Source organism: Erpetoichthys calabaricus, chromosome 8, assembly GCF_900747795.2.
Source record: "Erpetoichthys calabaricus chromosome 8, fErpCal1.3, whole genome shotgun sequence".
NCBI classification, from domain to species: domain Eukaryota; kingdom Metazoa; phylum Chordata; class Cladistia; order Polypteriformes; family Polypteridae; genus Erpetoichthys; species Erpetoichthys calabaricus.
The window spans coordinates 194,513,267-194,585,355 of NC_041401.2; the positions used below are offsets into that span (position 1 = coordinate 194,513,267).

General features: G+C 44.1%; 1 protein-coding gene and 1 long non-coding RNA gene across 4 annotated transcripts; both read right to left on the reverse strand.

Annotated features, from left to right (window-relative positions):
- Positions 1 to 5,781: 5,781 nt before the first annotated feature.
- LOC114656414 (uncharacterized) lies at positions 5,782 to 13,878 on the reverse strand. The gene is made up of 3 exons (XR_003717026.2): positions 13,734 to 13,878; positions 13,508 to 13,530; positions 5,782 to 5,997 (listed from the first exon to the last, which is right to left on the reverse strand). It is a non-coding gene; the product is annotated as an uncharacterized LOC114656414 (long non-coding RNA).
- Positions 13,879 to 23,763: 9,885 nt separating this feature from the next.
- Positions 23,764 to 56,940, reverse strand: mrasa (muscle RAS oncogene homolog a). Of its 3 annotated transcripts, XR_007935485.1 has the most exons (7): positions 56,597 to 56,940; positions 36,829 to 37,034; positions 33,141 to 33,294; positions 30,839 to 30,938; positions 29,346 to 29,425; positions 24,650 to 26,675; positions 23,764 to 24,471 (listed from the first exon to the last, which is right to left on the reverse strand). XR_007935485.1 is itself a non-coding variant. In XM_028808043.2 (6 exons), exons 2-6 carry the CDS (start codon positions 37,019 to 37,021, stop codon positions 26,576 to 26,578), a joined length of 627 nt encoding a protein of 208 aa, XP_028663876.1. In that variant the 5' UTR covers positions 37,022 to 37,034; positions 56,597 to 56,940; the 3' UTR covers positions 23,764 to 26,575. The 3 variants fall into 3 exon arrangements, 2 of the variants coding, with proteins under 2 accessions (XP_028663876.1, XP_028663877.1); XM_028808043.2 differs by having other exon boundaries at positions 23,764 to 26,675; XM_028808044.2 differs by lacking the exon at positions 56,597 to 56,940 and adding an exon at positions 42,994 to 43,197 and having other exon boundaries at positions 23,764 to 26,675.
- Between the last annotated feature and the right edge of the window lie 15,149 nt (positions 56,941 to 72,089).

The following is a 72,089-nucleotide window of genomic DNA, read 5'->3' on the forward strand; positions in this document are numbered from 1 at the left end:
TGCCCACGCTGTTGTGAGTGTGCGAAGGTCAGCAGAGGGCCAAGCGCGGGCTGCATACTCCATGGAGGATTCTGCTTGCACTTTTTATTTGTTATTGTATGTGAGAGCACAGCCATTAAGATGACATTTATGAAAGTTAAAGGGTACCTGGTGCTCAGTCCTATGACGGGGACAAGCTTGTCATCCAAGTCTAATAATACCCGCCATGGAAATCGAGGAGCGCTGTTTGTCCACCCACCCCACTTAGGTCTCCAAATGGGCTGCTGCTGGCACTCGTGTTTCTTTAGGACTTCACGTGCTGCTTTACTTTAGCCAGACTGCACTGAAAGCCGGAATGACAACTCAAGTCCGTCTTCCTCCTCCGCGACTGACGCCACGCCACATTACGCCACTTTTCTGTCGATTTTCAGTCGCAGCCTTCATTTATTTTCTTCTTTATGTTCATTCGGAACTTCAAAGCAGTGGCAAGGAATAAACAACACGCAGATTTTGGACCTCACAAGCAGAAGAGAAGCTCATCTCTCGGAGTTTTATGTACCATAACAGAATTGGGGGGGGTTAAGAGTGGGGTTGTTGCTGAACTCCTCTTATGAATGGACCCTTTGTACAGCACCACCTCTGTCAGGCAGCCTGCTACTGATCCCACCAAATGGCCAGAGGACTACTGTACGCTGGAAGGTGGGCACCGAGTCATTAGGCACTGCCGGCCATCATTCAGTCGTGTAAAATCGAAATCACAAACTGCGGTCAACAAGGCCGACATTCTCTACAGCTAGAGGTCACGTAATGTGCCATCAGCTTGAGATGCAGTGACTCCAAAGGTGGCACTAGTCGTCCTCATCAGTATTGGCACCACGGGGTAGCACGCAGATGTCAAGGTCTTTTGTCCGAGTCGGCAAATCGACAATGCTGATGAGGCCTGAGCGGACATTTGGAAGAAAATGAACAAGAAGAATGTGTAGGAATGACCTGTTTAGCAGCTAGCATTATATTCTGTAAGTGCCTTGAGCATGGGAAAGGCACTATATAAATAAAATGTATTATTATTATTATTATTATTATTATTAAGGTTGGGGGTAGAAAATACAGTAGCACTATGGGTAAGGCAGGAACCAGTCCACCAGAGAGCCCACTCAACAGACAATAATGAATTATTATTATTATTATTAATAACACACATGGAGCTAATTAAGACCTGCTAGTCACCCCCAAGGTCTACATCTGTGGAAAGAGACAGAAATCAGAGGGGGTGATCATACATCATAAGTGCATACAGGTGGTCTTCTGGGAACAGAACTGAAAATCAAGGAGGCGCCACCTGTGGGAATAAAGCCGATCGGTTTACAAAACATGTTACTTGTCTAGCAAACGCAAAACTGTTATAAAAATGAGCCGTGGAGTAAGGCAACAGTGCCACCTAAAGGCCACTCGTATTGTTTGGTAGCCTCCTTAGCCTTATCTACCAAGAGAAATAAATAGGAGCTAAAAGCATCGAGTAGTTTTCAAGAACGAGAAATTGGGCAACAGACACATGCAAATAAAAAAGTCAACATAAACCACGAGAGGCTCGTCTCACGTCCACTGGTGTACTGATGGCCATTTAGCACACGTCTTTAATGAGAGATGTTCTGAAACACTGCGGTGGGTTGGCACCCTGCCCGGGATTGGTTCCTGCCTTGTGCCCTGTGTTGGTTGGGATTGGCTCCAGCAGACCCCCGTGGCCCTGTGTTTGGATTCAGCGGGTTGGAAAATGGATGGATGGATGGATGTTCTGAAACATTTCTAATCTTCATGCAAAATTCCAGAAGAAGCCATTTATCATCAATCAAACGATTACATGAAACACACACCAAACCCTAGCACAAAAACCGCACGGACTCAAACAGTAACTGACCTGCTTGTTAACGTGGACATCAGCCACAGATCTGGGCCTGTGCTCCGAGACCCAAGGGCAGCATGTGAAACCGTAGACCACCTTAGACAATTGGCAGGGGCTGTAATTGGTTTCAGTCTTATTGAAGAGGTAGAATTTTCTTTGTTACGCGTGGCGATTGTAGTTTGGAGGTCCATGATGGTGAATATGGTCGGCCACAAGTACCTTTTCTGGGCCCGCTGTCATTTTCAGTCTCCACTCTCCCATTAACTCCGATTACTCCGAAACACAAAGTGAGCTGCCACAGCTATGCAGAGAACACACAGCGGCCCTCGCCATTAAGCACACGACCGCCCCGCTCTCTGGACTCTCAGATTGTATTTCGGAATGTACGAGTAGTAATTTCCTCAAGCAAAGTGCAGTAGGGTGTTGTAGCCCGTTAGCCATAATGGATGAAATCAAAAGTCGAGTAAAATGACACCTCGAACAGAACAGATGACAATATGTAAGCTTTCAAGGCAGGTCAAGTCCTTACGTCCGGCAAGTTCCTTTAAGGGCGGCCCTAAGATGCCTCAAAAAAGCTTGCATATCGTCATCTGTTCTGTCAGGCAGTAAAGTGTCATTTTGCTCAAATTAAAAATCACCCACCCACCTAAGGTTTAGTTGTTGGTGACAATGGAAATAAATTGGACCCCTTAGCAATAAAATCAAGGAACTGGGTGTATCACAGAGTCAGACTTCAAACTGGACATTAATCAGATTATCAGGACTGCATTTTTCTATTTAAAGAACACTACAAACATTAGACCCCTCACAACAAAGCAAGACAAGTTCATTCACAATTTTAAGTCGGTTTGATTAACGTAATGCACTCCTAGCTGTTGTACCCAAGGTGACCATTAATCAATTGCTGTTAATTTCTGAATGCAGCTGCAGGAATCTTAACCAGAAAATCGGAGCACATCACACCATTTTTACCAGTTATATCGGCTACTCGTGTCCTTTTGAATTAATTTTAAAATTCTAATGCCTTAAATAATTTTGCTCTCTCTGTATTTTAGAGTAGCCGTCTCCCTACATTCAAGTTGTATCCCCCTTTGATCTTGTAGTGGTGGTCTGCTTACTCCAAGAGTATAAAAGTGGTGAGGTGACCTTTTGCTGTTATGCACAAAAATCAGGAGTACTTTACCAATAGAGAGAAAGCAACACTGTAGATAGATAGATAGATAGATAGAAGTGAAAGGCACTATATGATAGATAGATAGATAGATAGATAGAAGTGAAAGGCACTATATGATAGATAGATAGATAGAGTGAAAGGCACTATATGATAGATAGATATGAAAGGCACTATATAATGATAGATAGATAGATAGATAGATAGATAGATAGATAGATAGATAGAGCTGGAGATCCACAACGGGAGAAGATGAATCACGTATCATAAACAAGTTCTTATTCCTGAGCTTTCAGCCCCTGCCAGGAGCAGTCATCAGAGGGTAAGGCTTAGACTTACAAGAATCAAAAGCAATATAAAGCAAAATTAACTGGTGGGGGAGGAGGGGGAATGGTCTTAGGTCACTGTTGGGGTAGTAAATTTTATTTATTATGAACGTTAAGTTGGTAATTAAGGTAATTAAAATTAATTTTAAGGGTAGAGTGCCCTATCAGGGTTGGCTGCGAGATCCTGCCCCAAGTGGAGGAGTTCAAGTATCTCGGGATCTTGTTCACGAGTGAGGGAAGAATGGAGCGTGAGATCGACAGGCGGATCGGTGCGGCGTCCACAGTAATGCGGGCGTTGCATCGGTCTGTCGTGGTGAAAAAGGAGCTGAGCCACAAGGCGAAGCTCTCAATTTACCAGTCGATCTATGTTCCTACAGTCACCTATGGTCATGAGCTATGGGTAGTGACCGAAAGAACGAGATCGCGAATACAAGCGGCTGAAATGAGTTTCCTCCGCAGGGTGTCTGGGCTCTCCCTTAAAGATAGGGTGAGAAGCTCAGAGTAGAGCCGCTGCTCCTCCACATCGAGAGGAGTCAGATGAGGCGGCTCGGGCATCTGATCAGGATGCCTCCTGGACGCCTAACTGGTGAGGTGTTCTGGGCACATCTAACCGGGAGGAGGCCCCGAGGAAGACCCAGGACACGCTGGAGGGACTCTGTTTCTCGACTGGCCTGGGAACGCCTTGGGATTCTCCCGGAAGAGCTAGAAGTAGTGGCCTGGGAGAGGGAAGTCTGGGCATCTCTGCTCAAGCTGCTGCCCCCGCGACCCGACCTCGGATAAGCGGAAGAAAACGGATGGATGGATGTTAAGTTTGCACATGCTGGGTTCATGTCCAAATGTCTGTTAATGGCATTTTCATGTGATTGCCAAGATTCAGCCAAGCTCTCTGGCACTTTTACTACTGGCCTTAAATCTTACTTGTACACTATCCCTGTTGATTTAGTATGCATACGGATCAGTGATCTTGAGTCCTTCTTTCTGACGGCGTTGCGATGATCCTGTATGTGTGTTGTAATTCTTTTTGAAGTTTGTCCTACGTGTACCGCTGAGCAAGAACTGCATGGAATACTAGAAACTGCGTTTCGTGTTTCTGGCATTGAATAGGGCTGCGCGCAGGTTGTCCGAAGGCTTGTGTGCTATTCTGATACCTGATTTGGACAGGATGTGTGCCGTGGCTTCTGACACTCCGTGATGATAAGGAAGTGTGTGCCAGGTGAGATGGGGGGGTCTGCTTCGAGTCGATCGTTTGCTGGGTTCTCTGTTGTCTCCCATTTGAAAAGACAAAAGAGAGCGTCTCTCGTTCGTTTGTCTCCTTCGTATTACAATGGGTGTGAACTCTTCTGAATAAAGTTTTTAAAACAGCTTCGTTTACGAGATGCCGGGTGATTGCTGGAGAAGTGTAATATTTTGTCTGCATAGCATTCCTTACGGTAAACACTTGTGGTCAGGGTGGCGTCGTTACTTCTTTCAATGGAGATGTCCAGGAAGCTGATGCGTCAGTTTCCTTTTCCATGGTGAATTGGATTGCAGGGAATATTGTGTTGGTGTTGTAGAACTCGTTCAGCTGGCCATTTTTTAATATGACGAATGTGTCATCCAGGTAACATATCCAAATTTTGGGTGTGAACCGAGATAGAGCCACGTTTTCAAATCGCTGCATTACCAGTTCCACTAGAAGTCCTGCTAACTAATAATCTTGGCTACCAAACGAAAACGCCATCAACGGACATTTGGACATAAACCCAGCATATACAAACTTAACATGTTCATAATAAAATTTACGACCAATACTCCTCCCAACCCCCACCTCCCCCTTAATTTTGCTATATATTGCTTTTAATTCTTGTATGTCTAAGCATTACTTTGATGACGGCTCCTGCCAGGGGCTGAAAGCTCGAATAAAAAAACTACTTTATGATTCGCAATTCATCTCCTCCCTTTGTGGATCTCCAGCTGCAAATCGTATCACAGACCTTCGATTCCATATTTTATATATACACATCTTCTAAAAACCGTCCTTTCCCATTGTTAGCTACATTTTACTTAATTTACACACAACTTTCATACTCTTCAATGAAGTGTGGAACTTTAGAAATTGAAGTCATTTCTTCACAAACTTGGGTTCTAAAAGTTTGTTTTTCTCCATTAAAATTTTAATTACACAGCCAGTCCAGGCATTTTATGAAATTAGGGACTCCAATGGAAAATAAAAGCCTAAAATCTTTCGCCTTACTTGACATGTCTTTGTACGCAACTGCTTAAGAAATGGCAGCCATGTACAGATTAGTTTAAGAAATGGCAGCCGTGTACAGATTAGTTTAGAGACATTACTACAAACATCAGACATTTGAATTGGGAGTTTCAGCACAACAGAAAAAGTGACAAACAAAACAGCACACAAAAAAGACCTTTCCCCTTCTTCAGAGTCTGGAGGATACATTTTTATTGTGACATATCAAATGAAAAGACCAAAGACTGAACATTTTTTTAAGGGGTGAAATCAAAGGGTCAGAGTTCCAGAAGCTTTTGAATTCAGAGTTTAAATCAGGTCCTGCAAACAGGTTTGAATGGCATGGATTTACTTAGACCTCTGCCTCATCTTTCTCCTTTTACGCTTCAGTCTAAAGGAATTGAAAGGAAAAGAACGTACTATTAAACGTAAATTCAACAGCAAATCAAGTAAAAATTAAAGTCTACAAAAACATTCACACAAAGTACAAAAAGCAAAACACCTTGGTAAACCTGTAGATTTGTGCCAATGGAGTTTTTTTTCCCCAAGGTCTTTTTTCACAATGTCGTTTGTGTTTTAATTTTAAATTCTAATTCTACTTTTTTAATTTGCACTTCATGTTACACTGTGGACCCTTAACATCACAATTTTGTCTGTGTGTATACTTGTATACGGTTGAGAGGACAATAAAAGTTCACTTTGACCTACAATACTAAAGTCACGTCAGACAAGAGCGGCTGCAGGGTCTTTCATGCCAACTGCTACAAATGAGACCAGACCCACCATGAAATGAACCTCCTGTTCAACTAAAGCATGCAGCTCCATTCTCAATGTGCAAGTTTTATTTTTTTGGTAATTAAAAAAATTCCTGTTAAGCAACAAGGTCAAAGATATGAAGGGAGAGGAGCCCAATCAGTGTGCTGGATAAACAGACTGACCAGCAGGCCACAGTCTGAGACTGAAGGACCATGTGAGCACCACGAGGAATGGGCAGCTCTCATTTTCACTTCACCCTGTACCCCCCAGCAGGTCACGACACAAAGTCTCGGGCGACTCTGCACTAATGAGGTTATTGGCAAAAGGACAGGGTTCAGATAGAGAATTTAGTTTTTGTTTTGCTTGCGTTGAGCATCAGTGAGCCCTCTTACAACACCGCAAGATGCCAAGAAATTAACTCACAATTTTGCCTATAGTCAGCTTGATTTATTTCCTGACCAGCTGGCTGAACATATTCACGCACGATCATGCATCATCATTCCATACTGCTAGTCCACAAAATGCAGGCTGGGAATCTGCTGGTCCAATCAAAACTCCATGGCGGACGCAATCAAAAGGTAGGCAATTCCTGTCTGCAGAAAGATTCTCAAACTGAAACTGGGGCACTTAAGGTTAAAAATTGGACTAAAATTACTGTAATGTACCTACCAAGGAATTTCAACCAGCTACAATTATTTCAAAATTAAGCCGCAAGAATTCCGATACACCGTTATAATGCCTCACTGTCACAGTTCTATTTATTTTGAGTAAACGGAGTATTCTCGTTTGGTAACAAGTTTTGATCCCTGATAATTTTTGGTCTTCCCAACTTTAAATTTTGTTCTAGGATCTGTTGCTACCAGGATACACTTTATTATCTGCCGATTTTTGTACTAATTTGTAAGCCTAAATAAAAAGGTCCAATTGTGGAGTTTTGTGCATCAAATGTAGAATCCACCCAAGAACCACAAGTATGGCCTCCACACAAGACCAGACCACTGGAGTCCAATCCAAACTATATATGCTACCAGTTAAAAGTCTGGACACAAAATATTTAAAATCTAGAATTTTTTTTTGCAACAGAATAAAGCTTATTCCATGTGCCAGATTGCCAAGTAATTGAAGACTTCATAAAAAAAGATGCCCATTACTGTCTTGGGAGAGGAGAGTAAACTGAACCTAACAAGATCCAACATCAGAGTCTGGTATTTGTTTCTCAAAAGTATCAATTTCTTATAAAAACATGAAACGTCTAGTGGTATCCATATTTTAGACTGGCAAGAGCCAGCCAAGATAAGCTCTGTACCATGAAACAAGTTGATTTAAGTGTGCTTGACAAAAAAGTACTGAATTACTGTGGGACATGGAGAATAATCTAATTCAATAACCACACTATAAACCAACAATGCATACTTAATGTGGCACAGAGTTAATAGCACTGCTTCCTCAAAATAACTCCACATGGCAGTATTAAAAGAGGCATGAAATCTTTAACCTTAGGCTTTACCACTGACTTGTGAATATCAATGCATCTAAAATTATAGGTGGACTTAAAATGTACAAAGACTGCTCACCAGGACTTCACTAAGAACTGACTATATGGATGCTATACTGACCACATAATTAACCAGAACTATCTAGTAAATAAAGATATAGAGCAGGGATCGCCAACTGCAGTCCTGGAGGCCTGCAGGTTTTCATTCTAACCCATTCTAACGAGTGCCCTGTTTGTGCTAATTAACTTCTTGTGAATTCATTTTAATTGACTACTCTTTCAAGGTTTGTTGCCCTGATTTTCTTCGTTCTTCTGAATGGCTTCATTCCTTTCCTTAAAATGGTACCCAAAGAGAAATGAAATGTGAAGTAAGGGAGCCAAGAGAAGACCAACTAAGTCAGGGCCTCAAACTCCCTCCAATTTCACTCCAACCAGATGCTTAATGAGGTGCCATTCTTGTTAATTTAACCTGTTCTTTAATTCTGTGGCTTGTTGCTGCTCTCATGGTACATTAGCAGACATTTACGAAACCGATTTTCTCTTTTCCAGCACTGATGAAATGTTTTGTAGACCTGAGCAGATAGACATTCCTGAGACCTTCACCTTTATTTTCAGATATTGTGTGATGGACACCAGTTGTTTTTGCACATTGTATCTTATTGTTTGCCTGCTAATTAAGGCATGAGTATTCAAGAGCAAGTCAATTAAAAGGAGTTCGAGAGAAAAGTTAATTCAAGTCACTCCTTAAGAAGAGGGTTAGAATGAAAACCAGCAGCCTCGGTGGTCCTCCAGGACCGGAGTTGGCAACCCCTAGTCTAGAGCAGGGGTGGCAAACTCCAGTCCTGTTCTCATTCTAACCATCTTCATTAGTTTTTGCTGCTAATTAACTTTTTGCCATAATTTTAATTAATTTGATTCAGGCCCCTTGTTTCTTTTTCTTTAATTAGCTGCCAAACAATGACACACACAAAACAAGGTGCCACATGACCAGCTCACCTGTGCCCATCACACAATATCTGAAAATAAAGAAAGGTGAAGGTCTCATTAAGGTTGATTTTGACAATGTTCTTAAGAAAAAACAGAAAATCAACAGTTATGGAAATGTCTGCTGTGCCAGAATGAGAGCAGCAACAAGCCATAGAATTAAATAACGAGTTTAACAGCAAGAATTGGCTTCTCATTAAGAAACTGGTTGGAATGAAATTAGTTGGAGTCTGAAGCCCCAATTTAGTTGGTCAACTGTTGACTTGTTTCACATTTGATTTCTGATTGGCTGTCATTTAATGAAGAAAATCATTCAGAGCACTGAATTCTTTAAAAACAGGGCTATTAAAAATGAAGGGAAAAAAGTTAATTAGCAGTGAAAACTGGTCACTGATTAGGAAAAGGGTTAGAATGAAAACCTGCAGCCACTGCGGCCCTCCAGGACTGGAGTTCGACACCCCTGGTCTACAGGACAGCAACTGGGGTAATCATGGGACTATGAGGTTTGACTTACGAGGGACTATTGAAGGAGTTCAACCTTTTCGGTTTCGATTAACGGCAAATAAGTGACCTGACTGAAGTGTTTAAAGTTATAAAAGACAGTGCAGTAGATCCAGGCTGTTAATTTAAAATAAAGTCTGCAACAATAACACGCAACCACTGCTGGCAACTAAGGGAAGATTTTACAAGTGCTTCCTTCATGCAAAGAAAACCAGACATGGAATAAGTGACCAAGCAATCTGGTGGAGTGTGGGTCTTTACGGGATTTCAATTCTCGATTTGATGCTATTTTGGACAATCTAGGTCAGGGGTATCAATCTTTGATCCTGTTTTTGTTACAGCCACTTTAATTAGTAATCACTTACTGCTTATCTTATGCCTTAACAATGAGTTACCTTGCTATTTTTTTTCCCTTTACTGATCACCAAAGGTACAAAGCAAACCAATAGATGATCATCTTACTCCATTTTCACTAACCAATTTAATCTAGCTGTTAAAGGAATAACCCCCTAAACATATTTTATATTACATGCACCAAGTACTTTGTAGTGATGGCCAGGAAAAAAAATTGTTAATCTCATGGTTTCAAGGGAAAATGACATTGAAGATTTGAACTTAACTCTTTTAGGGCGGATGTCGACTTTTGTCGACAGGAGGGGTTGAAGGCGAATGTCGACAAAAGTCGACATCCAGGGACAGAGGGCGACAATCAGCTGTTAATGGCGACAAATCTCACTGTCACGTCACAGGCATTCCCTCTGTGCTTGGAGGAATGCTAGACTCGTTGACTCGGCAAATAAACATTGCGTGAGTTGCGAAATGTAAACAGGCAAGATGGCACCGACATGTGAAAAGGCATTTGCGCATTATCGCGGAGTCGGACTCTTGATTTTTCAGAATCGGACTTTATTGGCAGTGATCAGGAGATCGAGCAAGAGAGTTAGAAGCAGGCATCAGCTGATCAGACACCAGCCGATGCCGCGCCAGCGGATCTGCTGCCAGTTGCGTGCCTTCGCGCAGCCGATGAATCTACGGCAAGGTTCGCATGGGATAAATACACAGACATTGATCCGTTGAGAGCCGATCTGGCTACCGGAGTTTACAAGACGGCATGGCTTGCTGTTGGACACGACAGATCACCAGCTGCTGTACTTCAGGCTGCTCTCTCCTGATGCTGCTTTTCAGCTACTGTCAGACGAGACAAACAGGTAGGCAGAGATTTTTTTTGAATTGCGGGCTGCGTTTGCATCGCATTCTCGTTTTTCAAAGTGGAAACCCACAACGAAAGACGAGATGAAGCGCGCTGTGGCATTACAAATAGAGATGGGACAGAATTGGTGATATAACTTCAGGGAGCATTGGTCCAAACATGTTTTGTCCCCTGGTGGCTTAGGTACGTGCTGCTGCAAAGTTTTATTCACTTCTGTAATAAACAGAAGCAAATCCCATGGGGTGAGCCAGGCTATAATGCCATACATAAAGTTTCAGAAGATGAAAAGAGGTGACAATACGGTTTTCATGCTGGCAGAAAACTTGGTGGCAGTGGCATGGCATGATGGCAAATGGGTGACTTGTCTCTCTACAGTACACACTAACAATATATGTTAGAAAGTGCAGCAACAGACAATTGAAAAATAGGCACCAAAGCAACACGTATTGTAAGGAGTGCAATGTGGCAATGACTGAAATTGGCTGCTTTGAGCGAGATCAGACTTTGCTGTGTAAAATGTATGTGATATGTATGTGAAATCATAGAGTATGCAGGCTCAAACAACATGCAAGACAGTAACATTTGTCAAAAGTAAATATTTTTTGTTGATTTGATATGTTAAACAATTGCTTTGTGTTCTTTTTTAAAAAATGTTAGTTTTTGGAAAAATATTCAGCCCTGGGAGAAAAGAAACAAAAAAAAAATTAGCCCTAAAAGAGTTAATGGAATCCTGCAGTGATCTGTTAGGGACAATGACAAATGTAGAAAAAAAAAAATCAAAATCCACATCCTCTGTCCAGTCACGTGTGCACGGTTTGCATAAATACTGTAAAATTCCCACCTGAACACACTGCACTGAATGTCAACAGGAAAGACCTGAGCAGATTCTTGGACCAATGAATGAGGAACAGAAGTGGATCTTCAAATGCTCTGCATTGAGGGAATGAAGGAGTCTTTCCTGTTGACATTCAAAGCCAAGCTTTCAAGAAAGTTAACATTTAAGCAAACAAGACATTTTGACCATATGCATGGATAACATATGGATTATGTAACAAAATAGCATTTTTTATTTTCTCCAGACATTTTTTGATTTATCATCTGCCATTGTCCTGAACTGGTCACCACACAGTTCCAATGGAGTCTAAATTTTCAACTTGCAAGGTTTCCACAGAGACAGTGAGACAGACACACGGGTTGCGAGACTGCACTGAAATGTCTCAGGATCCCAAATTAGGACCAGTGCGCAGTTTGAATGGAATAACACTGAGGTTCGTTTACGGCGGCTGGAGTGCTAATCCTGCTACCAACCCACAGGTTTTCCTTGGAAGTCGGAGGACCTGCATGCAGGTTAATGTCAAACCCAGGACAAACCAATTGAGTGATGACTCGGGCGCCGCCGAGAGTGGCAGCCTTTTCAGCAGCTCCGTGTACGACTTCATTTTTCTACTTTTAATTTTTCTCTTTTTTATTGATCACTCCTATATTTGTGAATTTCCCCTTGGGATTAATAAAGTATATCTATCTATCTATGGGCCTTATTCTAGGGCCCAGCAGAGCAGTCACTTCTGGCATCTATAGGATTTGAACCAACAACTTTCCAATTGCCGGCACAGATTTCTAGCCTCAGAGCCAACTACAAACTACACGGGGTAAGTAAAATCATTTTGGGTGAAGCATTCCTTTAACATGGATTATTTGTTTCATTTTAGTGTCCCAATTCTGCAACACCTTTCATTTCTAAAACTGATTTTCTTCACCAAAATACCACAAAAAAAAAAAAAAACCACACAATCACCATTTTATTTTCAGATATTATATTGAGACAATTATATGAAAAACAAGTACAAATGAAATCTAATTGATCTGGTCATCTGTTGGCTCACTTTACCTTGCATTGTATTTGCTGGGTCAAGAAATAAGCAATTAAAATGCAAATCAATCAAAACCAAGAAACTTGTTTAATCAACATTACTGTAGTACTTGGCTGCAAATGGAGAAAGTGGGCAGAATGAAGGCGTGCAGACACAGCAGTGACCCCCCCATACTCTGACACCCCTGGCCTAGGTGCTCGTTGGGCTAAATGGCATGTTCTCATTACAAGTGTACTAATCGCACAGCTATATATGCTGATAATGGTGCTACACAATAGCTAAAACCCTGTACTGTACTAGCAGGAGAGGTAAACTTGACGCAAGGTGGGCATGGTTTCTCACTCCAGTTGACAGATGCCCAATTCATGATTCTCATGGTGGGAGAGGCCCAAATATCTTTACGATTTGACCAAGATAAAACTGCAAATGCCTGGGCATCAATATTAAAATGCATACTTGTCTGCAATGGGGAAAATTAAAAAAAGCCTCGCTTAAATGGGTTAACTGCCACTGTTAAATTTGCCAAGAATAAGCACTGCGGTCAAAAAGTCAACGTAATTTTTCTCAGCAAGCACCAAAAATAAAGAAAGCTGTACCCATTTCGCCAGCTCTAGTAACTGACTGACACCAACTCCACCGTTTCGGAATTCACTCTGACAGATGCCGCTTAAGATGCCATCAGAACACCCACGTGCTGCTCACTTGTTTTAAAAGCAGTTTACACTGATCAAAAACGTTGCTTACAAATTGCTTTTCTTACACTCTAGTACATAAAAAGAAACGAATCCAGTTGTTGGCGAGAAAAAAAAAAATCATTTTAAGGCTATAAACCGCCACTCGACTGCAATGTTTTAATTGAGAATTATTACAATTAACGGCATTAAAACGCAGATGTTTCGACAGATGTCCAGTCCTGTAGTTTTGACCTCGTCCTTTTAAGTATTTTATAGCAACTCTTCTCTGTGTGTTTATACACTGAACAAAATCCTGATTATTACTTTGAAAAAAATCGCTGACTGACTGAACAGTTTGTTACAGTAACGCAAAAATGAAAGAAACCATTCGACCATTTCAGACAACATACCTGCGCATGCGCTTCTTTCGCCACTGAAAATAAAAGAAAATAGTTTAGACTCAGGACAAAAGGCGATAAAATCAAACACATTCTTGTCACTACTTAAACTAACCTAAATGGAATTACAACGAAGGACCACAATTATATATCCCTTTGTAAAGACATTTTTCTAATTTTCTGTCATTGCCGCGTGTGGCCGAGGCTTAATTTACGCAAAATATTAAAAATCTCTTACCTTGGCCCTCATCCCGCAATGCAGGAAGCTGAAAGAGAAATATATGCAGTGTTATATCTTCAGAAAAACAGAGAATACGTGTTTTACAAGAAAGGATTGCTTTGGATAAAATTCATTCGCAAAGAGACACACAGCTTCCCACCTACCTCCTCAACAACGGAGACCGGAAGAGAGAGAGAATGCACTTTCACCCGGAAAAAGGACTCCAAGACTCGCGAGACATGTGACGGTTACCGTAATGAACGGAATATAAGGTAAGTTGTGTGAGCCGCAATAGAAGTCCTGTTGTGCTTTTCGAAAATTGGTTAGTTTTTATTATTGTGTTTGTAGTTTTGTATTTATATAAATGTGAATAAACGGTTTATCAAAAAGTCATATGAGCCAACACGTCTGTCCAGCTCCACTTCTAGTCCTTACTAGTTTCTCTCGGATTTAGTTATACGGCTTTATATGGCAGATAGGACTCCATTTATGTGGATTACAGAAATCAAAGCTCAAGTAGAATCTCTGGAAAAAAAATGTTGTGACTTGGCGGAAAAAGGTGACATCGCTGTGCGACTGAGATTAAACAAGTCATTGAAGAAATGAGTCTGACTTACTGCCGCCAATGCGAACTGAGCGTTTGCTCCGGTTGCACGGGGACCGAATAGCCCGCAGCGACTGGCCGGGTATTCCATACCCCCGAGCGACCGGGCCATGTGTCTTTACACCGACAGACTTTAACAATGAAATATAAATTTGAGTATATGCTGTGTGCCAAATAAAAAGAAGCCGTTCAAAAAGTTAAAATTTATACGCCTAATGCACGCCTACGTTACATTGAGCTAAATAAACAGTCCAGTAAACGCTATTTTCTTGTTCTTAATGTAAACCCCACGTTTTAGTCCAAAAATAATATTTAAAGTAAAGATATGCTTGATTAACACTTAAAAATTGTTTTGTTAAGAGGTAAAGGCAGAACATTCATTCTGATTAGTCGAAAGAGTCCCGCCATCCCACCACCAGGCCCGGTCTTAGGTATTATGGGGGTCCAGGGGGCCCCCTGGAAGCTCTGTGAAATGCGTGAAAATTAGACCAAGGAGTCGATCCGGGGCCCTAGGCGGTCGCCTACTTCGCCTATGCCTAAGGCCGGGCCTGCCACCACCGATCTGCCAGCTGAATTTACAGCGCGATGTCACCCTGAGTAAGCTGCCAACTCAGTGTAAGTGCAGACTGTAGTACCTGTGAGGTCAAAGGTCAGTCATGTAACCCCAACACCACGAACCGCCCTCAATGTCAGTCACGTAACACCCATCGCATTAGACTAACTGTGATTAACTTTAGGGCCCCGTTACACTGTGGTTAAGACTAGTATTGTAGGAGGGTTATGTGAGTCAAAGGGCGTTTTCTGACTTACTTTTTGGGCATACTTTGTGGGCATTACCTGATCTATGCCATAAGTATTGTAAACTACAGCTAGATCCTTCTCTAAGCCGCGCTCAGCGCTGCATTCACAATAATGGCCAGCAGAGGCCGCTAAAAGACTCAAACATTAAACTCTGGCCAAGCTACAACACAGCGTGTCGGGAAAGGCGGCGAAGACCATCGCGAAACAGCAGATTCCTGCTTTTATTCCCAAAGTGCAAAGCTCAGCCGCCAACCAGCAGACACATCGAATAAAAGGGCGTAATCCACCCAAATGCCGATGTTTGTTTGTATTTATATGACATAAAATACAGTCTAATAATTTTGCTCCATTCATCTACTAACCACATTTGGGTTGTGATATTAATTATATAGTGCCTTTCATAAAGTGACTATCGTTTATATACTGGGTGGCGGACGGGCGGGACCCATGCCCGGCCGGGATGCCCCTTCAACACTGGATCCGAGTGAGCACCCGTGGGATGCATGCTACGTCCCCCGAAAAAACTTGGTGTCAGTCCCACTGGGTTGCATCGGGGCCTGTATTATGGAACACCAGAGCTCATCCTGGTTGGGGCTCAGGACCGTGTGGGCGGCAACACAGCCACATCTGGAAGTGCAGCCTAATTTAGGTTAATCACCACCTGAAGCACTTCCGGGTGGGCTATAAAGGGAGCCTGCAGCCACTACTCAAGGCGGCAGAGTTGGGAGGAGGAGGAGGAGGACGACGACGACGACGACGAGGACGACAACGCTGACACTGACACTGCCCTGCCCTGCATTTACTTTTGTGTGTTTTTGGGACTGTGTCCCACGGCTGAAGAAAAAAATAAAACTTTTTGTTTATTTTGCCTGTGCCTCTGGTGTCAGTCTGTGTCGGGTCGGTGCCAATATAGCTTCTTATCACAGCTGCTTTTCCTATCTATCTTCAGCGCTTTCATATATTTCTGTTATATAGTGACTTTCATACTGTGTATCTGTCTTTAATATCTAATTAATAAACTGCTATTCTTGCCTACTTGTCTATATAATATATATAGTACCGTTCCTATTTATTTATTGACCTATGTAATCTATAGAGTGTAATTCTATTATATAGTGCCTTTCATATTAATTTATTGATCTATGTAATTTATAATGTGCTATTCCTATCTATTATATAATGCCTTTCTTATATATCTTTTAAACAATACTTCTTCTGTCTGTCTATCTAATTAATATATGGCTGTTCTTTTCAATTTTTCTATATAATATATAGTGCCTTTCTTATTTATTTATTTATTGATCTATGTAATTTATAGAGTTCTATTTCTATCTATTATATAGTGTCTTTCCTATCTCTCTGTTAAATAGTACCACTTCTGTCTGTCTATATAATTAATGTACTGCTATTCTTGTCAATTTGTCTCCATAATATACTAGCAGCAGCCCCCGGCCTTATCCCGGTAAGTCATTTCAAGTTCTGCACCTTTTAGTCCTTCAGTCAGTTCCGGTGTTTTACTTTCTCTGAGACACCAGGTGGCACTGTCGTTCAAACTGCAGGAGAAAAAAACAAAACAACAAAACAAGTCAAAGTACCCCCCCCACTTGGCAAAATTGTGGGTTTTAAAGTAGTGTAGGGTCTCCTCCTGACGAAGAGGGATAAGTGTACAAAATGTTATTGAGATTAGACCGATGGCGTGGAATTGTATAAAGAACAAACACACACATTGAGCTTCATATATTAGATAGTGTCTTTCCTATTTATCTGTTCATCTGTGATTCAAAGAATTCTATCTATCTATCTATCTATCTATCTATCTATCTATCTATCTATCTATCTATCTATCTATCTATCTATCTATCTATCTATCTATCTATCTATCTATCTATCTATCTATCTATCTATCTAATATTTTTAAAGCCTAGTTTAAAAAATCCTAAAGCTGGCTGTAGAAAGGCACTATGGTGGCAGAGCCGTTAAAACTCATGGCTGCCGGTGAGTGTTGCTTGAGAACCGAGTCACCGGACTTCTTTCTCGGAGTTGAGGAACAAACCTCCTGGCCGTGCATTAAATCACACGTTTCAAGTTGCTTAGGTGTGGAGAAGGAATACTGGAATTTTTTTGTTTTGTGGATTTTTGTATGTAAATGTTGCAACTGCTGTGAAGACCACCGCAGAGAGAAACGTCACAGGACGGGGAGATCACACTGAGCAAAGTGAGGCTGTGAAAGATCTGTGGGAGAAAAGCCCCTCGATGCTGAAAGGAAGAGTGGAGAAGGTGCCAGCAGGGGGCAGCCTCGAGCAGCCAGAGCTGAGATGCGCCCACCTGCAGAGTTTCAGCACCATACGTCACCGCAGGTCTACGCCAGCAGCTGCGGGATTGAGGTGACGTCACTGCACGTTGTCACACATGCGTGTCCGAGGATCTCCTCGCCGGCTCACTTGATGTATGTGGTAACCCGCCATGGGGGGTGCGCGGTCGCTAACGCTTTGTTCTTCTTTTCTCGCCGCCCAATGAGGACACTTAGCCCCGCCCCTTCTGTCTTGCATGATATAAAAAGCCTGGCCGCCCAGTCAGAGGGGTCTCTTTATCAAGCTGAGCAGACCACCCGACGGAACTCCCGTGAAGGACCCTATTTTGTAACAGCAATACCAGCCAGTGGAGCTTCTTTTTGTTTTGCCCCCTGAGGACTTTATTAAATGGGACGGCCCAGGTGGTGTGCCAGCTATTCTGCGCTGTTGTGACCTGTCCCTACTACACCCGGTCACAATGCCTGGACCAGCATAGGTTGGCACCAGTCAAACTGAGTGACGCGCTAACCCCACTAACCCCTAATACAAAGTAACCCCCCCCTAATCTTAGCTTTTTGTACCACATGCCATCCACTGCAGCCCCTAATCTTAATTTCCGTCCTGAAACTGCTGCCACGGACCTCCAGTGTGATGTGTGATGGTCATGGTCAGCTCCAGAGTTTTTCTGCTGCCCCAGGCGAAGTTGTAAAGGACGCATCCACCACCCCATTTGCTTTGAGTGACATCATCAGTGCCAGACCTGTCCATAGAAACCTGGAGAGACAAAAGAGGAGCCAAGACTGCGGATGGCAAAGTAAAGCGGGCACGGAGGCAAAACAGTGCAGTTACACTTTGAGGATGCGTGAGGCGAGTTTGGGAGCCGATCGAAAACAAGTAATAACACAAAAGCAGAGCAGACGGGAAGGATGAGCTCGCTGTCACCTCCATGAAAGTGAAGCCGCCGAGGATCATCGGGTAATCCGGCATTGTGAGCTGCTAAATATGTGGCCTCACTTGTTTAACCAGTGCTGGGCGGGCAGCTTGTCTGATTCACAGTTTCGGGCGTCGCGCCCCTCTCGAGTGACTTTGTGTTTACTTCTCGAATTACAGAACGGTCACTTGGAGACATACGGTCAGGCTGTGGCCCGTGTGCAGCTGGGGCAATTTCTTTGGGGTCCTCCTCATACATTCTGAAGACTTGTGTGTCATCTAAATGAGCCCCCGGGCTGATGAGCAGCTTGTCCTTCAGGGTCAACGTTGCTGTGGTCTCCCCATCTGACGACGTATGCAGCACAACCCTCAGTCCAGCCTTCGGTCCTATCACCTCTGGACCTCTGCAACCCTCTGTGCCACCACGCCACTGTAGATGACTCAACACTCAGTGAGTGGCATGTCTGGTGTTCAGAACAGCACACTGGCACCCTCTGGCAGCTGTCACACAGGGAGCGTCGGAGGGTCAATTCACAGGCTCTGGCGAGGAATGTCATAACACTCCGGCACAGGAGGGGGCGCCACTGCTAACGTTGTCATGTCCTTCTCTCTCTCCACAGTGCCGTGAAACCACCTAATGAGGGCAACAACTGACTCTGCCCCTTCTAGTTCACACTCCATAAAAGCTCGGGCAAGAGGTGCCCACTGGATGGAGCTCCTGAGGAATAGACTAATCCTTATGGGCTAACCAGCTGGTTAATTTACTTTATCTTGCCCAGATATTTGGTGGGCTAGTAAGCCCAAGGGAGTTTATTTTTTTGTGGGACTTGAAATCATTATGCAGGGAAACCCAGTTGGCACCCCAGATATTCCTTTTTGTGGATTCTGCTCCTGGCCATACAGCGCATGTTAAGTTTAAATCTCTGGTTCGTGCCTACAGAGTGGTCAACTGATCAGCACTTACGTATATGTAGACGCTAAAGAGGTCCTCTGCTCCTCCTCAGCCCCTCAGGTCTGTTGACCTCCACCTCTGTGGGGTATTAAATCTCAATTCAGACTCTTTTCATGTGAAGCTCCTGGCATCCCGCCCAGTATGACCCTCACTTCCTGTATGAGCAAGGAGGCTGGCATGGCATGCCAACATGGATGGACTGCCATCCCAACAAATCCTTATTGAGCTGGGAGGCCAGTATAATGGAAGGACCACAGGACACAGCCTTTCAAAACTATATGCTCTCCCAATACTCTAGGTGGCAGTGCTCCTGAAACAATGCACCCAATCACACATTTGCAGGGTATGCTGGGAACCGTAGTCCCATTGGGCAACCCAGCTGAGTTATATGGGGGTGTATTTGAGGGACTGCAGGGAAGGAGTGCCCCTACTTTGAGAGCCTTCTGTCTCATCTAGAAGTGCTACCTTCAGACAATATCCTGGCACTGGCAGAGTGTGCCAGGGAGAGTCGAGAGAGGAGAAGGAGAGCACTCACCTGGGGAAGGAGTAGAAGAAAAAAAGAGAAAGAAAATGAAAGAAGAGAAATGTGATTGTGAAGAGCCATTGAAAAAGGTAGTTGGTGAAAAAAATATTTTACTTGAACCCGGGACAGTTGAATGTGTAGTTTTGTCTGGGGTTTTGAACTCTCAGAGGCCCTCTGCAGGCCACTATATCTATCCATATATACAGTATGTGTTTTTTTTTTACAGTATATTATAGCGATCCATCCTTCAAATCCACTTATCTTATAAACCACACAAATAACTGCTATGTTATATGACAGGGAAATTATTAATGTTAATACTAATATTAATAATACAGACAGTATTTGTGATGCACCATCTGTTGGAATGACAAATCCAATGCATATGTCTGTTACATGCCATTTGGTGTGGGTTTTGTAAAAGCAGTGTTAATGTTTTTATTGCGCCATCTGTTGAAATTGCTGATGCAATGCATTTTATTACTATACATTTTTCTGATGCACCATCTGTTGGAATGACAAGTGCACTGTATATGTCTCTATTATATACCATGTAGTATGGCATTTGTAAAAGCGGCATTAATGTTTGTGATACACCATCTGTTGGAATAATTAATGCAATACAATTTATTACTATGTCTGTGATGCACCACCTGTTGGAATGATAAATGCAATGCATGTCTATATTATATGCCATTTGATATTGCATTCGTTAAAGCAGTGTTAATGTTTGTTGTGCCTTCTTTTGGAATTGCTAATGCAATGCAGTTTATTACTGTAAGTTGAGGCACCATCTGTTGGAATGACAAGTGCATTGCATATGTCTCTATTATATGACATGTAGAATGGCATTTGTTAAAGTAGCATTAATGTTTGTGGCGTGCCTTCTGTTGGACTGACGAATGAAATACAATTTATTCTATGTCTGTGATGCACCACCTGTTGGAATGATAAATGCAATGCATATGTCTATATTATATGCCATTTGGTATAGCAATGTTAATGTTTGCTGTGCCCTCTGTTGGAATTGCTAATGCAATGCATTTTATTACTGTAAATGTTTGTGAGGCATCATCTGTTGGAGTAACAAATACAATGCATATGTCTCTGTTACCATTTGGTGTGGGATTCGTAAAAAAAGCATTTTTAATGTTTGTGATGCGCCATCTGTTGGAATGACAGAGACAAAGGAACCAGATGGGCACACTGATACACAGACACTTGTCCTTTTATTAAGGTGGGTTATTATATTTGTGTTTACACATTTTGTAAATAAAAATATTCAGCTCTAAAATTCATCCATTTTCCAAATCCACTACTCCAGGGCACAGTTATTGAGAAGCTGAAGCCCATCCCAGCTGGCACTGGTCATAAGACAGGCACAATCCCAGGACAGGACCCCAGTCCACTGCTGGGTGAACACACACATCAGGGCTCAATCCAAATGCTCTGATGCCAGTCTGATGCTGGCACCATCATCCGAGCGTCCGACTGATTTTGTGCGACGTGAAAGGTGTGTGGGTACGAGTTGTCTGCCATGCATTAATGGCAGACCCTCTGGGTGCCAGACTCTTAGAGCTCATCCCCGTCATATTTATGTAGCATTGTCGTGTGTGCCATCAGTTTTAATGTGGTTGAATACATTACTACAGTATTGGCATTACAGCGCAAAATTAGAAAACACAAAAGAGTAAATTACACATATGGGCCATCATCAGCCGGTTAGGCCGACAGCCCCGGGTCCGACTACGTCTTCCTCCATTAATCCAGCCTAACGTTCAAACTGCTGAAAGAGAGCGAGCCCCTCGGCTGCCGTCTGGGACTTGTTAAGAAGCAACACTCCGTGGGAGACGCTTCATCTGCTGTTTCTAGCTGCGTGCCAAGGCTCCGCGGTCAGCTGGTCGTGGGAATCGTTTCTGTCGGAAGTTTGAGAGCCTCACTCTTGTAGCAGGAGGTGAGAAAGTCAGGCCTGGATGCCTTCATGCTTGGATTTTCTGTCCTCCTCCTCCTTTTATCTCCAGGCTGTTGACTGTTTATTCAATAGAAAGTTCAGAAGATGATCCATCGTCCAAACCCACTTATCCAGAGCAGGGCAGCGGGAGCCATCGGGCACATGGCAGGAACCATCGCTGGACGGGGTGCCAGTCTGTCATAGGGTGAACACACACACCCTGATTGGCCATTCTAGCATCGCCAATCCAACTAACCTGCATGTCTTTGGACTGTAGGAGGAAACCCACACAGACACAAGGAGGACATGAGACCTCCACACTGGGAGAGCCCAGAGCTTGAACCCCAGTCACTAAGCTGAAAGGCAACAGCAGCACCGTGCCACCCATCACTGGATGATATTCCAAAGAACCGAGGACAAGAGAGGACCTCATTGTCAGCATAACAGCGTATGTAGACAAAATGGTGCGCAATGTGGAACTCCACTCACATAACAACTGGGCACAGGATTTGAACCCAGGATCGTGAGCCAGATGTGCTGCCCACTGTGCCACTCCACCTTGTTAAGAACACAGCACAACATTCTCACATCTGTCTAAACCAAGTCAGGGTTAACAAGGGGACCAGAGCTGAGCCCAGCAGCAGTGGGCACAAGGTTGGCACCAGTTTACCACAGGGCAAGAAAAAGCAAAGAGGCCAGAAGTGAAGAGTAAAGGCTGAAACAGTCAGGTGAAGTGAACTGAGCAAGGTGTGGCATCAGAAAATGCACTGGGGGGGATCCAGGAAATGATTAGGTGGGCAAGCCATTTTTAACATGAGAAATTATTTGTGGATCGGGGGGCAAGTTCAAGGACAGGAAGAATATCCACCTGGGAGATTAGAGCGGCTCAGTTCATTGATGACCGTTCAAATGTCTGGGGGGCTTCAAGTTTAGAGCAGCTCGATTCATTGCTACCCCTACAGGCCGAAGTGTCACAATGCTAGTAAAATGAGGCCAGTGCCCGTGTTTATCAACCGTCTTGGAATTCATCCTGGGATACGACGTGTCCTACACCCACTCCCAGCATGGAGCATTGAGGCAGCCAATGTTTGAAAATGGATGACGTCACAATTTCTGGTGCCCCTGGCTGCAGATTGGTGCTCACGGTGACATTTAGTAGTTTTGTGATGCCAGCAAAAGAGGGGGGAATCCCATCAAAAACCCCGGCTGGAATAAAAAAGGGCCTTCTCGAATCTTGGTAAAATAAGAGATTTATTATTCCAAAAATGCTCTTAAACTACATAAAGCTTCTAAGAGCAAAAAGGAGCTGCCAGTAAGTGAACAAATCTGTACTCAGAGAGAGAGAGAAAAAGAAAAAAACGAGAGACCTTTTTATTTTTGTTTTTTCATCCATTTAATGGTGGAAAAATTCAATAAATACTCCATCATCTCCAGTGCATTTTAAAAATACATAAAACAAGAACGTGTCCGAATGAACCTCCTAATATAAAACAGACACTCCATCATCTGGAGGAAAACGAATGTCATCAGCTCACAGACACTGGGGCCCATGGAGGGGGGGGGGTGCCACCCCCTACTGGCGGGTCCGCTGCCATCATCCGTGATTTGTCCCGAGGGGGCATCCTTCAGGGTGTCTCGTGACATTCAAGATTTCTAAGAAATCGTCTCAAAACAGAAGGCAACTTTCAGTCACTTTTTGAAGAACCTTATAGATAACGGTGGGAGACTTCAGACCCCTTTATCCCCCCCACAAAGACCTTCCAAACAAAAAAAAAGAAAAGAGAAGGTGTCGGAATCGAGAGTTACAACCAAAGTCACAAAACGCTGGGCACACCTCCATTGGGCGGGCACGTCTTAGAAAGGGTGGTCTTCTTTGTTTTGTTTTGAACGAGTGGGCTACACGCTGGCTGCCTTCCAGTATTTGACACAAAGTCTCAAGTCCCACGCCGGCTGCTGGAATGAATCTGACCTCCATGTTGTTTTTTTTTGGCACTGCTTTCTTTCATTCCTAATACAAACAGGCTCTCGGACTCCGCCATTTCTTCTTCTCCATTAACTTTTCGTTTTCAGTCCTCGCCCTGTCATGTTCTTCTTCACGTTTTAAACGCAGACAAGATGGCCGAGCACACCTCAAAAGTGGGGTCTGACAAGGCCAAGTCGACCTTCAGGTTCTCCTGAAAAAAGGATGGAACACTGGATTCAATAGTTTGGAGCTCTAGAACATTCTACGAGAATGAAAACCCGAGGTCCACTTGTGAGGGGGGGGACAGGCACCTAAATCATGATGGGGGGGGGCCTTCATAATATCCAAGGATTTTAAACCGGCTTGAAGTTCTCAATATGGCTTAGTGGCTAAGGCATTCGTTGCTGGTTGAATTCTGTGTGACCCCGAGTAAGTCACGTAGCCCACCTGTTGTTAAACTGCACTTGAAGAGTTAGAAATTGCGTCGGCACGGACTGCGTCCACTTCACTTTACTTTCGTTTTTAAGCCTGGAGTGCAATGCAGCGGGGGTTCGCAAGTTCAGTCCTAGGAGACCCCCACTGTGGCTGCAGGTTTTTGTCTCATCCAACTTCCTCTTCTAATTGGACTTCTTACTAAGTTAAAGAAAAAGTTTGGTGTTTTTCAAGTCTAAGTTATTTCTTCAATTGTATTGCCTGTGAATATACCACAAGAAATTGCATTCTAAAGTGAAGGGCATCTACCTTAATAAAAGGACAAGTGTCTGTGTGTCCATCTGGAAACTACAGTATGTCTCTGCCATTCCAACGAATGGTGCATCGCCGATATCCACCTTAATAAAAGGACAAGTGTCTATGTGTCCGTCCGGAAACTACAGTATGTCTCTGCCATTCCAACGAATGGTGCATCACAGATAACCACCTTAATAAAAGGACAAATGTCTGTGTGTCCATCTGGAAACTACAGTATGTCTCTGCCATTCCAACAAATGGTGCCTCACAGATATCCACCTTAATAAAAGGACAAATGTCTGCGTGTCCATCCAGTTACTATGTCTCTGCCATTCCAACAAAGGGTGCATCACAGACATCCATCTTAATGAAAGGACAACTGTCCATCTGTGTGTCCATCCGGTTGCTATGGCTTTGTTATTCCAACACATGGTGCATTACAAACATTTGAAGTTATAAAATGCATTGCATTTGTCATTCCAACAAGCTGTTTTTTTACAAATCCCACACCAAATGGCATATCACAGAGACATATGCATTGCATTTGTTATTCCAACAGGTGGCGCAACACATAAACAGCAACACTTTTTATTATGACAAATTTTTGTGATGCACCATCTGTTGGAACAATGCATTTTACTGCTGCATGGATTACATAGATGGTGCACTGCAAACGTTAACACCAAGGCCTATGTTGATTATTTACATTCAGTGTCATTTGTCCATGCTGTCTGCTCTGCTTGTCACTAATTGTCACTATTGGAATAAAATGAAGGGAGCAGGTAACACACATACGAGAATTAAATGAAACATTTAAAGATATGGTGAAAAAATACAAATATTTCTCATAAATAGTTTTCTAAATGCAAAATATGTGGGGGACAAAACAGCCAAGTGACCAACGAGATTAATCAAAAGTCACCATGACACACGGACTGGGGTACTGGTTGGAACAAAAGCCTGCAGCCACATGACGGCCCCCATGACTGAACCTGAGGACCCCCCCCAAGATACGGCATCATGTTACTGACAGCCTGTTCTGCAGTGTTAAAAAACACAAATGCACTTGTAAAGAGAGTTCACTTGAGAAAGGCGCTATATGCCATGCCATCCGGGGTCATTGGTTCGATTCTGTTCCGCTGTGAGATACTAAAGTGGGGGGTCTTGTGGGACTGCGGTCTGCCCTCCATCAAGAATCCATTCATTGGCTCAGGTATCCCAACATCCATTAATGTCAAGTGGTCCGTCGGTGCAAAGCCGTTCTCCTGAGGAGGAAGAGGGCAGACTTAGTTGCTCGTATGCCACCACAATGAAGAGATGGAGGATGCAAATGCGGAAATGTGAGGGGCCATTGTGTGGGAGTGCGGACCCCTCCAAAGAATGAATAAAGGACAAAGTGAATGTGGAAGAAGTGATTGATCCCCTTAGTGGAATAGCACAAGTCACCTTCCTGCCATGGTGGCGTGTTGGCATTGTGGGCTGCTGTCCTTCTTTATGAACATCCCTGAAGAAGACTCCACCAGCGGTTAATGTCATTACGTGTTCCATGACGATGAAGACGCTGGCCGGCTAATTGCAAAACTGCGGAGTAAGTGAGGATCAACAGACCGAGGGTCATCCATCCTCTTGAACCTTCTTCACAAATGGTTCACCTCATTGAATGGACCACCCCAATATGGGCGTGGAAAAAGTCAGCATTCATTTGACATAAAGTCCCCCCGGACCCCGTTTCTTGGTCAAGAGTGTCTGACCACCGCTTACAAACAGCTGTGGAGCTCCAGTAGGAGCAACTGTGGAAAAGGCATATGGATACGGTGAGGAGTTTCAGCAGCCACGCCGAGGGTGGTCCTTCATCTTTAGAAAGGCCCATTAGAGGTCACCGGAGCTCAAGACGCCATTTTTCTTTTGTTTTTTTTTTAACGTTCTTTAAGGGTCTCCTTCACGTTGCTCCATTCCGTCTGTCTTTTGAGGGCAGAGACTCTTGCGTCTCCTGGGGGGGAGCAGTCGCCAGGAATAAACCTTAATAAAAACACATCACAACGGCGGGGGTCCTACCCAGCCCGCGTTGTCTCCTTTGTTCACGGGTGTCCATCACCTTCCATCCCGCGGAGGTCTGTCACAAGATGACGCAGTGCGGTTTGTGCGAGCCCGTCGTCCTGTCTCCGCGCCACTTGGTCTTCTTTTTCTTTTTTTGGCTCTTTTCTGGTATCTGTTGCCTAGGAAAAGAGAAAGCAAATCAGGGTCTCATATTTACCAAGGGATGGCAGGGAAGGAAAGCGGTGCTAATTGGCACCAAAATATCAGGGGGGCACAGAGTTAGTCATAGCAGTAGGAGGAAGGGCATCTTATCAAAAGTTCCCAATTTAGGAGACGACTCCAAACTCCAGCAGGATTTAGGAGAGCCCATGAGCTGTCCTGAATAAGTAAGATGTGAATAAGGTGGTCTTGCGAAGGTCTGCCTGTCATATCTTCTGGCCTAGCTGGGGGCTTTCATCAGCCCACTCCACACCAAATGGCATATCACAGAGACATATGCATTGCATTTGTTATTCCAACAGGTGGCGCAACACATAAACATTTATTTATGCATTGCGCACTCTACAAGCCCACTCTACCAGCTCTGTAACTGGAACATTCGTCATCGTTTCTGTAACTCGATGGAAGTTTTACGGAGTGGGGTGGTTGGCCTCACGCTGAGCTCCCTACCTGGTGCTGAATTTCGTTCGGCCTCCAACCTGAAACCTGCCAGGGGGAAAAAAGCCCACCGATATGTGGTGGCTCTCAGGGGTCATCGAGACACACAAGCCACTCCAGCACTACAAGGTAGTGGTGGCAATCTGACAGTCCAAAGAGTACCGTCTGAGGACGGAGGTCAGGCCCTCCAGCCGCCATGTCAAGCCTGGTCTGGCTCTGAACGCTGGCGGGTCGTAAAGGGGGACACGAATAAGAGCCATGCCTTCCACAACAGGACGTCTGTCGTATCGTATCTGAAAAAGTGGAAAATGGCAAATATCATCCCATTATATAAAAGGGGTGACAGGGCAGATCCAAGCAACTAGAGGCCAGTAAGCTTAACGGGCATCACAGGAAAATGAATGGAAGGAATTATTAAAGATTGACAGTCAGCATGGGGTCAGAAGAGTGAGGTCGAGGTTTACTAATGTGATGGCATTCTATGAGGAAGCAAGAAAAGGATATGACCAGAGTGGAGGAGATGATGTTATTGATGTGGACTTTCAGAAAGCATTTAATAAGGGGCCACAATGACGGTTGGGGCATCAAACTAAAAGAAGTGGGAGCTCAGGGTGTCGGGTGCAGAACTGGCTCAGACACAGACATCAGAGGGTGACGGGGTGAGGAACCTCATCAGAACTGGCCGATGTTAAGAGTGGTGACCAGCAGGGGGCAGTGCTGGGGCCACTGCTATTTTTAATATCTATAAATGATTTAGATAGGGATATAAGGAACAAGCAGGTTAAGTCTGCAGATGATACCAAGATAGGTGGATTAGCAGATAATTTGGAACCTGTTATATCATCACAGAGGGACTTGGATAGCAGACAGGCTTGGACAGATTTGTGGACGATGAAATTTAATGTCTGTAAATTACACAAAGGAGTAAAAATTTGAGGTTTGAATGCACAATGGGTGGTTGGAAAATCGAGAGTCCACCTCATGAGATGGATTTAGGAGTCACAGTGGACTCTAAGCTATCGACTTCCCGACAGTGTTCAGAAGCCATTAAGAAGGCTAACAGAATGTCAGGTTATATAGCGCCTTGACATGTGCAGTACAAGTCACAGGAGGTTCTGCTCAGGCTTTATAACCCACTGGTGAGACCTCATCTTGAGTCCTGGGTGCAGTTTGGGTCTCCAGGCTACAAAAAGGACATAGCAGCACAAGAGAAGGTCCAGAGAAGAGCAACTAGGCTGATTCAGGGCTACAGGGGTGAGTTAGGAGGAAAGACTAAAAGAGCTGAGCCTTTACAGGAGATGAAGAGGAGACCTGACTGAAGTGTTTAAAATTATGAAGTGAATTAGTCCAGTGGATCGAGACGGTGAGTTTAAAATGAGGTCATCAAGAACATGGGGACACAGTTGGAAACTTGTGAAGGGGAAATTTTGCACAAACATTAGGAAGTTTTTCTTTACACAAAGAACGATGGACACTTGGAATAAGCGACCAAGTAGTGATAGACACTTGGAATAAATGACCAAGTAGTGTGGTAGACAGTAAGACATTGGGGACTTTCAAAACTCGACTTGATGTTTTTTTGGAAGAAATAAGTGGAGAGGACTGGGTGAGCTTTGTTGGGCTGAATGGCCTGATCTTGTCCTGAGTGTTCTAATGTACTAATCTTCTGGTCCAAGTAGATCTCTAATGAAGATCTTGTGGTCATAATCGAGCCTTTGACACGTAAAAAGGTGTTGGGTCAGCCTCCCGTATCATAGGAAAGTGGTTGAAAATGTGAAGATTTGTTGAGAACAGGTCTTTACAGACAAGAGTCCAAAACAACACTGAGGTTATGGTACAGACACGGTGGTATTAAAGTCGGAAGGGGGGGGAAGTGATGTGTATGTGATGTTTACACGAAGTCACATGGTGATGAGGAAAGCGCGCCCGGGCCTGGAACGTTAATGTGCAGTGTGAGTGCAAGCCAGCGGGGGAGTGGGGGGAGGGGGGACAATTGCACAAGGGCACAGGACTGAACAAACGGGCGTAGTGGGAGACCACCCTCACCGTCTAGGAAAATCTTTTTACAAAATTTAAATAAAATTTTCTTTATACACAAAACAAACTCAAAAATCACAGTTCAGTACGTCTCCATTATTTGTCACTACTGGGAAAGCTCGCGGTCACACCACGGCGGGGCTGAAAAGTCTTACCTAATTACCCGTACGAGGTCGTAAAATGCTTTGTCCACATTAAGCGGTGGGTCCTTGGCACTTGTTTCTATGTAAGGAATCTGCAAACCAAAAACAGAAACAAAAGCAAAGAGTAAGAAAGATGGAAGCGAAAAAGCTCCAGGAACTGGCATGACGACTGGCAAGCGAGTGAGCGCAGGGCTAATGGCAGTGCCAGTGATGGTGTTATGACAGAGGTGACAAAGGCCTAAACACACACAAAAGTCACATGGCCTAAAACCTCAAACAAAAAAAAAAAACACAAAGGCAGGCCTTAAAAGAGAAAGCCCTACAAAGGGAGAGGATAACCTCTGAAACACCTGGCCTAAAAAACAAATAAAACCTTTCTATTTATTCCGGTTAAGCAAAAGAATCCCAACAGATGGAAAATTCTAATAGAACTAAACCCCAAACAAAACTCAGTACAAAAATATTCAAAAGAAAACTAAACCCCAAAAGATAGAAAATGGAGTTTTTGCCCAGGCAAAATAGTTGTGAGGCCTCCAAACAAAGCCATTCAAGCTGTCCAGATTCTTCCCTGGTCTGACCAGTAAAGGCTCAGCTTAACTCAGTTAGGCCCCACATATTACCTGCTGGCTTCTGCTGGTTTAGGCCCAAAAATTAGGAGCAGGCAAAAAACTAGAAATACAGCATAAAACCCCTCAAGGAGAGGGATAACCGTAAACGTATGGCTTATATTGAAAAGGTCAAACAAGAATCTTTTTAAACCAACAATATGTTTGCAAAAAGAGCTAAAAGAGGCGCACGAGCTTCAGTTCCTGTTCACATCAAATACCAGAGTGTGATTTCCGTGATTTGGACCCTGGCATGAATGTTGGTGCCAGATGGACTGGTTTGAATATTTCTAGAACTGCTGATCTCCAGGGATTTATACACACAACTCAGAATGGTGCAAAAAAAAAAACCCCAGAAAATGTCCACTGAGTGGCAGTTCTGTTCATGAGAGAGGTCAGAGTGAGTCGAGCTGACAGAAAGGCTACTCTACCTCAGATGACCACTCTGCCCAACTGTGGGGAGCGGAGAAAGACATCTCAGAATGTGCCACATGTTAAACCTTGAGGTCGATGGGCTACAACAGCTGAAGGCCACGTCAGGCTTCACTCCTGTCAGTCAAGGTGAGGCTGCAGTGGGCAACAAGTTCACCAAAACTGGGGAAGTGTGAAGCCTGGTCTGAAGAATCTCAGTTTCTGCTGAGGCACCACCAGCATGAACCCAACCTGCCCTGTGTCAACGGTCCAGGCTGGTGCCAGTGGTGGGATAAATGTGTGGGGAATGTTTACTTGGCACCCTGTGGGCACATTAATACCAATCAATTGCAATTGAATTGAATGCCATAGCCTACTGGTGTCATGAACTAGAAGTCCCAAAGCATGTAAATCACAAAATGACTTCCAAAAATGCCTCCGGCGCCGACCTGAGAACACCAGGGGGCGCCATCACCAACTCATACTTACGTTGTATTTAGCTGCCATTTCTTTGCCCTGTTCACTTGAAACTTTCCGTAAGTGCATCAGGTCTACTTTGTTCGCCACGAGGATCATTGGAAAAGATTCCCTAAATGAGAAAAAAAAAAATGAAGTCATTGGGCATATTAATTCAAAAATATAATTTCTGTACCACACACTGCATAAACACACACTACTTTAATTATGTATATCTATATATAGTTCCTCCCTGGCATGTGGTACCAGCCTGGACTGAGAGGTGGGCGCTGCTGCTCTTCTTCTTCCTCAATAGTGCAAAGAAACCTCCCAATGAGGGTAACCGACTTTACCCCTTCCGGTCTCCGGGCCATAAAAACACAACCGCCCGGGAGGAGACACCACTTCTTACCCCAGCGAGTGGAGCACAGGAGCTCCTCGCTCATCAGATGGCAGACGAAGCAGTCTTTAGTTGTCGTGCCCACGTTATTCTGGTGGCAGCAGTTCTTGTTTCAATTTTCACAACATCGAGCGTTGGTTTTTGTTTAATTCGTTAAAGTAAATGGGGACGGCAAAGATGGCACCATAAAATGTATCGTTGTTTAAGCCTGTCATTCCCTCAGACCACCACAATGTACTACTATTAATTACTTAGCCGACGCCTTTCTCCAAAGCGACTTACGACTTTTGAGACACAGTTGGTTCCATTTCTTTTGTTTTTCCAGTTGGAGCCCAGGCAGGTCATGTGACTGACTTGTGGTGTCAGTCGTGGGATTTGAATCCACAGCCTCAGGGTTTGAAGTCCAAGGCGCTAACCGCTACGCCACACTGCCTGCCCGAGACTGATGTATGTCTGTCTACAATAACATAATGCCCTTTGGTAAACTCTCCAACATTAAATAATTAAGTTATTTTATTCAGTTATTTATTTATAATCCTATTAATGATTTCTGAATATTTATAAAGTCAAGCATTGTTGTCGTTCCTTTATATTCTCAAAGACAGAGACCTAAGTGACTACACGCTTCATTACATATTGCATTATATGTTGTGACACCAGTAGGGGGCATGCCAGCCACCCAACCCGACACAGACAGACAGACGCAGGAGGCACACTGATGGAAAGCACAAGTTTCTTTATTTTTTGTCACCTCGTGGGAAACACCTTCCTCATTTCCCACAGGCACAATGTAGTCTCACGCACAAACACAATACTTTTTCCTTCTTCCTCTTCTTCTCTTTCTTACTCTCCTCCTCAACAAGCTTTGTCTCCCTCCTCCCGACTCTGGCTCCCCAAGTAGTCTCTGTTGGCCCCTTATATAAGTCACCCAGAAGTGCTCCAGTCGCTTGTTGCCCCACTTCCGGCAACACTTCCCGGGTATGGCGGAAGAACCGCCCACACTGGCTCTGGAGTAGCTGCAGCGCCCCCTGGTGAAGCCCCCAACCCCCCCGATCCCAACAGGGCTGTATCCAACTCCATCTCCCATGAAGCCCACCAGGAGTCCGAAGCACCGCTGCCAGCCTGGGGGGCTGCCATTTAGTATTCTGGAGGAGGTAATGTTCTGGTCCTTCCAAGGAAGAGGTGTCCCGGCAGGGTAAGGGCCCCGGCCATCCATGACATTATGTAATTTGTATGTGACAAATGAAATTTGATCTGACGTACTTTCCACATTATGTACACAAATATCTGCTGTATGGGACGGTCAGCAGCCCAAACCGGCTGGGACACCCAAGAAATGGAAGGATGGGGGAGAGCAGCACCTTTAGGGTACTGCCCCCCACGAGAACCCTAGATGGCAGCTCCCCTGGGTTGCAGCAGTGCCCCGCAGTCCCACAGGGCATCATGGGACTTGGAGTTCCTTACCTCAACCCTGTTTATGCACTGTGCTGCTGCCACATGATTGGCTGATTGGATAATCACATGATATAAGCAGAGGAGGAGAGTTGTTCATAATCATTGGCCCGCTGAGCGCACTCACACAAAATGGAATGAGAAAACTTCAGATCAAACATTTCATTATCCTCCATTTCACACACAGTTCACCTCATGCCACATTCTGTTTGATGCAAATATGGGGTGTGAATCAAACTGCCCCACAATAGACTGGTATCCTGCCATGCGGCTGGCACTGCTGAACGTGTTACACTCACCATTACAAGCTTATAATGGGCCAAGTCTCCATTAGAGTCAGCCTTACCAGTTTATACATTTCAGGATCACAGAAGCTGCAGCCTATCCCAGCAGCTTTATGTGCAAGGCAAGAACCAAACTCAGAGGGGGTGCCAGGGCATCGCGGGTGTCGCACAGCTATCACGGGCACACAAGTGTCCTCACCTGTCCTTAACTCTCAGAATGAGCTGATGAAAGCGGTCAACGTGCTCAAAGCTGGCTTTGTCCGTCACCGAGTACACGATGAGGAATCCATCACCGGTTCTCATATACTGCTCTCTCATCGCACTGAACTCCTCTTGGCCAGCAGTGTCCAGAACTGCAAGAAAACACAAGCAGAAACTTTCACAAATCAGCCGTGTCAAGTCTGGGATGAAGCTGGAAAAGGGGAACATCGCACATCCCATTAGTGGAGTGTTGACAATCGAATCCCCCACTTTATCTGCATTACCCAACCGCAGCCCTGGGGACACGGCCTTCAGTCCAACACGTACTTTACTGAAAAAGCTAAATGTTTTGAGCTTCTGTAAAAATTTAAATTAAGTTAATCATCTATCTATTATATAGTGCAATTCACATCTGTCATATAGTGCCTTTCATATCTATCTGTCTATCATATAGGGCCTTTCACTCTATCTATCTATCTTATTATATAGTACCTTTCATATCTATCTATCTATCTATCTATCTATCTATCTATCTATCTATCTATCTATCTATCTATCTATCTATCTATCTATCTATCTATCTATTGTGGTGGGTGGCCGGCTAAATATTCCTGCCATCACCCCCAGGCCACCAGGTGGAGCTCTCCCAACTGTGTGGACGTTTCCCGAATTCCAGCAGGGCCTCATGGACATTGTAGTTTATATGCACAGCCCTGCTGGATACCATGGGGACCACCAGGAGTCGCTGTGGGGAGGCTGCCGGACTCTTACTTGCCCTATAACCCGTAGGTGCGTCATGATCACATGACAAGAGGAAACGACGTGCTTCCGGGTTGAAGAAAGGAGCTTTTTATCCGACCTGGAAGTGTTCATGATCACATGGACAGAAGGGAGAAACACTTCCGGGTCATGGACTATATAAAGGACTCTGGGAAACCAGTACACTGAGCTGAGCTGGGAGGAAGGGTGGCAAAGTGTCTGGGAGTGTGGAGGATTGATTACTGTATTGTTTATTGATTTATGAATATTGCGGAGTGGAGGGTGCTTTGTGCACGTTATTGTTCAAATAAAGGTAGTATTTGGAGTTTTACCTGGTGTCTGGAGTCGAGTCAGAGGGTTCAAGAGGACGATAAGGGCCTCAATCTGCGACACTATCTATCTATCTATCTATCTATCTATCTATCTATCTATCTATCTATCTATCTATCTATCTATCTATCTATCTATCTATCTATCATATTGTGCCTTTCATGTTTATCTATCTATCTATCTGTTATATAGCGCCTTTTCTGTCTATCTTATTATATAGTGCCTTTCATATCTATGTACCGATCTCTTTATAATACCTTCTTGTTTATCATGGTGCCCGACAGTGGCATCGTGTGGCATGTTGGCTTGTCATGAAACAAACAATTTTATTATGTAACGTTCAGAATTTATGCGCGTTTTGTGAGGTGAGTCAAATGAAAACCTTAAAATTGAGACAGAAACTCTAAACATCGTACCATTGTCATGCAAGTGTAATTTACGTTTATATTCAACTTTTTTGTGGGGCTTTATAATTGTATTAAACATCTTTTCTGGGGTTTAATGGCCCAGACAATTTGCTTCTGATGTGTGCTTTTCATTTGGATTCCTCATTTCAAAGTTTATACTATTTTACTGTTGTTTTCAACACCATTTTGTTTTTCCAATGGGTGCCAAGATTTTGTGGGTTTTTGGAACAATTGTTATCATCGTTACACATCCCACCATGCTTTGGCGCAGCATGATGTCATCATTAGTGCAATTCTATAAAGGCCACTACTTAACAGCCTTTTAGTTCATTCCAGGTTTAGTTTAGGGTGTAGGACTGTAATACTTACTCTGAGACAGCAGGTGGCACTGGTGTGCCAACTGTAGCACACAGAAAATAAAAAACACTCACTGGGACCCTCAGAGTCAAAATTTGGTCTTAGAGAGCAACTATATATATATATCTCTATATATAGTAGGTGCCAAGGTGGACAGACTGGCATCCCGACCAGCAGCGAGGGTGGTTCCTTACCCGGACAGGAGGCCTGAACAGAAGGATATGGTTTTCCTGGCTGGGGACATATAACAGGAGGACAGGCGAGGACCGTCTCTTGTGGCTATGGCATCCTCCAGTATGTCAGATGGCAGCAGCTCCCATTTGTACTGCAGTGCTGACGGAGAGGCCTGCTGGGACACGTGCGTGCCACCAAAGGGAGCCGTGGGGAGAGGACTCACTCATTTTAAGGAGGTCCCAGGGTGTAATCCTGTAACACCAGAAGTACTTCCAGGTCAGGCATAAAAGAAGCCGCTCCGCCTGATCCAGGTGAGTTGGGAGTTGTGAGGTGGAGGACAAGCCTTGCCTGGTGGAAAGCAGACCTGCGCTTGCGAGGGCTTTTGTGAAGAAAGGTATTTTTTGTATAATTAAATGCACTTTACATTGAACCTGTGGCTGCGTCTGTGCTCTGTGTGTGGAGGCTGGGGCTCAGTGGCGCCCCCTACCTGCCACAATACAGATTGTGGTTTCCTGCATGTTGACCTTCTTGCTCTGTCGGTGTTGTCACCAACGCACTTTGCAGATCATATTGGGACTTCATGTTCCTTGGATTGCCTAAGGGGGGGAGCACCTTTTTATTTTTGCCTTTGTGCTCCGCGGAGCTTTTTTGGTTTATTACAGAACAATTTTAGATAATATTTTATTCATAAAGACCCTGTGACTTGCCCTGTGACTAGCTGGGTCTTGATGGTTTTAGCCCCCCAGTGGGCATTTTTAAGGTTATTTTGTGCATTTTTTTTTTGCTTTCTTAAAAGGCCCACACCATTTTTGGTATTGTTAAAGCATAGCAATGTGGGGGGATTGGGGTGGTTGAGGGTCCGATTAGGGACTGCTTGCTGCCCCAGCCTTGAAGCGTTTTGATTTTTTCCACACCTATTCATTTGTACTATTAGGCCGACAGCCTTCCGCATTGTGGGAAGAGGGGCCTCAGTGGTCCGGAGCAGAGCTCAGAGCAGGTTCAGAGAGTCACGTGAAGCCAGCAGCTGCGTCAGGAGAACTTCGGCGGGAGGCTCCGGCAGGCTGGCCCCGGTTATGTAACTTGCCGTATTTAATGATACAGCCGTTGTGAAAGACCCTCCTACACACATGTCAAAGAGGAGCCTGAGGCGCCCGAGAACACCCAGATCACAGCTGGCGACGCGTGACAGATGATAAGAGACGGGCCGGAAATTACCGGAAGGGGGCTGACACCTCCCGGTTTGTGAATCACAGCATGAGATGACGCGATGGCTTATGCAACGCGCTCTGAAATTCCTTCAGAATATTTGTGCAATTACAGCTGGATTCTCTTCCCAATTTCCCAGCTCGATGATCAGAGTGCTTAAAGTAACGGAGCCCAACACACAAAAGGGGACAATCCACCCCACGGGTGGTGCTGGTCCAGCGCATCCATTTTCTGATACAGGGGACCAAAGAACCCCTGTATAGGCGTCCACCTGATAAACTCGGGAGACGACGGAGACGTACAGGGAATGGCAAGTGTTAACAGAGGACACCTTTCCTATACAGTGGATCGAGAAAGTCGTCAGACCGCCTCTTCGCTTTATCATCCCGTGCATTACATTTCATCTCCGGACCCCCCATTTCGTTCAAATGTTTTTCTGCCGAGTCAGCTTACCGTCGAGGATGGCCCACTGGCCGTCGATTTCGGTGTGTTTCAAGTAGGAGTCCTCTATCGTGGGGTCATAGTCGGGAACAAAGATTTTCTGGAAAAACTGGATGGTAAGGGCGCTTTTCCCAACTCCGCCATCTCCCACTACTACTAGCTTGTAGGTTGGGAGGTTTTCACTTGGAACTGCGCTGGTGGCCATGGCTTCTTTACACCTAAAAAAAAAGACACAAAGGGCAGAAACAAAAAACGCAAATCAACATACTTGTTGTAAAGTGCCAGTCTGCCCACCAGAAGGGGGCTCTACCATCAGAGGAGCTTCACTCCATGATTTAGAGAACACCTTCAAGTCAGCTGTGACGGAGCGGGTCGGCTCCTGGCCCCCTCTTCCATTTTGGGAGCCTCTTGAACCCGACGCCGTCAGTACCGTAACTGAGATGAGGTTGGCAGATGAGGACAAAACACACATGACGCAAGGGGATGGTGAAAAAGGGCTCAAGACCTCTAATTAAAAGCGAGCCGAGAAAAATCACAAGGGTTCAAAAGTGCAGCTCTTCAAAAATGCCAGGTGGGATCAAGAAAAAAAGAAAAGAAATCACCGGAATGGAGGCCTGAAGATCCAAGCCCCGTCCACTCTGCTACAGTTTCATATAAAAAATGGAGTTTCGAAGTGAAGACGAAGCTCCGCCAGCAGTGGCATTTTCACATAGCTTATGAAAGTTATGTCCACTTACACCTGAATGATCGAAAACGTACACGGTGCAGACATTCGCCTACACAGGGCACGCGCATATTCACGGAAATATCCTTAAAGGGACGGATAACGGCGACAGCATCTCGGTTTTATCACAAAATTGTAGCGTCCAGTAAATGCTTTGCCTTTTGCACACGTAAGCAGCACTCAGATGGTACACAAACATAATTTAGAGGAATTAAAGGTAAACCACACACACAACAAGTGCCATGGAAAGAAACTCCATGTTGGAATATGGTTGGGTGAAGGGTGACCAATCAGAGACTGAGGCGGGATAATGAGCAGGAACCAATCAAGTGAGGGGGCCACGTTAAAAGCACCAAACAATCAGACAGCAATTAGACTCTGCGCTTCCACCCATCCGCACTGCAATGCTGAGCCAGCGTCATCAGAAGTGCGCGCCCCTGGGCGTCGTTTTCAAGATGGGGTTTAAAAAATGCCAGGGTAGTGTGGCAGAAAAGCCGAGTTTTAAAATGAAGATGTAGCAGTGTGGACATAACCCCAGCCCCAGGGACCACAATACATGACTTCTAGGCGGGAGAGACTGAGTAGCTGGTCTCATTGTGCCTGAGGACGCCACATGACACAACTACGAATTGCAGGGGGTGACAAACTACACGACTGCGTGACAACTTTGGAGCTCACACCTTTGATTTTTACAGGGTGGGTCACTGGGGATGTCACATTACATGACTTGTAGCCTTGGGGTGCAGTCGCTGATCTTGTCACCTATCGATGTTAAACTATACAGTTAGAAATCTCAGTTGGTGACAAAAATTACACGACTCTGTGACTACTTTCCAGTGCAGGTTCATATTACCGAAGTATTGTGAGCAGACCCCTTTGATTTTGTTGGGGTGGGTTCGAGTTGCTGGGAATGTCAACCTACATGACAGTGGGGGGGTCACACTTGATGACTTCTAGTCAGAAGGGAGGAGCCAGTGCTGGAATGTTGTCACAGAGTCGTGTAGTTAAACATTTCTAGTGGGGATGGCAAACTACACGACTAAATGGGACTGTTTCAATTCAACTGGCGTGTCACACTAAATGATTTCTAGTCAGTAGGGACATTAAGTCGCTGCTCTTGTCACTTAAATGAAGTCCAATTACACAACTAGGAATGTCAGAGGATAACAAACTATACGACTCCGTGACAACTTTCCTGTGCTGGCTCACAATTCCAGAGTATCAAAAGCTGACCCCCTTTGATTCTGTCAGGGTGAGGCTGAGTTTCTGAGGATGTCAAATTACACGACTTCTAGTCAAAAGAGATGTCAAAATTGTCAGCAGCAGTTGCTAGACCCGTCACCTGAGGGCGTCAAATTACACAACTAGGAATCGCAGGGGGTGACAAACTACACAACTGTGTGACAACTTTCCAGCATACTTTTAGCTCACACCTTTGATTTTTTACAGGGTGAGTCCCAGTCACTGGGGATGTCACACTGCATGACTTGAAGCTGGAGGGGATGTCAGAAATTGACAACTGCAGTTGCTGACCTTGTCACCTATGGGTGCCAAACTACATAGCTAGAAATCTCAGAGGGTGACAAACATAACAACATGGGTCTCTGTTTCAGTTCAAGCCAGCATCACACTAAATGACTTCTGGTCAGTAGGGATGTTAAGTTAAGTCACTGCTCTTGTCACTTAAATAAAGTCCAATTACACAACTAGGAATGGCAGGGGATGACAAAGTAAATGACTCCATGACAACTCTCCTGCGCTGCCTCACAATTCCAGAGTACAAAAAGCTGACCCCTTTGATTCTGTCAGGGTGAGATGTCAAACTACACGACTGTGGGACGGTCACACTACATTCCTAGTGGGGATGGCAAACTACACAACTGCATGGGTCACCATTTCAATTCAAGCCAGCGTCAAGCTACATGACTTCTAGTCAGAAGAGACGTCAAAACTGACAACGGCAGTCGATCTTGTCTTGCCTGAGGACGTCAAATTACACAGATAGAAATCTCAGATGGTGACAGACTACAGAACTGTGTGTACAGGGTCACATTTTCGAAGTATCGAAAGCTCTTTTCCTTTGAATCACTCAGCACGTCAAACTACACTTCTTCTGGGGTCTCACCACTTTAATCCAAGGTGGCATCACACTACATGACTTCTAGTCAGAGGGGTGTCAAATTGACAACTGCAGTTGCTAGACCCGTCACCTACGGATGTCAAAAATGGCAGGGGATGACAAACTACACGACTCCAAGACAACTTTCCATTGCTGGCTCACATTTCCTAAGAATCCCAAGCTCGGCCCCTTTGATTTTGTCGGGTGAGGCTGAGGCGCTGAGGATGTCAAACTACACAACAGGGTGGGTCACCATGTCAATCCAAGCCAGCGTCACACTACATGACTTGTAGCCAGATGGGTATCAAAATTGACAACTGCAGTCTCTGATCTCGTTGCCTAAAGATGTCAAATGACCCCAGTAGGTTTCTCTGGGGGTGACAAACTACATGACTCTGTGACGACTTTCCAGCGCAGGTTCACATTTCCAAAGCATCGCAAGCTCAGCCCTGGTGATATCAAACTACATGACGTGTCACCATTTCGGTTCTAACCGGTGGCACACTATGTGACTTCCACTCACAGTCGCTGATCTTGTCACCTGAGGGTGTGAAATTGCACAACTTGTAATCTCCAGGGATGACAGGTGCCATGACCTTCCAGAATAGGCTGACATTTCCAAAGTATCGTGAAGTAAGCCTGAGTCCGAGTCACTGGGGATGTCAAAGTACACGACTGGTGTGGGTCGCCATTTCAACAACAACAACAACAACATTTATTTATATAGCACATTTTCATACAAAAAGTAGCTCAAAGTGCATACATAACATAATTTCAATCCAAGCCAGCGTCACACCACATGACTTGTAGCCAGAGGAGGTGTCAAAATTGACAACAGCTGATCTCGTCACCTAAGGGTGTCAAATGACACAGCTTGGAGTCTCAGGGGATGACATACTCAGTGACTGTGTGACAACTTGCCGGCATACTTTGACTTTTACAGGGTGAATTGGAGTCACTGGGGATATCAAACTACACGATCAATAGTCAGAGGTGGACGTCAAAAATGACAACTGCAGTCGTTGATCTTGTCACCTATGGAGGTCAAATTACACAGCTAGAAATTTCAGAGGGTGACAAAAATGGCACGACTCTGTGACGACTTTCCAGCACAGGCTCACATTTCCAAAGCATTGCAGGCTCACCCCTTTTGATTTTTTCGGGGTGACTCTGAGTCGCTGGTGATGTCAAACTACACGACTATAAGGGAGGGGGGTGTCAAAGTGAGTGCCCCTGCCACGCTGAGATTATGTATATAAAGTCTGTGATGGAAACCCACTTTAAAAATCAGGCATTGTGAAGAGGCCATTAGCCAGTACAGTTTCTAAGGTGTCTGGAAGGCTCTCGCTTGATGAAGATGATGATGTAAGATGGCATCACCAATGAGCAGGTGCCAACCGAGACATACCGTTGATTTATTTTTTGTGACATGAAAGGTGTGTGAATCTGCGCGTTTCGCTTCTCATTAGCCAAAGAGGGACAGACATGTTTACTGAGGAAAGTTCCGGAACGGCCCCACCATAAAACTCGTGCCAAATGTGACACCAAGACTGCCAGCCTGCAAGGACACTTCTGCCAGCCTAAGAGTGAAGCTCTAAATGGCGGGCCGGTCTGCCTCCGAGTCCTTGTCCCTTCATTCACCTCTCTGTGACAGCCATGGCCAGCATACACACGCACACCTCGGAGAAGGAGACGTCTAATTTTCAAGACAGCCAGGCGGGCAGGAAACTCCGTCTAGACACACAGATCACTCTGGGCACACCAGGGCGTGGGCACACTTGGTAAAGCAGAAATGCCAGACACCACCTGCTGATGTTGCATGAGTCCGTCTATCAGAATAAGAAGCCGCTGAGCGCTCCGAACGTCCTGGGCGAATGTCACTGTGGGCGTCTAGCACAGGAGCAGATTGTCCCCAAGCACCTAGCAGGAAGCCGGTTAGAGAAAATAATTCCAAGCTCAATATCTGCTTGTGGTTGTCATGCAACTGTGCAAGTCATCATTGCACGAAAAAGAGATTAAAACAGAAAAAAAGCTTGGATGATGTTTATTTCCTTCTGATATTCATCTTCATGCAGGCGGCACCACCGAGTCACTCACAGCCACTCATGCCAAAGGCACAGCTAAAGCAGAGTCCTGAGGCGCCACCTACTGGTCAGCTCAATGCCAATGCGCTCTGTGACCCTGAGCAAGTCACCTGACCACCCGCCCCCCGGGGGGCTTAAATACAAGGGACAAGTTGGTAATCAACCCTACAAGGCGCTATATCAGATCTTACGAGTTTCTGTTTCGGTTCCTATGACTGATGCATGGTGTGACCCTGAGGGAGCCATTTAGTTTGGTGGCCCTTCCATTACCCAAATATAAAAACCAGCTGTGCTGTTATCATTTTCAGAAGAGTTTTGGTTATGAAAGGCGCTACATAAAACCACCAAGGTCCGATTTCACCCCCCACCATTACTATGATGTGACCCTGAAACAGTCAGGCTCTTTCTGTGAAGCACTTATTGAAAGGCGCTATATCAAATCACAAAGTCTCCAAAACCGATGCATTAGGCTAACAGTGAAGAAATACGGAAACAGCTTCAGTCCCCGTGACTGGTACTGGTGCCTTCATCCAAGGCGACTTAAGGCATTTGAAGTACAACTCAAGGTTCCATTTCTTCTGTTTTTCCAATCGGAGCTCTGGCATGTGAAGTGACATGCTCAGGGTCACACACTGGTGTCAGCAGTGGGATTTCAACCCACAGCCTCAGGGTTTGACATCCAAAGCCTTTAGCACCACACCACAGCACACTGCCTGCAGGGGCACTCCCACCAATTAAAGGAAAAACCAGCTGTGCCTTTTTCTATCAAACACATTGAGAGAAGGCTTTTGCTTATGAAAGGCGCTACATGAAATCAGAAAACCTTTACTTTATATAGCGCCTTTTACAAAGAGCAGCACATCCCTTCAAGGTGTTTCACTATCAAAACGATCAGACATTCAAACCATCTATTTGATTTGCCTGTTACCGTCTCTCCATCCAGCCATTATTAAAGCTCATAACAGACCATAATACTTCCAAAAGGGTCACAGGAGGCTGAGACCTCCCCTGGCAGCATCAGAAGCAACTCAAGAACCAAACCCTGGCAGCAATGGCAGTCCACCGCAGGGCAGATTTAGAGACGGGTACAACTATCAAGACCACCCACACCTGATCCTCTTCAGCTTCAACTGCTGTCAGTTTACAGGTCAAAGCACAGAAGACATGTTAATCCGAAAGCGCCCCCCTGTGGACCATCGTGGTATTGCAATTTGCTTCTGCCAAAGCAGGAAAGCATGAGGTGAGCTGACCTTAAACCAAGAGTGGACCAACAGACTGATGTCCATGAAGTCCTATGGATGGCAGCCGACGACTCTTCTCCCAGCTGTCACGAGGACCCCCTTTTTTTGTTGGACCCGTCAAGTCTCCACTGATGCCAGTCTCTGGCGGATGAGAGCAAAACCAGTGTGGTGGCCACTTCGCCAGCTTGCTGCGTCACAATCACCTGCAAGGAACTGACAGAGAAACACGTCGATGGGCCTCCAGGCAGGCAGGAAGCCCCGACAAGTGCTTTTCCGCCACCGAACAATGTCAGGAAGTGGGCAGCTTCCCTTTTTTTCACAAGTCGCATAACAACCAAGGAAAATAAAATTTGACAAAAAAAAAAAAACGCAGCCGCTTGTGGGAATGATGACAGGGACAAACGGCTTCGGCCTGAACGGAAGGGCAACATCACCATCCCCCCCCTCCCCCCCCGTCATGGCATTCCAGAAGTGGAGCCCCTTCCGGCAGCCGTGTGAAGGAAGCTGAGCCCATATGAAATATGAGGACTGGGCTAACGGCGGGTCACGGGTGGTAAGGAGAGTGAGGCCGGTAACCCGGAGACGAGCCTGCATCTCCAGACCTGTGGTGATCTGACCTCGGGGTTCACTCACCTCAGCAAACTGGCAACATGGGGGCCCCTAAACGCTCGGCCTAATCCTTTAATATACAGGCATGTGAAAAAGTAAGTGCACCCCACGGAAACAGTCAACGTCTTTGAAAAGGCTGACAGTATGCAAACCGTGCCGGCAGATAAAGGTGACCATATCAGGCTGATGTGGGAGTCTTCATTCTCATAATCTAAATGATCAAAAATTCAGATGTCTCACGTGGAAAAAGTAAGTGCACCCCTCCATTAATCACTACTTCACCTCCATCAGATTAGAAGCAGGCGTTCCAGATGAGGTGAAAGTGATCTGAGCCCCCTCTACTGGTGGACCTGACTGTTGTATTTAAGCTGCAGATTTCGAGGGTCTGCAGACCCTCCTTAGCTTTTGACGTGTGTGGTGTCATCGTCCCAAGATCTGAAGAGCTCTCCAAGACCCTTCTTGGGAAATGTGGATGCCTGGGAGTCTGGCAAAGGGAATCAGAAAGGCGGCCCAATTATTTGAAATCAATCATTCCACTGTCTTTCAGAAGCATCTTCTGCACGTGGCATCGATTTCAAACGACTGCTAATTTCTACCCAAGGGCTGACCATCTGATACTAAAAGAAAAGCCTGCACAAACCTCAACATTTTACTGGGGAGGGGGTCTGGGACACTTGGAAAAATTTGGTGTCACGGGGTGTGCCGGGAAAAAAAAAAGACATTGTTTTCCGAAAAGAACAACAGTTTGGCATCGGACATCTACAGTATCGCCGTGTACCCCTGACAATTCAGCCTGCTGCTTCTGCCAGCAGTCGTATCATCAAGCGACACCAGTGAGCGACTTGCATTGGCAGCCATGCACGACACAGCGTCCTCCGTGTTTCACAGGTGATGTGCTATTCATCGGATCAGGTGCCATTCCTTCTCCTCTCTATTCATTTTGATCTTAGTTTCCTTTGTCCAAAGAGTATTGTTCTAGAGCTGGAGGAGGAAGAGGAGGAGGTTGGGAGCAGGCGCCAATTTTACAGCAGGTTGCCACACACACCACACGACGAGTCACCCGGATTGGGAGCCGAGCGCAGCGGGTGACCCCTCAGCACCACACTGGGACTCTGTGGCCGGAGTGCCAATTCTGCCACCAACCTTCAAGTTTTCCCTGCCAGTTTGTGCACCTGCTTGTGGGTGGCTGGATGCTGACTAACGTCACACCCAGGATGGAGTGATTACCAGTTAAGGGCCTTGCTCAAGAACTGGACAGTCAAGTCGAGTTGGGGGGCATGCACTGGTATAGTGCGTCACCGCACCCATCACACAACGAAACAGCTTGGGATCCCGGTTGGCAACCCCCCAGGCAGACACGTGGTCCAGTCCCATCCTCTATCTGCCACAGCCAGGTGTTATGTGGTGGAGTGGCGGAGTGGTGGCTCTGAGGCTCTCGGGATCTGCACTGGCAATCGGAAGGTTGTCGGTTCAAATCCCGTAAATGCCAAACGGGACTCTGCTCTGTTGGGCCCTTAACCTGCAATTGCTGAGCGCTTTGAGTAGTGAGAAAAGCGCTATATAAATGCAAAGAATTATTATTATTAATTTGTGGGCAACCCCTTGGACTGGTCCTCAACAATGAGGGTCTTGTGAGTCAGATCACCCTCAGGTAATTGCACCACATGGCCATAGTGCCGTAACTGACGCTCCCTCACAATGCAGGTCATGTGCCACATTCAAGACCCCGTGAGCAACACAAAGTCAGACCATTGGCACCCAAGAACCCTCTGAAGAGACACACATGAAGGAGTCCAGTCTTCATCTCAGGTCACTGGATGGCGTCCATGTCTCACAAACAGGAAGCCCCAGGACTCTAAAGACTTGGACCTTCGTCCTTTTGCAGAGACATCAGGAGCACCACACACCCCTCTCCAGTGAACTCATGACCCCCCCCCCCCCCCCCATATGGTGTTACATGGGCATCCCCTTAGCCTGGTCCAGCCATTCGGGTCCTCAACAATGAGCCGGATCACCCTTGGGGAATCGCTCCACATGGCTGTAGTGCCGTAACTGACGCTCCTTCACAATGCAGGTCACGTGCCTCATTCGGGACTCCGTGAGCAACACAAAGTCAGACCATTGGCACCCAAGAACCCTCTGAAGAGACACACATGAAGGAGTCCAGTCTTCATCTCAGGTCACTGGATGGCATCCATGTCTCACAAACAGGGAGCACTAGGACTCTAAAGACGTGGACCTTCGTCCTTTTGTTGATATCGGCAGCGTCACACACCCCTTTCCAGCGACCTCATGACCCCCCATGCTCTCCCAATCCATCTACTGACTTCATAGGAAGAGTCACCAGAGTCACATGAATGTCACTGCTCCGGTGAATAAACCTCTTGATGACGCAGTCGACACTCTCTCCGCAGACAGACACACTGCTGATGGCCGTGCCCAAGAGGTCATTAAAGGCCTGGCTCTTTGGTTTTCATCAGGACCCTCGCAAGCCCAGACCCTCAGACCCCTCACTCAGTCTCTCGAGAGCCCCGATCAGAGCCTCCATTGACTCCATGAAGATCACAGCGTCGTCAACAAAGTCAAGATCAGTGAATCTCTCATCACCACAATCTGTCAAAGTCTAATCTGCTCTTTCTATGGTTGAGGCTTACCGGTGGTCTGCACCTTGTGGTAAACCCTCTGGCTTTACTTTCATGAAGTCTTCTCTTGATTGCAAACTTTGACAATGTTAGGCCAACCTCCAGGAGAGAGTGGTCTTGGTTTGGCTAAACGTCTTCTTCACCAAGGACAGAATTCTGCGATCATCCAGCAAAGTCGTCTTCTGTGGTTGTCCAGACTTTCTGCTGTGGCTGAGCCCACCAGTGTGTACCTTCTCTTTAAGAGTCTACCAAACGGTTGACTTGCCCACTCCTGGTGTCTCTGCTGTCTCTCTGGTGGCTTTGTTTTGTTTTCTGTCATGGACGGCTCTTTGGACCTCCTATTGAGACTTCACAGTTGCAGCTTCCAAGTGCAAATTCCACACCACCACCTGCTGAATAGTCGATGAAGTAACGAGGGTCCTGGCTATGGAACAGCTGGTCAGGCAAATGTCCAAATACTTCTGAGCCCCTGGAAATGGGGGGACAGTGTATGAAAATGGCTGGCATTCCTAAACAGCTCATATGATATTTTTGGTTAACCCCTTAAAGTAAAGCTGACAGTCTACACTTCAATCACATCTTGATTGCTTCATTTCAAATCCATTGAGGTGGCGTACAGAGTCCAAAAGTAAGAAAAGGATGTCACTGCACAGATACGTAAGGACCCGACTCTATATAAAATGTGATCTAATCTTTGACTTCAATGAAAAAAACGGTGCAGAGTCAGATTATCAGCAGGCCTAGGGGGCACAAGCGCACCCCATCACTGCACCCTGATACCGGGCACCACGACTGCCCACATGCCCCAAGGATAAACCAGAAGCATTAGCCGCCCAGCGTGGACGTGTGACCCCACCACTGTATGATTTTTAATTAAAAGGCTTGGCATTCTCTCACCTAAACTAAGAGTGAAGCGCATTTCTTCCATAACTGGACAGACGTGAACCACAAAAGACCAGACATTTATGTGACTCCTTTATCAAAGGCGACTTATAGCATTTATGACACAACTGGTCCCATTTCTTTAGTACAGGCAGGTGAAGTGACATGCTCACGCCCCTCAGCTCCACGTCCTCCTCCACCACCACCAACAGGCTCTGCTGAACCTCAAAACAACCGACGCCCAAAGCGTCCTAGCAGGACGCGGACGACTCTGAAGCTCAAGCCATCTCACCGCTCGTCTCGCACTGTTTCCCCTCAGGAGACACTGGTGACTCATCACCACAAACCCTTTGTCATTCTGCACTCCCAAACACTCGTGTTACATAACAAGAAATTTCAAAATAGGCTTTTCATGTCCGACTGCCATGTGCTCAGGAGAGAGAGAGAGAAAGAGAGAAAGAGAGGGAGGGAGTGAGTGAGAGACAGAGAGAGAGAGAGAAAGAGAGAGTGAGTGAGAGAGTGTGAGAGAGAAAGAGAGAGCGAGAGAAGGAGAGAGTGAGTGAGTGAGTGAGTGAGTGAGTGAGTGAGTGAGTGAGTGAGTGAGTGAGTGAGTGAGTGAGACAGAAAGAGAGAGAGTGAGTGAGAGAAGGAGAGAGAGAGCGAGTGAGAGAGAGAGTGAGTGAGTAAGAAAGAAAGAAAGAAAGAAAGAAAGGGAATGAGTGGGTGAGAAAGAGAAAGAAAGAGAGAGAGGGGGGGAGTGAGAGAGAAAGAGAGAGGGAGTGAGAGAAGGAGACAGTGAGTGAGTGAGAGAGAGAGAGTGAGTGAGAAAGAGAGTGAGTGAGTGAGAGAAAGTGAGGGAGTGAGTGAGTGAGAGAGAGAGAGTGAGTGAGTGAGAGAAGGAGAGTGAGTGAGTGAATGAGTGAGTGAGAAAGAAAGAAAGGGAGTGAGTGGGTGAGAAAGAGAAAGAAAGAGAGAGGGAGTGAGATAGAAAGAGAGAGGGAGTGAGAGAAGGAGACAGTGAGTGAGTGAGAGAGAGATAGAGAGTGAGTGAGAAAGAAAAAGAGTGAGTGAATGAGTGAGTGAGTGAGAGAAAGTGAGGGAGTGAGTGAGTGAGAGAGAAAGAGAGAGTGAGTGAGAGAAGGAGAGTGAGTGAGTGAGTGAGTGAGTGAGTGAGAAAGAAAGAGAGAGAGAGGGAGTGAGTGAGTGAAAGAGAGAGAGTGAGTGAGTGACAGAGAAAGAGAGTGAGGGAGTGAGAGAATGAGAGAGAGAGAGCTGTCAGCCTGGGCACACAAGAGGGGCAAGCAGGCCCAAGTGACTCACCCGCGTCTCAAGTGCCAGGCATTCCTCCTTCGGAAAAAGGCGTCATGGAGAGGCGGGCAGAAGGAGCCGGGCGGCACTGTAGCCTGCAGGAGGTCTGCACAGAGCAACAGAGACATGGGAGGTCTTATGTGTGAGCAATGATAATAACAGGAATGGAGAGCACACCGTGTGGATTGATGTGTGTGTGTGTGTGTGATAATAAAAATTATAATAACAAAAGAAACAATCATGCCTGAGAATGGACTGACTGAACATGGCATACTGACCAGAGGTCAGGACACGAGTTTAGAGGGTCAGGTGGATCTACTGAGTATTGACGGTGCCAGGGAGGAGGGCCGATGTGCTACATGTTGATTAGCACAAGCAAGTCACAACTTCAGTGGATAGTAAGGACATCACTATGCGTGTAACTCTTCCTACAGCTGGCTGCCTGGCCAAACTGAGCAATGAAGGAGAAGATGACCAAGAACCCCAAGGTCGTTCTGGCTGAGTTGTAGAGAACCTAGCTGTAGGTGTGAGACACTTACAGATGGACCCCTGCTACTCTAACACCCCACCGATCTCGGCTTTATGGCAGAGTGGACAGATGACACATGGGAGCTCGTCTAGTGTTTTTGTAAAAGGCACCTAAAGGACTCTCAGACTGTGAGCAACAAGATTCTCTAGTCTGATGAAACCAAGACTGAAGTGAACTGTTTGGCCTCAATTTTAAGCATCATGTCTGAAGGACACCCGCACCGCTCATCACCCGCGTAATACCTATCCAAAGGAGACGCATTGTGGTGCTAGCGGAGAGGAGTCACGGTCGAGGGAAACCTCAACGCAGCAAAGTCCAGAGATATCCATCATGAAAACCTGCTGCAGAGTGAGCACGCTGGACCTCAGATGGGGCAGACAACCTAGGAGTGGATTAGCGACGACTCTAGGAATGTTCTGGAGTGGCCAAGCCAAAGCCGGGACTTGAACCCAACTGAGCATCTCTGGAGAGACCTGAGGAGGGCCGTCCACCGACGGTCCCCTTCAACTTGGCCAAGCTGGAGAGGATCTGCAGAGAAGAATGGCAGAAAAATCACCAAATGCAACATTTTCTGAAGGCACTTTTGCCAATTGGCATTGCCATCTTCAATATGTGCAGTGTGCCGTCTGAGGTGGTGGTGCAGGGAGTGGTCAGGGTTGTGTGCCAATCCCTTGGACCTTCACCAATGGCCTAGTGCCAAGGCACAAGCACAGAGACAGAGACAGTGTGGCGAGCTAGAAGGTCTGCACAAGAATGTGTCACCGCAACCGACTTCACCCCGACAGGAAAGAGGAACAACACAGGGCAGCACCACATGATATGGCAGGTTTATAGAGGAAGTGGCGCCCCGCCGTGCCTGTGTAGGATTATGAAACTCGGAAGACGGTGACAGGACAAAGACCAGAGGGCTTTAGCTGCCGTATCGCTTATCTAATCAACAGCCCACGACCTGCAAGGTGGGCACAATGTCAGACTTTGGCACAACAAAAAATCACACAGCAGGGAAACAATACATAAATAAATGAATAAATAAAAGAATAACGTGCTGGATGTGAACTATTAGTGGACTATATTAATGAAGGGAGGGGACACTCTTCCAAAAATGCTTTGGGGTCAACTGACAGCAGACTTCAAACTTTGAACGACACCCACACCAAGAGAACGGTCTCCCACTGCTGCTCAATTGTAAGGAACGCCCAAGGGGGCCATCTCACACATTAAGGGCTGCTCAAGGGGGAAGCCTCCCGAAAAAAGTGTGGACCCTGTGCTCCAGTGTACCTGGTTCATGGTAAAAACAGGGGAGTCCAGATCCACATAATAAATATGAACTTCTTTATAAGGAATGGGAGCCACCAATGACTGAAATATCGGGCTCTAAAAACATCAATGTTGTTGGCTGAAGACCCAACACTGACACGAGTGCCACTCTGAGTGAGTCAGCTCAATTGTTACTACCTGTTAAGAGCACCTTGGGTGGGCATTCACTGTGGAAAAGGGGGCTATAAAAACTGGCACGGCCTGGCTCATTCATTAGCACTGACTCACTGAGTGACGAGTCGCTTCATTCACCTGGTAAAAATATGCAGGCTTTAAAAAGATGACCTAAAACTGTAGTAGTGAAGCATCTGGGGTGGTCTTCAGTGTTGAATAAAAATAACAATACTTGATCTGGAAATGCACAATAGATAGATAGATAGATAGATCGATATGAAAGGCACTATATAATAAATGATAGATAGATAGATCGATATGAAAGGCACTATATAATAAATGATAGATAGATAGATAGATAGATAGATAGATAGATAGATAGATAGAAGGGCACTATATAATAAATGATAGATAGATAGATAGATAGATAGATAGATAGATAGATAGATAGATAGATAGATAGATAGATAGATAGAAGGGCACTATATAATAAATGATAGATAGATAGATAGATAGATAGATAGATAGATAGATAGATAGATAGATAGATAGATAGATAGATAGAAGGGCACTATATAATAAATGATAGATAGATAGATAGATAGAGTAAAGGGCACTATATAATAAAAGATAGATAGATAGATAGATAGATAGATAGATAGATAGATAGATAGATAGATAGATAGATAGATAGATAGATAGATAGATAGATAGATAGATATGAAAGGCACTATATGATAGATCTTTTTGGTTTGCCTTGTATTTCTGTGTTATGTCATTTTGGTTTGCCATTTATTTGTTCCTATTCTTGCCAGTTTTTAATTTGCTTTTCTTTTCTTGAAAGAGGATCGAATAATGAAGAAGGACGATTACCACAGAATTCTTCAGGATGATCTCAAATTTTTAGCTAGAAAGTTGAATCCTGGACACAGCTGAGTGTTCCAACAGGGTGATGGCACCAGAATGACTAAATCAAGCTAATGTTTGGTGTTTGGAGTCACCAGACCTCAACCCCATTGACACTATGTGGACTGTACTTGCAAGTCAAGTCTGTGCCAACACATCTGGTTGAACTTCCCCAATTCTGCCAAGCAGTGGGGTTAAATATCCAACCAGAATTCTGCCAGAGACTTGGTGATGGCTACCAGAAGCCCCTGAATGAGGTGAACCATAGTGAGGGTCTTTTGCCAAACATCAGGTGTGCTGTATTTTTGATTTTGACCCTGAGGTGGTTTCGTAAAACCCACAATAAATTAAAATTGCTGTGCTACATTTCCGATTCTGCCGTCCAATCATTCTGCTACAGAAAAAGAGCAGCTGTAGATCTGACTGGCAGCCCAGTGCTGATTGATGGACAGATAAGATGCTATATGCACTACAGATACACAAACATGAAAGGAGCTTTATAAAATGAGGTATTAAGAGTGAGAACACCTAAAGCTGACAGAGTTGAACTGCCCTTGAATTTTTAGATACCTAGGTGGGCCGGATGTGGACTGAAGGCTGTGTCCAGTAAGGCGCCTGCGGTGGTTTGGCAGGTGAGTGTTTGCCACCGACTGTGCGTGTCTGACAGGGTGACAGATGCCAGCTTTGTTGAGTGTAATCTCAGGTGTTGACAGCCGGCTGTTGTGTTTCAAATGGGGAAGTTCAGCTGCTTCAGTGATGTGTTGAACTCAAGCCGATGTGCAGACTCAGCCCAGGGGTCAGAATTGCACAGAAGACGCCATTGGAGATGTTGTGGCTCCATTATCATGTCTTGAGGATCCTCTGTGGCTCTGAAGAGGAACTTAAGTGAAAGTTCTGCCAGGCACTGCATGGTACTGTATAGTCTGTGGGTGTGTGAAGTGATGATGAGGCAAAGGTGGAAGAGACTGGGTAGACATGTGGACAGATTGTCATGGAATTGGTAAATTATATGGTGTGGGGGGGGCAAACAGATGGTCGGTTAGGTGAGGAGTTGCTCTGTAATGGAGGCAAAGCAGGAGAGCCCAGAGATCAGGGGGACCGAAGGGCTGATGGCACAATAGCAGTCGCACTGTCACATGGAGAGAAGAACGACCCTCACCACTACAGATGGCCACAACTGCTAAGGAGACTTTGGGGACCCTGGAAGAGGGAAGACAGAAAGTCGCTTTTCATTTCTTACAATGGTGGACTTTACCAATTAGCTCAAATCTGTGGATTATCCGAGCGGCAAACTTTCAAAATGTAAACCAAGTAGTGGCTGTGGGCCTTGCTGGGGGGTCATGCCCTGTTGTCACTGCTGCTGATTTATCAAGCGTGCAATTCAAGGTAGAAGAGGACACAGCTGATTTGGTGGGCTGCTCCTCTGCCTTTCATTCATTCAGTTTCTGAGCCCACAGCATGTCAGACAGAAGATTTCGAAACGTGATGAGGAATTGTAACTAAAAAACAATAAAAACTATACCAACGAGTTATACATCCATCCACTACGAAACCAAATCAGAGGTCCAAGGGGCAACTGGTGACTCGGCCAAGAACACACAAGTTAAAAAAAAAAAAAAATGGACAAGAGGACACAAAGCATGTAGAATACACCAGCACATCTGGGAGGTTACAGACGTCAAAGAAAACGTCACTGGAGGTCACTTGAGAGCCGCTTTCATTAAAGAGAAGATATCCTCAACCTCAAGAGAACAAAGAAAACCTGCGATTTATGACTGGACACACGGGAGGAGGCCATGGCTCAAACACACCAAGGGCGGGTTGGGGGGGCCAAATGTCGATAAGCCATCAGTCCTCATCCTGTAATTAAGAAAATGAGAACTGAGGCCAGTGAAGGGAACGGCCATGTCCAGTCAGCTGAGCTGCGTCTGCAGCTCCTGGACGACTCAGCGGGCACCGACTGTACCCACTGTGCTCTCCTCACTCACGTCAGCCCCCGCAGTGAAATGATTCACACAAGAAAAATAGCCCAAATAAATAAAAACAGTAAAACTGTCCGACAGGGCAGACGCCACATAAAGGGTGGACAGAAATAAAAGGTGCTGCATACAATAGGGGAGATAGAAAAGGCACTATATAGACGGCATGGCTAGAAATAAATGGCTGGCGCTGCATTCAGTAGATAGAGGACTAGATTAAAACTAAAAGGGCTGTATAAAATATACAACTAGAAATGAAACACACGTTTATACAACAGACAGATAGATAGGTAAGGTACTATAGAACATATAGAAATCAAAATGCAAGGGGCTGTATACATTAGGTAGATGGAATAATTAACATAAAAGACACTACATACAAGATCTAACTAGAAATGAAATATGCATGCTACATACAACAACTCGAGAGAAAAGGCACTATATAAAATGTATGGAGAGAAATGAATGGTGCTATATACAATAAGATAGATGGGAAAGGCACTATATAAAATATATAAATGAAAATGAAAGGTCCTATATACGATGGAAAGATAAATTGGTTAATATGCAATAAAATGATATAAAATATCATATAAAGTGATATAGAATATAAAATAAAAAATTACATGAGCTAAACACGATAGATAGATAGATAGATAGATAGATAGATAGATAGATAGATAGATAGATAGATAGATAGATAGATAGTGTACACACTAGAGGGCGCATGTGAGCAGACCTGGAAAAACCCACATACAGTAACACTAAGGAAGTCACACAAATGTGCCAAAGAGGGGTTTATTAACAAAATGCAGACATAATAAGTAGGACTAAAGTAACAAACACATGTCCAAAAACAAACTCTAGCTACCCCATCAGGCCTGACTAATAGAGGTTTTGTACCCCTGTCTGTCTATCTGGCTACCTGCTGGAGTGACTTATGCAATTACTCAGTTTAAACATAACGTTTCATGGCTCATCCTTCATCTGTTTTGCTTTCAGAACCCTTTTTTCCCACCTCTGGCCTCTCATTCTTCCATCAGTTGAGCCCTGGTCAGCCCCAGATCTCCCAAGTCCAAGTTTAGCTCCATACTGGACAGCAGAGGCTTTTAAGCCTGGGCAATGACAGCAAAATGCCAGGGATTACTACCAGGGTCAGGGCAGGCCACTAGAAACCCTCCAGAGATCCACTTTGAGCTCTCTCTTGTGGTAGTAGCTATTCCTGCTTTCCTGAGTACAACTTTCTGATTACAGGCCAGACAACCCCTGTGTCACCCATCCATTATAATGGGTAGCAGGGAGCCAGCTGACTTTACTATCTGAGTTTTACTGGACCACCTTCTATCGTCAAAAGGCGCAGCACCCCCAATCTTTGTTCAAATGTCACTGGCAAGGCCACAAAGGCTACCACTGCCATTGCATTGACCACTAGACCTCCCTATGAAGGATTATTGTGCTGTACTCTGGGGTAACAACTGCAGTTCTGCTCCTAATTGGGCCCTTTTTCACAACAGACAGACAGACGGACAGACAGGCAGAAATCTAGAAAATATTTAACTAGAAATGGAATGTGCAATATACAATAGACAGGTAGACAGAAAAGCACCATTTAAAATGCCTGGGCATGACTGAATGGTGCTATATACAACAGGACTGATAGATAGGAAAGGCACTATATAAATCAAAATGAAAGGAGCTATATACAGTAAATGGAGAGATAGAGAGACTAATATAAAAGACACTGTATAAAATATTTAAATAGAAATGAAATGGTGCAATATACAATAAAACAAACACAGAGCGATAGGAAAGACGCTACATAGAATATATAAATGAAAATAAAAAGTGCTATATACTATGGATATATTGACTGACTATGCCAAGCGTATAAGTAGAAATGAATAGTGCTACATATGAAAGGCACTACATAACAGATTCATACATAGATATAAAAGAAAGGCACTATATCAATGTATAAATCAAAATGAATGGTGCTATATACAACAGATAGGTAGAAAGAATGATTCATATAAAAGACAATCTAAAATATATTATATATATATATATATATATATATATATATATATATATATATATATATATATATATATATATATATATATATTTTTTTTTTTTTAATCCCACTACTGACACTGTGTGACCATGAGCAAGTCACTTCACCTGCCTGTGCTCCAGTTGGAAAACCAAAAGAAATGTCACCAGTTGTATTATAAATATTATAGGTGGACTTGGATAAAGGAGTCATGTTAATGTACAATATAACAGATCGATCTATTGATTGATATAAAAGACACTGTAGAAAATATGTAACTGCAAATAAAAGGTGTTGCATACAATTGATATTTTATATATAAATATATATATATATATATATATATATATATATATATATATATATATATATATATATATATATATATATATATATATAAAATGTATAACTAGAAAAAGGAAGGTGATAGATAGATAGATAGATAGATAGATAGATAGATAGATAGATAGATATATGAAATTTGTAAATCAAAACGAAAGGTGCTATACACAATTAATTGGTACATTTACATGAAAGGCACTATGTAACACAAAGCAATGAAAGTTGATATATAATAGGTAGAAATGAAAGGTTATATTTAATAGGTAGATCGATAGCTTTGAAATAGCCAGTTATATAAACGAAATAGCAGATAGCTCGACTAATTGCTATTTAACATTCATATCCATAAATGTAAAAACCAAAATAAAAACCGTAATTAACAATGGCTTCACAGACTTATTAGTTAAGCAACTGAAGAACTTCTTAAAATATACGCGGAAATCCTGGCTAGTGAGCAAAACCATTTCCAAATGTCTAATTTTAAAATTCACGCAGAAGAAAACTTTCCCTTGAAACTCACGAATGCTCCATTCGATGCTGGGCGCTTTCGCCCGGAAACTGTGCGTGTGAGAAGTCGGCCGAGCGCCGTTTCTTCGTGCCCGCTCCCAGGCTTATCTGTGTGTACATTTCCAAAACTAACAGGCCAGAGTAGACGCGCATTGTTCAGTGTCGGAGTTTACACATGAAGACAAACACAAACACTGTACGAATGTGACCACACAGACGCAGCCACCAACTGACGCTGGCACAACCCGCTTGCCACACACAAAGTGCGAAGAGGAAAACATGGGCTGAGAAGAGGTGAAAAGAAAAAAAAACAAAAAACGACGAGTAGAAATCATTAAAATATGAAATCCGTTAATAAGGGCATCCATCCATCCCCAGCCAAGCTTACCGAATTGTATCTCACCGAAAGGGGTAAACAACTTACCGAAATGTGCGAGGCTGGGAAACGAGTATCCGGCGTCCAGCTGTAAGCCGCCTTCCTCATAACTGAACAGATGATCGCGGCGACTGTTTTTGTTGAAGTGCGAGAAGGGGCGCGCGTCCAGAGCAGGGAAGAGCAGAGCAGCTTGTGGGAAGCAGGAGGGTCCGCCGCCGTCGCCTCTCTCTCTCTCTCTGTCACTCACTCGCTCACCCACTCTCTCTCTCTCTCTCTCTAAGTCGCTCTCTCTCTCTCGCTCCCTCCCGACTGTGAAATGTACACTCAGGCTTACAATTCTTTATATTGCAACAGCTGATACTATAAATAGCAGGGCTTTGCAGAGAGAGAGAGAGAGAGAGAGAGAGTGAGGGAGAGAGAGAGAGAGAGAGAGAGAGAGAGAGAGAGAGAGAGAGAGAGAGAGAGTGAGGGAGAGAGAGAGAGAGAGAGCGGCACACCCGCCCTCCTCCGGCAGCTCCAATCTGACAGTTGGCTTTTGTGCGCCCGCGCCGCTCGCATCACTTCACATGCAGGGAAGGAACCGCGTTGAGTCCGCATGCAGCTCCTCTTACACGCTGACCGAAACCGTTGCCGACATTTTCAGTGTTTCAGATCTAGAAAAAAGAAACAATTCCTCCTCCTCCTCCTCCTACTACTACTCCTCCTCGTCCTCCGCTGCACGTCGCCCTTGCCTTGCTTAAGGTGGAATCAAAAGAGTTCTGCGTTCACTCAGCTATTGTACTCAGATGTGACTTTTTCTGTCTTTAAATGAAAGCAGATTACACGCCTTTACACTCAACATGAAAATGATGATCATGATCACTCGATCTCTTCTTAACTACTATTCAATACGTTTTAAGATTTGCCACCCAAAATCTCACCGCCCTTAGCTCATTTAATATAGTGCCTGTCACGGTGGCCATGATCACAATGCATAGTGCACACGGGATTCCGTACACTGCCCTTTACTTTCAGTCTTGTTTCAGTGTAGTTTACGGAGGCCCCCTTTCTGATTTGGTGGCACAATGGTTAGTACTATACTGGTTACTGTCCCTTCTAACGTTTTGGAATTGCCAATCAGCCGAACACACACATCTTTGAGATGTGAGAAGAAAACTGTAATGAATATCAGAGTGGGCGACAAACCTTCACTGACATCGATGGCTGAAACAGCATTCAAATCCAAAACGCCGAGTCCGTCAGAGAAAGAAGGGCTGACCACTGCGCCACTGTGTCGTCCAAAACCGCGCTGACGACTCGTCATTTATTTTTGTGGTTTGTCCATTTGAAGACAATTAGCCCAATGAAAAATGGAAAGTTCTCAAAGAAAACAAGCACAACATCAGAGTGTCATTAACAGCTAATGGCTAACAAACGGCATAAGAAACACCAACGAGCATTCCTGAGCAAACTTTGCTTGTTTTACTTTGTTTGGACGTTATTGGAAGAGCCTTTTATTAATTTGAGGACAAGCTAGGCCAGTGTGAACACAAAGAGTGCAGTTAGTGCTCGTTGTTATACACAACTATTATTATTATTACAACTTATATATTACTATTATTATTAGTATCACTACAGTAAATATATTACTAGTAGTATTATTCATCTACTTCTGCATCATCTTCTCCTTATTATTATTACTCCTACTACAGCAAATGCTGTATATTACTACTGGTATTCATCTTCATGTTCTTCTTCTTATTATTATAGGTAACATATTACTACTAGTATTTTTATTCTTATTATTATTACTACTACCTCTATTACTACAGCAAAATATTACTACTAGTATGCCTCCTCTTATTATTATTACAGGTAAGAATACTACTGGTATTCTTCTTATTATTACTCCTCCTCCTACTACTACTAATATTATTGCAGCAAATATATTACTACTGGTATCCTTCATCTTCTTCTTCTTCTTATTATTACAGGTAATATATTACTGTTTCTTCTTATTATTATTACTACTACTGCTACTACTTTTACTAGAGCAAATACATTACTACTGGTATTCTTTATCTTTATCTTCATCTGCTTTTTATTATTACAGGTAACATATTACTACTAGTATTCTTCGTCTTATTCATATTCTACTAGTATTCTACTAGCATTCCCATTCTTCTTCTTGTTATTATTACAGGTAATATATTACTACTAGTATTCATATTCTTATTATTATTTCTAACTAGGGGGGAAAGCCCCCATGGCACCCTTCGCCGCCCAACTCCCAGTTACGGGCAGAATATTAGTAAAATCTGTAAATGAACAAAAGAAAAATGATTATTTTTGGAGTCCATCCATCCATCCATTTTCCAACCCGCTGAATCCGAACACAGGGTCATGGGGGTCTGCTGGAGCCAATCCCTGCCAACACAGGGCACAAGGCAGGAACCAATCCAGGGTGCCAACCCACCGCAGGACACACACAAACACACCCACACACCAAGCACACACTAGGGCCAATTTAGAATCGCCAATCCACCTAACCTGCATGTCAGTCAAATGATGAAATTCTATAAATATGTAAAAGAAAAATTAATTATTATTTAATGGAGTAAAAATAATAAAATAAAATATTTACTCTCTTACCAATTGGAGTATTCCTGTTAAACTGAGGTCCACTATGCTCGATGAGTATTTATAAGAGACTAAATAAACGATCCATTCATTTTAACTGACATTCTTATAAATCACAACTTTTTTGATATTTTAGTTTATAATTTAAAAATGGAATAAGAATCTGAAAATCTAACAACATCACATTAAAGTTCGATAAATTCTGAAAAGAATGATACCAAACATATATATGTAGGTTTTTAAATAAGCCTGATTTAAACAGTGACAAAAAACGTGACATAAAAACGTCACATAAAATCGTTACACTTTTAGGCTTAGGATTTTATATATAGAGAGTAGATGTTACTACTGCTTTTGCTACAGCAAATAAATTACTACTGGTATTCTTCATTTTTGTTTTCTTCTTATTATTATTATTATTACAGGTAACATATTACTATTTGTATTCTTCTTTTTATTCATATTACTACTGCTACTACTTCTATTACTACAGCAAAATATTACTACTATTATTCTTCATCTCCTTCTTCTTCTTATTACTATAGGTAATATATTACTACTAGTATTCTTCTTATTATTATTACTGCTGTTACTACTACTATTACAACAGCAAATATATTACTGCTGGTATCCTTCATCATCTTCTTGTTATTATTACAGGTACCATATTACTACTAATATTCTTCTACTTATTATTATTATTATTATTGTTATTATTAGAGGTATTACAGGTAATGTATTACTACTAGCATTCTTATTTTTATTATTATTACTTCTACTACTATTACTACAGGAAAAGATCTTGCTACTAGTATTCTCCTTCTTCACATTACTACTACTACTATGGCTAATATTATAATTAATATTATTATTATATTTGTCATATAACTATGCCACATTATACAATTATACACACAGTGCAATGAATAGTGAAATATTTAGTTTACAAATTCCAAGACTGTGCATTAGAAGAATATTAAAGTACAATAAACAATGATACATGACTTTATAAATACCAATAAAAATAATTAGCAACAGTATGCATACTATTAAAGTGATAAAATATGTAATAAATACATAATCAATAAATATTAACTTAAATACCTTAATACAAGAGGATTAACACCATTGGACTCTCAGGGTCCCTCCTATGCCTTTACTCCTCCTCTCTCACTCGCATTTCCTCTTTCATTGTATCACCAAAGCCAAACTGACCAATCAGAGTACTCCAAGGGACAGGACACACACACACCCACACCCACACACACAGGCCCTGCCAAGTTACTTTTATTGATTTCAGATACCCGCACGCTACATGACATATGGCTTGAAGTCATTTTTACCCATCACCTGTCTTACGCAGATGGACCTAGCGTACTGAAGATCGTTGCTTTAGATAGACAGATAGATGGATAGATACTTTATTAATCCCAAGGGGAAATTCCCATACTCCAGCAGCAGCATACTGATAAAAGAACAATATTAAATTAAAGAGTAATAACAATGCAGGTATACAGACAGACACTAACTTTGTATAATTTTAAAGTTTACCCCCTGGGTGGAATTGAAGAGTCGCATAGTGTGGGGGAGGAACGATCTCCTCAGTCTGTCAGTGGAGCAGGATGGTGACAGCAGTCTGTCACTGAAACTGCTCCTCTGTCTGGAGATGATCCTGTTCAGTGGATGCAGTGGATTCTCCATTATTGACAGGAGTCTGCTCAGTGCCCGTCGCTCTGCCACAGATGTCAAACTGTCCAGCTCCGTGCCAACAATAGAGCCTGCCTTCCACACCAGTTTGTCCAGGCGTGAGGTGTCCCTCTTCTTTATGCTGCTTCCCCAGCACCCCACTGCGTAGAAGAGGGCGCTCACCACAACCGTCTGATAGAACATCTGCAGCATCTTATTGCAGATGTTGAAGGATGCCAGCTTTCTAAGGAAGTATAGTCGGCTCTGTCCTCTCTTGCACAGCGCATCAGTATAAGTTCTGAACAGGTCTCATTATTCTAATAAAGGGTGCTCATCTTGGATTCAATAGTAGTTGTGACTTTGACTTTTTATTCTTTCAGCTCAATTCAATTTTATTGTCCCAAGAGGGAATTTTGGTTTGCCAATAAAAAGCCCATGATGTAACATTAAAAACACATCAGTGAAGAACATGGCCGTCCAAGATAAACTTTGCGTAAGTAAATATAGCAGTAAACATAACAGCAGTGGTATCTTATCAGATTCAGCATGTCACACATGAAAACCTTAAACTAATATTAAGGCCTGACTAACGACTGATGCAAGTGCTTCTTGTTCACCCTATGATTTCAGCCTGTGGATGTTTTATTACAAATTGAACACAACTAGAAGGTTGATAACAGTTGCAGTGAAGGAGTATTTGAACCCGTTTCTTTTTATCTTTGGATCTCGCGACCTGACAATGCAATGGGTGAGTCCCGTCTGACAGAAGACCCTCTGCTTGCTGTAATACTCGCTACTTGTTAAGTGAGCCTGTCAGATTGGACTACTGAGACCACGTTGTTATTTTATTTTTTTTTGGGTCTATTTTACAGTTTGATTTATTCTGTATCTGTTGCTGACATTAAGATATCCAAACCAGCCCGGTAGAACATAAGAAAAGACGCACCCGATACAAGATTTATAAAAGAGTGACATGATGGTGGGCCTCCTTAAACAGTAGAGGCGCTGCTGGCCCCTTTTTTCAGGCTTTCCTTAAAAGTCACTTTGGAGTCTCTGATTGTCCCCAGTTATTTAGAACTGTCAACAGTCGCCACTGCTTACATAAGAAATGTGACAAATGAGAAGGGATCACTCAGTCCATTTTGCTCTCATGTTTTTCTAATAGTTAAGCTCTCCCAGTGTCCCCTCTGGATCCCTCTTAAAGGCTGTAGAGGTTTCTGCTTCAACGTCATGTCTTGGTAGTTTGTTTCCGACCCCCACAACTCTTTGAGTGAAGATGTTCCTCCAACTTTCAGTCCTAAATGCACTTCCCCTTCATTTCCACTGATGTTCTCGAGAACGTGATTTACTGTTAAGCTGAAAGAACTCATCTGGATATTCTTTATCAGTACTTTTGAGGATTTCGAAAGCCTGGACGAGGTCCCCACTCTGACTGAATAAGGTTTAATAATAATAATTCTTTGCATTTATATAGCGCTTTTTTCACTACTCAAAGCGCTCAGCAATTGCAGGTTACGGGCCTTACTCAAGGGCCCAACAGAGCAGAGTCCCTATTGGCATTTATGGGATTCGAACCGGAACCCTTCCGATTGCCAGTGCAGATCCCTAGCCTCAGAGCCACCACTCTGCCTGTAATTCTTTGAGTTTGTCACAGTATGCCATGTCCTTAAGTCCCATGATGCACCTGGTTGCTCTCCTTTGCTTTGTCTTTCTTGTATTATGGTGACCAGACCTGCCCACAGCACTCCAGAAGTGGTCTCACTAGGGCATTATATGGTCTCAGTATAATACCCCTTGATTTATATTTAAGTTTTCACTACAAAACCTACTGTGGTGGGCTGGCGCCCTGCCCGGGGTTTGTTTCCTGCCTTGCGCCCTGTGCTGGCTGGGATTGGCTCCAGCAGACCCCCGTGACCCTGTAGTTAGGATATAGCGGGTTGGATAATGGATGGCTGGACTACATAACCTAACATTTTTATACCTTTTTAGAATCACTCTGCTTAGATGATGGGATGGTTATGTCAACACGAACCCCTAAATCCCATCTCGGTGGCTGCCGTCTCGTATTTATAATTGACGTCCCTTTTGCCCACGTGGAGCACTTTTCTACATTACACTCTGTTCAGAAGTTTGTCCAGGTCTTCTTGAATTGTTTTTCGTTTCCTCCTCAGTGTCTGCCAATCCTCCGATTTTAGTGTCATCAGCAAATTTCACGAGTTTACTAACAATACCAAAATCAGCGTCATTGATATAAATCAGAAAAAGTAATGGGCCAAGGACAGACCCTGGGGGACTCACTCCATCCTCCTCTTAACCTGCACTCTTTGGCCCCTGCTGGTTAATCAAATGTTTGAACTTTCATGAATGTTTCTTGTGGGTGACTGCATTTTCTTGGAGAGAAGTGGCTTCTTTGCTGCCCTTCTTGACACCAGGCCATCCTCCAAAAGTCTTGCCCTCACTCACTGGCAGCATCAATATGTAAATAAGGGCAGCTAACATTAATCCTCTCATTGTTGGGACCCTCCTTGCTTAAAGACAGGGGTGTGGAGGGCACTTGTGCCTATGCTGGCTGTAACAAACCCAAAACAGTTAGCTGTGCCGGAGGGGTGCCAGTTAAATCGTTACCTTTTGACAACAGCATTCCATACATATTTTTCGAATTGTTCAACACAAATGTCACATTTCATCATCAAGCAAAACAATAGGAATAGAAACGAATGCTAAAAGTATCATGACAGCTCTAGTAATCGCCCTGAAACACGTTAATGGCAGGTGACTCAGCGGTAAGCCCTGCTCTGTCTGCTTTAGTGCTTCACTTATGTCTCTATAGAGGGTTTGAGCGCTCGCTGTCTTATCCCCTTTCTGGCGCTGTTCTAAATTAATCTGCATTATGAGTTACATAAATTCAAAAAAGGTGTGTGACGTAAGTGGGGGGGGGGGGGGTGTGGGATAGGGGGGCCACATTCAGAAACTGCCAGAAAAATGAAAATGCTAATGGAGACCCTCCAGGTATCCCTGGCACCCTTAATAACCCTGTGACTGTGAAGATGGTGGAGGCCCTGTGCCCAATTCAGCCACTGGGGGGTCCAGCTTTGCTGTGGTGGGAGGATTTTGGCCGCATTTACGCCGGGTTGGTTGTAATTCACACACTAATTATTTTTAAGACTGTTTAGAACTCTCTCATCTGTACAGAATGAAAACGGATGGATTTAGCTATTCACGTTAGCGGACTCTGCCGCAGAAATCGAGGCTCTGCCTTTTCTCTGAGTCTTGTAGTGTGGCACCGTTGCCTAGCAACAGTGAGCCAGCTTTATTATTTATATATATATATTTTTTTTGTAAGCTGCTCTACTTTGCTTATTGCCAACGCTTTAGCAACACAAACCATTTCATCAGGAACTTTGTGTACCGCTTATTATTGCATTATGCCTTGAGAACATAATGAAAAAAAAAGGCAAACTGGGGCAAACTGGCTTAAACTGAAACAAACACACATACATATATATAAATATATCAGCATAAAATGAGGCAAGCCACAAAAAATGTAAGGCTTTTTTTTTTTTGCAAAGAGTGTACAGCTGCTCATCCTTGTCACATTGTATAATCAAAAAATAAAGTACAATAAAAAAAAAAGCCGAGAGGTTGCCATGGTAACGTGTGGCTGCTGGATGGCCAGCAGTGACCTCAGAATAAAAATAAAACAAAAGAGGGAGATATTCGTGAAGCGGAGTGAAAGGGGTCATTTATTCTGAAAGTGGACGGTTCCCTCGTCACATAATGTCTTTATTCTTCGAGGAGCGAAATGCCAGCCACGGTTTATGTCTCTGGTGCAAACGATGCGTGGCGTGTTACTCAACTCTTAATCTATCTATTAAAGGGTACAGCGGGCAAAAGGAGTAGTAGGCAAGATTGGTCTTTGCTAAACACTCTGTGAATGGCACTATCTCTATATATATAAAATCCAATGCCTGTCTGTCCGTTTTTCACAAGAGAACTGCTTGATGGATTTAGATCGGGTTTTTCTTCTATAATTTGCTCGAGCATTCCAGTTGATTTTGCAACTTCTCTCATTGCGCTAAGTGTCATAGTTCGGTTGTGGCACCGATTTAATCACGCGAATCCGAGAGAGAGGCTTCAGGCCGAGGGGAAGGGGAGGCGGGACCTCAGGAGTGGGGAGCCGGGTGGGGCCTTCCTCACTCCGTTCGAGTCGCCACATGTTGGAGCGCACCTGGCCTCCGCTTTGCTGGCAATCCCGGTTTGTTCAGCAAACCTTATCATCAGCAGATTGTTAAGGAGTAACGTTTGACTTTTTTGAGAGATATTAGAGCTATGTGTGTTTTGGGGGTAGCTGCTGATTGGCAGAAATATCGCGGCCAAATGCTCTCCTCCACCCACGTTTGACGTTCGAGGGAGGGGCGGACTGGCCATTAGGGCAATGCTCAGTGGGCCACTGACTCTGGTCTGGTCATGGGTCGGCCGTTTCGTAAAATAAATTTTATGTACTGGTTACTGTTTGACATTAAAATGAATTTTCTAAACTACTAAACATTATCTGTCCGGTACTGCGATTTCTACAGTCCTATATAATACACCGTATTACATCATCAAGTTGTTTTAGTTGTCAGTACACAACGTTGCAGTGAAAAATTTGGTCAAAATTGCCTTTTGCCGATTTCTGTTTTGCTACATTTTGGTTAGCATATACATTATTGCAGTTTATTTTATCTCATATCTAGTATTTAAATTCTTCGGTACTAATAATTAGTTTAGATTATGCATTTTGTTGTTCTCTGGTTGTCGGTGTGAGCGATAATGGTTTTCAGCTGCGATTATTAGTATCTATCCATCCATTATCCAACTCGCTATATCCTAATTACAGGGTCACGGGGGGTCTGCTGGAGCCAATTCCAGCCAACACAGGGCGCAAGGCAGGAAACAAACCCCAGGCAGGGCGCCAACCCAGATTATTAGTATGATGAAATAAAGATATAAAGCACATAATTTTTATTTCTAAGCATGTCGTCAGATTTTAAGTTGTGTCTAAACAACAGTGTACAGATTAAGTCTGGCAACAGTTTAGATTCATATCAGAGGCTCATAGCACGTAGCGAGCTGCGTACTCATCACAAATTTTAAGAAAATTACAATGAATAATGGGCCGAGTGGGTCGACCTTGTCACCTCACTCGTTGAAGGATGCCCGAGCTGGTTTTGAGACCCAGTCTGCTCCTGGTTCAAGGGTACCTACCTTCCGCTTGGCCAGAGATACCTTGCCAACTTTTTACATTTTTGGCAAAGAAAAAAACTTTGGCAGCTACATTCTCACCCCTGATAGCAAAACCAAAAATGTTGTATATCAAGAGGCCCTCGGATACGAAAGCTATCAATATAAATTCTTTTCAATGCAAATTATTACATTTTATTTTATATTTTATTGATTTTTAAAGTTTAGCCTGTTTCACTTCTACGCAGGCGGAGCCGCCGGGGACAGCTAGTATAAAATATAAGGGAACCGTTCAATTGTGATTGTACAAAGTACCTTACACACACTTAGAGAGCAGGTTCTTCGGACCACCCTACTAATACTGGGTGGGGCCTCCTTTTGCTCTCAGTTCTTCGGGGCAAGACTCTGGAGACATTCCTTAGAGATTCTTGTGGGATCCAAGATTCCATCTTGACATGGTGGCACCCCACAAGTTCTGCAGGTTTGTCAGCTGCACATTCACCTCCCATTCCAGCACATCCCAAAGGTCTTCTACTGATTTCAGCTCTGGTGACCATTGAGACCTCAAAACTCACGGTTATGTTCAGGAAACCAGCTTGCTTTATGACATGGTGCATTATCATGCTGGAAAAAGCCATTAGAAGATGTTTATGAAGGGATGGACATGGTCAGCAGCAATACTCAAATACGCCGTGGCATTCAAGCCATGATTGATTGGAATTAACAGACTCTAAGTGTGTCAAGAAGACATTCCCCACGCCATTACACTGGAGTGTTGACACGAGGCAGGTGGGGTTGCATGGCTTCATACTGTTGACCCTGCCATCTGTGTCCCTTGGGAGAAATCGAGATTTCATCAGACTATGTTTTTCCAGTTTTGCTGTCCAGTTTTGGTGAACCTGTGCCCACTGCGGCCTTGGCTTTCTGTTCTTGGCTAACAGGATTGGAATCCAATGGGGTCTTCTGCTGTTGTAGGCCCTCCGCCTAAAGCTTCCACCTGTTGTGCATTCTGAGATGTTTCTCTGCTCCCCACAGTTGTACAGAGTGGTCATCTGAGTTACCGTCAACCCAGTCTGGCCATTCTCCTCTCTCGTCAACAGAACTGCTGCTCACTGGATGTTTGTTTTTCGCACCATTTTGAAACAACTCTAGCAATTATTGTGAATGAACATCCCAGGAGATCAAAAGTTACGGAAATCCTCAAACCAGTCAATCTGGCACCAACAGTCAAAATCACCAAGATCAAATTTCTTCCCCATTCTGGTGACCATGAACTGAAGCTCCTCACCTGTATCTTCTTGATTTAATGGTTTGCACTGCTGCCCCCTGATGGGCTGATTACATAAGTGCATGGATCAGCAGGTGTGCAGGTTTCCTAAACACTGCCTCAGTGAGCACTGATTGCTCTTTCTGATTTAGTGGCCACCAGTTTTCTAAATTCTCTCACAGAGTCTTCTTCTTCCTCCTCTTCTTCTTTAGGCTGCTCCTGTTAGGGGTTGCCACAGCTGATCATCTTCTTCCAAATCTTTCTGTCCTCGTCATCTTGTTCTGTCACACCCATCACCTGCATGTCCTCTCTCACCACATCCATAAACCTTCTCTTAGGCCTTCCTCTTCTCCTCTTACCTGGCAGCTCTATCCTTAGCATCCTTCTCCCAATATACTCAGCATCTCTCCTCTGCACGTGTCCAAACCAACACAATCCAGCCTCTCTGACTTTGTCTCCCAACCAGAGCTGACCCTCTAATGTCCTCATTCCTAATCTTGTCCATCCTTGTCACACCCAATGCAAATCTTGCCATCTTTAACTCTGCCACCTCCAGCTCTGTCTCCTGCTTTCTGGTCAGCTCACAGTAAATCTATTCCTGCCAGCATTATATTTATTTTCTGTTGTTTTTGTTAACCATGAATTCTTACTTTTCATGTTTCTTGGTATCTTGATTTAATTTCTTATTCATTAATTATGTATTAGGGAAGCCTGGTGGTACAGTGGTAGAGCTGTTGCCTCACAGTAAGGAGACCGGGGTTCGTGTCCCTGGTCTTCCCTGCATGGAGTTCACCCCTTGTCTGCTTGGGATTCCTTACTGGGTGCTCCAATTTCCTCCCAAAGTCCAAAGACATGCAGGTTAGGTAAACTGGCGATCCTAAATTGGCCCCAGTGTGTGATTTGGGTGTGTGTGTTCATCCTGTGATGGACTGGCGCCCTATCCAGGGTTTGTTTCTGCCTTGCGCCCTTATGCTAGCTGGGATAGACTCCTGTAACCCTCTTCAGGTTAGAAAGTGACTGACTAATTATAGGATAGACTCCTGTAACCCTCTTCAGGTTAGAAAGTGACTGACTAATTATGTACTGTCTCTTTAAAGTGGCGTCCATTCCTTGTGTTTTGTGGGTGAAGCCCAAAGAGACGGGGCCACCCTGATGTCCCTATTGAAGGACCGTCCTCAGACATTATATTCTCAAGCTGGGAGCAGATCCTCCCGTGGTTTATTGATGCTTCATTGAGTTCCTGCCATTGTGACTATTGGATTTTCTGCTTTTTTTAAATTATTTGCTTCTGTTCTTGGTTTTTAATCTTTGGATTGTGTTTTGTGACTTGTTTGCCTTGGATTGCCTGTTTAGGCAAAACCTTTTCTCCATTTTTGTTCTATCCAAATAAATCATTGCATTTGCAGTATAAAGACTTGAGGCTTTGTCCTTTCTAGTAAAAGGGTCCTTTGGTGTATTTCATAGATTTTGGGACATTGAAGAGATTGCTTGCAACTTTAAAAGTCAGTTCCTTATTTTGGGCCTGAGTAGGCCAAAGCCTCCCTTTTGTTATAATACCATTTGCATTTAATTTTTCATTTCCTTTCCTGAAGATATAAAAATAATTCATATATGTTTTCCAGGGTTTCCTGACCAGGAGATTCATTTTCTGCCATTAGTTTTTAACTCAGTTTACAGATTTTTTTCTTTGTCTCTTTTTGTGCTATTTTGTTTTACTTTCCAGCATCACCCGGTTCAGATTTGCGTATTTCCTGTTATAATGAGGATCATTCCCACAAGGCACTGGGGTTGTGCAACAGTGGCATAATCAGCACAAACTGTACAATGGTCACCTTGCACAGCCTCACGTTACCTTAGGTTAGATTACATTTGGCAGACTACTTGGTTTATTTTGAGAACTTTTTGAGATTGACTTCGGCTCTGAATTTAGACTTTGATTTTTGGGTAAGCATTTCTGGGGTACACATTTCTCTCTTTGATTTCTGATTTTGATGATTTTCTTCATTTTCTGACCTCATCTTTTCTCATAGAATTTTTCTAACCTCTCACCGAAGTCAGTACAGTACACCTGTGGAGTCAGGAGTTCAGACTGCCAGGGGTGAGGCCAATTCTAGGCCGGCTAGGAAGACCTGGCCTGGTTTGTCAAATCTTTAGGAGGCCTCACTGAAGCCTTGAGGTCTACTTTTTGTATTAATTTGACTTTTGTGAGCCTGGCAATTTCTAAACAGATATATAAGGTGCTTTACAGTACATACAAAACATGACATCATGCAGGGACATACAATTCTCCATGCTTACTATTCATTTCTGGGTAGTAGTTCTACATCCCAAAAGCCTGGGCTCCTGCCTTAGGCAGCATCACTACACCATGGGTGTTTCTGTATTCAGCTCTTGAGAGCCCCCCTACAATATACAATTTGCTAAGATATGAGCCAAAAAATCACAATGGAATAAAATTTCCACTTTGATGTTCATCACTAAAGGATTCAGGACTCATTCTCTTCACTGAATGAGAATACGGTACCAAGACTCTCAGATTCTCTAATCTTTGCTCAGGACATCGACACGTCTTCCCCACCAAATGCAAGGATGTCAAAGCCAGTCCAATGAAAGTGGAAGAACCACAGATGGTTTCACAGCTTCTGCAAGCCGGCAAGATGCGCTTGAGAGATAAAATCAATCATCTTGACAGCCCTTCAGGCTCATGTTTGGAGCTGTCTGCTCAAATTGCATTCCCATGGGAATCTTCCCAGACTTCTCTGCCAAATCCCTCCTAGGGATATACACATGTGCCAAATTCAGAAGTGCAGAGGAGTGAAGAACCACACCGTATGGCGGATGTGTTTACCAGACCCGCCAATGTGGCAAGTAATCATTTAGGGAAATTTTATGGAATGAAAGATGAAAGAATGATAATAATAAGAGAGGAAATTTCCACAAAGTTCTTGATGTGGCACCGCATTTTATTTCTGTGTTCTGTCCTCGTCTTTGTGATCCCAGACACAACCCTCTTTTACTTTGCACTGTATGTATGCAATTATAAATAAATGTGACTTCATTTGAAACAGCGCTGGATTAAAAGGAGACGCGTAAGAAATAATCACTTCATGTAGCGCCTTTCCATACTGAACAGCATCTTAAAGGTGCTTTAAAGGTGCATTTATGATTCAACTGTTTCCATAATTCACTGTGAGCCCTTGTGTGTTAAATGGCCCACTCAAGAGTCAGTCACGAGGACCTGCAAGTTGGTTATTTTTATATAGCGCTTTTCAAACTAAACCTCATCCTAAGGCGCATAATGGTTACATTTTGAAAAATTTCAGATAAACACAAATTGCGCCTTAGTTTATTAAATGTATTTGTGGTCACATCATGATATTTACTGATGACACCACCAGCACAGGCCTGCTGACTCAATGGTGCCAGGACAACAATCTCACCCTTAATGTCAGCAACACCAAGGAGCTGGTCAGAGACCACACTGACACGGACATCGGAGGGGATGCTGTTGACAGAGGCGAGCAGATTTAGATTACTTAAAGTGAGCAGAACTGATGAATTGAGGCAGAAGCAACTCACTTTTCACTTATCACTTATCAAGAAGACCCACCAGCACCTCTACTGCCTCGGATGTCCAAGGGCAGCTTGCAATCTTCCATCTGTAACTGGTACAGGTGCAGAATGGAGTCCATCCTTTTCACATTCGTGTACTGCACCTGCTCAGATCAAAAAAGGTAAAGCACTGTATAGTGTGGTGGAAGGGGCACAGAATATGAGCTGGGTGCCTGGAGGATGGCAAACAGGACGATGAAAGAATTCTGACATCCTGTACAGTCGCTTTTCTCACTCCTACATTCTGGGCCATTGAGCACTTACACCAATAGATTTTTACCCACAAGTCATCCATCCATTCCTCCATCCATTATCCAACCCGCTATATCCTAACTACAGGGTCACTGGGGTCTGCTGGAGCCAATCCTAGCCAACACAGGGCACAAGGCAGGAAACAAACCCCGGGCAGAGTGCCAGCCCACCGCAGTAGGTTATGTAGTGAAAACTTAAATATAAATCAAGGGGTATTATACTGAGACCATATAATGCCCTAGTGAGACTGCACCCACAAGTCATAGGATTACTAAACATATATATATATATATATATATATATATATATATATATATATATATCTGGCGCTGACGTCCGAGGTTCGATTCCCGAGAGGGAGTGCAGTGGAGTGTGTACGCCTGATGAGCCCAGAATGAGGGCGAAACACGTGTCGCGTACTCTTTGCATTTATTTGACAGTAAACTATTTCAACCATTCTATGATCTGCTCCTCACAAACTGAGGGCACCATGGCGGATGTTAGCAGATTGCTGGCCAACCACAAGCGTTACCTGGTAGGTAACCACCCATACAATCAGATTGTATGTAATTACCCCGATCTACATGCTGTCAAATAAACGAACCACACGCCGTGGCGCAACGTTAGGGGCATCGCCTCTGGCGCTGACGTCCGAGGTTCGATTCCCGAGAGGGAGTGCAGTGGAGTGTGTATGCCTGATGAGCCCAGAATGAGGGCGAAACACGTGTCGCGTACTCTTTGCATTTATTTGACAGTAAACTATTTCAACCATATATATGTGTATATATATATATATATATATATATATATATATATATATATATATATATAGTCACCCACGTGTGCATGGGAGACAGCTAAATGGCTCAGAAGAAGGTAATT

Excerpts from the sequence above, each read along its gene's own strand:
- mrasa (XM_028808043.2), bottom strand. The coding sequence starts at position 37,021 with ATGGCCACCAGCGCAGTTCCAAGTGAAAACCTCCCAACCTACAAGCTA. Across the intron at positions 33,295-36,828 it reads CCAGTGGGCCATCCTCGACG|TTCTGGACACTGCTGGCCAA; the intron begins GTAAGCTGACTC and ends GTTTTCTTGCAG. Across the intron at positions 26,676-29,345 it reads GACCTCGTACGGGTAATTAG|GCAACAGATACCAGAAAAGA; the intron begins GTAAGACTTTTC and ends CTCTTTTCCTAG.